General features: G+C 36.0%; 2 protein-coding genes across 3 annotated transcripts; one reads left to right on the plus strand and one right to left on the minus strand.

Moving 5' to 3' along the window:
* The first annotated feature begins 15,878 nt into the window (after positions 1 to 15,878).
* LOC114353539 (proton-coupled amino acid transporter-like protein pathetic) lies at positions 15,879 to 56,384 on the plus strand. Of its 2 annotated transcripts, XM_028305580.1 has the most exons (10): positions 15,879 to 15,984; positions 27,555 to 27,617; positions 39,029 to 39,145; positions 42,538 to 42,688; positions 46,422 to 46,543; positions 46,732 to 46,816; positions 47,147 to 47,391; positions 49,455 to 49,667; positions 53,220 to 53,386; positions 55,789 to 56,384. In XM_028305580.1, the coding sequence occupies exons 2-10, from the start codon at positions 27,568 to 27,570 to the stop codon at positions 56,067 to 56,069; spliced, it is 1,431 nt and encodes a 476-aa protein (XP_028161381.1). In that variant the 5' UTR covers positions 15,879 to 15,984; positions 27,555 to 27,567; the 3' UTR covers positions 56,070 to 56,384. The 2 variants fall into 2 exon arrangements, with proteins under 2 accessions (XP_028161381.1, XP_028161382.1); XM_028305581.1 differs by lacking the exon at positions 27,555 to 27,617 and having other exon boundaries at positions 15,885 to 15,984; positions 55,789 to 56,382.
* Positions 56,385 to 64,082: 7,698 nt separating this feature from the next.
* On the minus strand, positions 64,083 to 65,607 carry LOC114353541 (sucrose-6-phosphate hydrolase-like). Its single transcript, XM_028305583.1, has one exon. The coding sequence runs from the start codon at positions 65,538 to 65,540 to the stop codon at positions 64,089 to 64,091; it is 1,452 nt and encodes a 483-aa protein (XP_028161384.1). The 5' UTR covers positions 65,541 to 65,607; the 3' UTR covers positions 64,083 to 64,088.
* Positions 65,608 to 72,089: the final 6,482 nt, after the last annotated feature.

The raw sequence follows: 72,089 nt of genomic DNA on the forward strand, positions 1-72,089 counted from the left end.
GAAGGCAAATTTTGGGAACCTTTTTGATCTAAGAATAGTGAATGTGAGTAATAAAAATATAGTAAATATAGGAAAGAACCTTTAGAACGTTAGGGACATAGCTCAGAGATAAATTTCAGATAGTTTGGTAGAAACGAAAATGTGTATTTTATTTGACGTAACCGGCCAACTGACACACTTTTTATGAGCAATTAAAATGTTGTTCCGCTTCATGTTTTATTAATAAGTATTCATTACGACGAACGTCAATGCCTATTTAGAGATAACCGACTAAAGAAAATCGGTAATCCAGATATATGTGTTATTTTCTGTTTCTTAGTATTAATTCAGGCCACACTCGGAAAGTACATCATCACTTCACTACATAGTATAAAACAAAGTCGCTTTCCGCTGTCTGTCCCTATGTATGCTTAGATCTTTTAAACTACTCAACGGATTTTGATACGATTTTTTAATAGATAGAGTGATTCAAAAGAAAGGTTTATATGTCGTCCATTTGCGACGACACTGTGATATATCAAAAACAGTGGTTTTACAGAAATCGACTTTTAAACTTTTGAATGACCATAACTCTTAAAATAAGGTTAGGATTACCTAATTGTGTATGAAACGTTTAAAGATTAACTATTAATGAATTTAAATATTTATAGTAAGACATAACTTTGCGTCTAAATTGATGAAATTATAGCGATTGAAAAAAAAAGAGACAACTTATCACGTTATTCTAGTAAAAAATAATATTTTGAAGATGGCAAGTTCAGTTGTCACGTTGTAGATGATATAAAAAAATATATTTATATAAGTCATTATTTAGATAAAACGTTGATCTTGAAAATTTTTTTTTTATTTTACTAACATTACAATCAGTAAAAATGAGGTAATTATTGGAACAGGCNCGTGACATATAAATAATTTATCTTTTACTTTGCTTTTTGTTTTAGAAGAACACTGTGATAAGTATGACGTGCCACATTGTCGAATAAAATAATTTTATTTTAAAAACTTACCTTTATCATCAATACCGCGGTATCCTCGAGATGTCACGTTTTTCTTAAAAACGAAGAGCACCTCACATCTCAAAGCGCAGGTGGCAACTGAACTGTCACAGTGTCGAAGCCAACTAGATCGCTGAACGAGCCAGCGCTATAACGTAATATTTTGTCTCTTTCTCTCATAGTATTGTTGTTTTTGGAGTAACAAATACCCTGTTTTTGGAGATAAAAGAACGCAAGATCGCGGTTCAGAATTTCGGTAAAACAAAAAATCGTATATGTCGAGATGTCACAGTGTCGTCGCAAATGGGCGATGTATACTTAGCACCCGTACGAAGCCGGGTCGGGCTGCTAGTCTATGATAAAATAACCAAACAAATATCCTTCCAAATTCAACAGATTAGGATAATACCACTGCCACTCTTCCCGTGGGTGAAAAAAGTGACTAAGGGACAAATAGCTAGCTCGTGTCAGCGCTTACAGCTTGAGGAGTATACGAGTACATATACGTAGCCCATATTATAAACTAGCTTTCGCCCGCGTGTGGAATTTTGTCTGTCACAGAAAAACTTCATCGTGCGTGTCCCTGTTTCAAAAACCGGTATAAAAACTATCCTATGTCCTTTCCCGGGACTCAAACTATCTTCATGCCAAATTTAATCAAAATCGGTTCAGTGGTTTAGGCGTGAAAGAGAGACAGACAGATAAACAGACAGAGTTACTTTCGCATTTATAATATTAATATTAGAATAGTTTATCTTCCGGCAAAGAGAGGTTCAAGCTCCTGGAATGGAGACCGAATAAGGCTTGATAATGATACATCAAACAAAAATGGCCGATGGAAATTGGACACGGCTTTACATGGATCCAGAATATGTAAAACATAGATTGATGGCTTGAATTAATAATGGTTAAAATCCCTGTATTAGAGTTTATCTTGTCATTATGAAATAATTCGAACTCTACCATAATTCAGGGCTATGATATTTTAAATCTTAATATTTAAACATGAATCAGGTTTGTTGAATGTGAATGCATTCGTCTTGGGTATTGTTTGAAGAACGAGCCATAGTCAAGCTTTAAATATTCAGCAAAATTGCTATTCGCAAACATCAAGTCAAATATTTATGCTTCAACTTTATAGGTATCCAACTTTAATCTATCGATCCATTGTCATGCATTTTGTACTTTCACAAATAGTCGAATGTTTGTTTTATATGTTACACGATTTATTGTCTTGTGAAGATTAGCAAATCAGTGTCGAGAATTTATAAGTTACCTATGTATGTGTGAAAAACTTTCTAGTGTGCCTAATAGTTGAAATTATGTATGATTGAAAAATATTGGCTTTGAAGAAATGACATTAACAACATAAAATTGAACCTTAAAAGGTACTTACTTCTGCTATCTGTCCAGAAAATGATAATCATGATTTTTTGTGGACTTGGATAATTTATGACGCAATTCACATATGTACCTACGTCATTAATTACAGATTATAATGAAAAATGTAGGAAAATAATCTACTGGCATTAAGTCCAAGAGTAGGAGAGTAGGAATAGGAGTTTCGCATACTTTAGCATGATAAATACAATCGAAGTAAAAAGAGCACAGATTTTTGAAATTAATGACTAATTTCCTTTCCCGACTACTTACTCTCCAGAAATAAATTCTAGATAATTTGAACGGAATTAATCTAGGCTTAGTTTCAATACCTTGTTAGAGACCTCAGACTAAATAAATACTTTGTTGTTGTTACAGATACCTAATCGAGCCCATCAGTGACTGGAAATTTATACATTTTGATTAAATTGAGCTCACTTAGGCTTCGGGAAATTGTCTATAACAACAGTAGTCTAGAAATTCTAACTTTACATAGATTCTGGGAGTTAGTACTTCTAAACTTTTCTGATATTCAGACCATAGAGATATAGAGAGTTGCCAACTAATACGCTGAGTTCGAAACTCGGTGTCGCGTTAGAAATTGACACACACAAAGTAATCAAAATATGTATTTAATAATTATTATTGTACCTTGTGTGTTCCTTTTCTTCTGTTATGTTATTTGTTTGGTGTGCAATAAAGTGTATTTATTATTATTATTCCTTTATTCATTTTTCTTTCTTATTTTTATTTTTTTTCTTTTTACAATGTAATTATCAAAAAATAAAAATACATTATAAAAACAAAAATCTTAAAAATAGTTAACCCGCTGGCAGCGGAGCAGGGCCCAAGCTACCGGTGGTCAGGGTCACAGGCTGAGGAACCTCCGGACAATGCGTGCCGTGCTGAGGATCACCGTCTTTTGAATCTGACCCTTGAGCCAACCATCTAGCGAGAGCTTCTTTAGATGTTGGTCGAAGCTCTTCGCTATTAGCCCGTTTGCCGAGACAACTATCGGGACAATGATCGTCAAGTCAACATCCCACATGGCGGTCACCTCGTGGGCCAAGTCAATTTGCTTTGTTTTTCCTTCTCGGCCTTCACGAGGTTTTCGTCATGCGGGATGGTGATGTCAACGAGCATTGCCCGACGTTGGGATCGGTCAACCACCACAATATCAGGTTTATTACAGACAATAGTCCTGTCTGTAATGATAGTGCAAATACTCACCGTTAGCAAGATGCAAACAACCAGAAATTATATGCCTGAGTGACTCTCCGGGACGGTGGCATGCTCGACAAATTATTATTATTATTATGTACTCACTAGCTTAAGCCCGCGGCTTCACCCGCGTGAAATTTAATTTGTCACAGATCGTCATAAATTATAGCCTATATGTTATTCTAGCTAGACTATAAATAATAATGCTGTAAAGTTTCGTCAAAATCCGTTCAGTAGTTTTTGCGTGAAAGATTTTAACAAACATTCAGACATCCAAACTTTCGCATTTATAATATTAGTAGGATTATCCACTGCGATATCAGTAGGTACTCAACTTTCGAATAATATTTAGTACTACGCAAGCAATGTAAACTGTTTGCATTATGACGCTCTTTTTACGTCGGCTGTTTTTGGGCATATTGCTGCTCCACCGGCCCCGCCTCCTTGTCACACTCCCTTTAGTTTCTGTGATTTGTGATTCAGACTATTTCAGACATAACATAGAAATGCACAATTTTAAAAAATGTTGCTGAAATTCAGACACTTTTAAAGCCAGTATGTACTATTTAGTAAATAGGAAAAATGCTAGGTTTTTCATTACCATTTCAGCCACAGGAATTCTATATTTGTGATGAACTGTCCTCCCCCAATGATTTCTACTTTGTCCGGTTCGGACAACTTACAAGCCTCACAACCTAGCAATTCAGTGTGAATGATGTTTTTTTTTAAAGACTCCTCGCAAATGATTTCATACGATTACTTTCCGCGTGGACTTAGGGCTCAATTTTCTTCAGGCGCTTTCTACTTGCCGAACAAAGTCCTATTGTATTTGAATGTTTACGTGATCTTGCTTTCTTTTCTATTTAATGTTTATGACATCAAAAATCACTCTTCAGATATTTGTGTCACAAAATGTTCACTTTTGTGTAGGTAGGTATATTGTATTTCGATGCCTCCTAAGTAAATAATCGTAAGCCACAAAATATCAATTTTGACTTTATAAGCATNTGACAAAGTAAATAATTGTATAGTTATGTTACGATTTCTATGACTAATTTTATCCGCCGTAAAACACCGTAACAACAATATCTCCAAAACTACAATATTTTTACAAATAAATGTTATTGTATGAGAATACACCTTAAATTGATTATAAGTTTTGAAAAAATCGTATCCCTAGCTCAAAAGATGGGAAAACTGCACACATAAATATCTTTAAATGGCTCTACTGTAAAGTTTGGTTTTAAGACATACGATAGTTTACTTAGGAGGCATCGATTTATTAGTAAATAGGTAGGTAGGTAGATACTATGTATAAGGTGCTTACATTAAATATAATGTATTTACAAAATAATTGTTTATTGACTGACTAACTTATCACAGCCAAAAATACTGAGTCAAAGCTGAAATGTAATATTTACTAAAGGTTAATTTAAGAACATTATAAAAGAATTTTGAGGAAAATTTCGTGTTAAATATAGAAATTCAAGACAATTGATTCTGTATTACTGGAAATCCAGGAAGAACACGACGTCTGAAGTTTGTTTAAGAATTTGTTATTTAACCTGCCTGAAGGCACAGAGAATATTGGTGATTCGACTTATAAATAGACATTCTAGGACATCTTTACTTTTAGAATTGAGATTTAAAGGGACAAAACCATCAGAAATATTATGCTACGCGTATCAATTGGTTTCAATTACGTATAAAGAAATAAAAATAATACTCAACTATTTAATACTGACCCATTTTACTAAACTAGATCACTTGAGAAAAACCACGAGGTAACCACTTGTCTCTAATAAGATCGCCTCTTGAATGTTGTTCATTTTACAGAAGCTGTTAAGTCGGCAGTATCTAAACAGCCTCAAAGTAATGAAGGAAATAAGTGCTCTCATATCCAGCCTATTTAATAGACTACTTCAGATCCTCAACTTTCGCGCGTTAGAGTAGGCGCACACCGTTGATTTTTCGTCGGCCGATAGTTTAGTCGGGCAGTTGATCAGTATGAGCATGTATGGGAGTGCGCACACTACGCCGATTCGATTTGGCCGATTCTTCATACAAATTAAAATCGGGCACAACTATCGGCCAACTAAAAATCAACGGTGTGCGCCTACTCTTACCATAGAAATTTTCTCAGCTGTATTCTCGTAAAGGTACGATAAAGGCTGGAAAAATTGGCACTTGTCTGCGATAACGAGAAACGACACCAACAACACCGACGTAACACCTTTTTTATATTTATAACCTCGGAGCGAGTATTTACCTGAAATTGCGTCGGCGTCAAACAATAAGGACCACATAATTCACACCTGAGAGAAGCAAATAAACCCAAGTCTACGAAAATTTTCGATCGTGTCTCATTCTCTAAAAATATGGATTATTGCATTTTCAGTACAGCTGACAGCATTATTATGTATGAGTGTTTAACGCCCGTTTTCACAAACATTACTCTCTCACAGTGCACGTGGACGCACAGGGTGACACATGAACCAATCACCGAGCTTTATTCAACGCTGTGTAAGCAAGCATCGTTTGTGAATATGGGCGTAAATTATTTTTATTACAATCAAACAATGCGAGAATTAAGTTCTTTTGTTTAGATATTACAAAAACTTCCTAGGTCGTTTAGCTGGTCAATAATAATAAATAAATATCCTTGGACATTTAACACTACGCTTCTAATCCCAAACTAAGCAAAGCTTGTACTATGGGCAATAAACAACGTAAATTTATATAGATCCTACTTAGAGCTTCCTCCTTTACGAGTGAAGAGATTTAGTTGAAGTTTTTCTTAAAAATATCCCCACAATGATACTACTCGTAGATGATTGATTTGATTATACAGCATTAACATTATTATTATTTGATTTTATCATCCTTCTGCTTGGCATAGACCTCCCATTACACCTACTCGCCATTTACCCTGTCAAAGCTTTTATTCAATACTAAAGCCCTTTCCAGTAGCCTTATTCACGTAAGAAAAATTCAACGACAACAAAATCCTGAGTTGCGATCCTATCGAGTAATCGTTCTATCAAAATGAGAACCCTTGTGAGTACGGACTTAGAACTGTTTTTCAATGGGACAACTTCTGAACGTCAACGAGATCTTGACTGTCAAAATACGCGAATTAGGCCACAGAGCGCTAATACCACTGTCTTAGTTCTATCCAGCTTCTTCTAACGACCTTTCTCCAGTAAAAGTGACTACTTGGCTAGAGGGCGTCCTACACTTCGTTTGAACGTCACAACGTCACACATCTAAATGAAAACAAACGCTCGCAGTACCTAAATACCTAATTAATTACACGCAGACAATACCGAAAATGCTAACTATCTATCTTATATTATAGTATTTACACAATGGTACTGAACTGCCGCCTGAAACAAAACACATTCTAAGGCTCAGTTTCCACCAATGCGGAGCGAAGAAGAGAAATGTGTCGAGCGGGCGAATTTTTCTATAGAATTTGACAGCAGTGGCGACGCGGCGCAGAGCGGAGCTGTGCAGAGCGGAGAGACAATAATAATATTAGAACACTTTATTGTTCACCACACACAGAGCAAGAACATAAAAAACAACTATGTGGCGGAGCGGAGTGGAGACGAAAGGAGATGTGTGGCGAAGCTGGCAGGTTATTTCCACCAAAGCAGAGCGGGGCAAGAGAAGTTGTGTGAGCTGTGCATAGCTGACAGCTGTCAGTCTATAAAGGACAACATACTCAAGTACTCAATTATTTATTGCATTACAGAGGTAGTATGGTTTAATTTTTTTAAGATCAAGCCTATTATGTAGTTTTTTTTATATCGTGTTGTTTGTTATAATATGAAGTAACGCGAAGTCCTAATATGGTTAAATTACCCTCTTTAATATAACAATAAGTGTCACGATACACCTATTGTTATTCTTTAAAAATATCCACCACATTTCTATCTGTGGGGACCTATATAAGTGTCTCAAGTGTATCAAGCGCTATTAATTGTGAAATAATTAATTATGTAAACTCTGGTCTTCCTAATATAAATAAATAAATAAAGATACAATAAAATTATGGACCCTGTCGGGCACAGCATTTTAGGAGAGGGGAAGAATATGAAAGAAAAATTACTCCACACAGCTCCGCTCCCCCTTGGTGGAAACAAGCCTAACACCAAGTAAGATTACTCATTACTCAGATTGTTCTTGACATACCTACTACAACTGAAACAATTTGAGCACTACAAGTAGAAACTTGGGTAATTACTGTCGAGACATTGTATACGGCTAGGGTTGATAAATTAATAAATACTTAATAAATTTTTATTTTGATAATACTTACTTTATTTTTCTTATCTAACATTATTTAACTTCTCAAATAAAATAAATTCCTTTTAATTACTGATTTGGTGCATGGTCGTTATTAACTAGCCGGCGGCCATTAAAGTATTTCGAAAAATATTTTTGTTCAGGGTTTTCTGATGCCGTATGTTTGTTTTTGAGTTCTTGTTAGTTATTGTTTAAAAAGTGAGAGACGATTTTGAATTTAACCAGAAACTAATAGATACCTATTGAGATGTAAGAGCAAGACTGAATTACGGTTTCAAATTCAAGCGACAGCTTCAGCCACTCTAGACAATGTAACATTTGCGATAAATTTGACTTTGTGATAGTTTTGCGACGATCTTTCAAGAAGATGTATTTTAAATTCAATTTTGATTCGATAGAGACATATCGACTGTTTTATATCGTGCTTGGGGATGCGCTGAAGCGATTAGATATCAAATAGAAATGAATCTCTTGCAGCTACAGAAAGGTATTTCTCTTCAAACTCTACAAATTAACAGTAGCTTAAACTTTTGACGTTTGTCGAAACTTTGTCAAAAAGCTGTCAAACTCCATACAAAAAACACCGGTTAACGTTAAAGTTACGGTCGAAGCCAGGTGGTGCAACTCAGCCTAAATATTATTAACTCAGGTGTGTACTGTAAAAACAGCGCCATGTTTTTCGTTGAAAAATCGCGAGTTCGTGATTTTCTCTAGATCCTGCACATTCTAATACATTTTTGTTAAATGAGCTAATTACAATTGTAAAATTAGTAAAGCAGACTAGGGCTTCCAACTAATTTTGAAATAAGCGGTTAATGAAACAACACGCCACAAAATGTAATCTAGTCTTATCTCAAATCTGGTTCAGATCAATTGTCCTTGACAGGAAAAGATGTGGAATCCAAATCAAAGCACTTGACTGGCATAGATAGCCGGCGAGTATTCTTTAAACTCGAGGATTCGTGTCAAATAGTTTTTTGTAACGAACTAAATCAATTAATAATATTTTTCAAAACATTATTATAGCTATGTATGTATTAAAACGTATATCTACCGTTTTTAACCGACTGCGCCAGAAGGAGGGTAATGTTTTTTTTTGGTAAACAATAATATAAGTACCTACTGGAAAACTATTAAACTAAAACTATGGATACCTATTTTATTTGGCTTGAATATGAAAGCCTATGTCACTCTCATTTACTCTGCCATAGGCTTTGAAATATTAACCATTAGGTACCTATTCGTAAGGTAGTCTGTTGTGTGTCAATGAGGGTTTTCGCGAATGAATGATCCGCTAGATGGCGGGACGTGGATGTGGTGTCTGACTGCTGCGTGATTGGTGGATTTTGACATATCTGTCAATGTCATGTCAAAAATAACCAATCATGCAGCATTTGGACCTCGCGTCTACGTATTGCCATGTAGCGGATTTTACATTCGCGAAAACCATCATTGTGTCAAAAGTATCTTAAAAACCAGAATAATTTAATATTCCAACTGAGTTTGAGTTGATATTATTTTAATCAAAATATTCTTTTGATGCACAAAAAAGATTTTTTAAATTGTTTGTTCCGGCGCTGAAGCTGAATATTTAAAATATTTATCTTGTCAAGTTATCTAGACACGCGGTAGCGTGTCAAGCCAAGTTCAAGTAACATAACTAGCGAGTAGCACCGTGCGTAATATTGCACGAAACATTTGACCCCCTCATAACTCAAAAACTATTTCACATAAACTTTCATTTGTCTCATATATTGAGACTTTTACGTAATGTGCTCCAAATTTAATAAACACATCTCAAACGGTTATAACTTAGGATAATATATTGTAGCTGGGCTGACTTGGCATAATAATTCGTATATGAGAGCTAGCCAAGTCAGACCTTAGGTTACAATATTATTATTATCGTAAGTTATAAGAAGAAATGATATTTTATGTTGTTATAAATAATTTTCAGGAGTGGCCATTGAACTTGGCAGCCATTATGATCTCATTTCTATTGTCGTTGAAGTCAACAACCAAGGCATATATCATAATATTGAACTTGGCTCTCTTTCCACATTTATGTTTTGATGGGATTTCAGTTTACACGAGGCAAGGAAACATTTTAACATGAAAGGACTCGGCTAAAAATAAAATTATTTCAAAGTTGATTGATAGAACCATCATGTTTTTCTTTTTTTAATGTATGACTTAAGGTAAATGTAAACGGAAATTTGAATTTGAATTTTACCTTTTCATCGAAAATGATAAAATTTCCAATGGAGGGGTGATTTTCCTGAAATTATTGAGAATAAGAATTTTCCTGCTATCTCTCATGGACTTAGGTAGTTTGTGGAAATTAATTTCTCTTCTCATAATATGGTGTTATAAGTTTATATCACATTTTGAGACTCCATTTCGAACATGTCCCTACGACATCATAATATTATGGCAACATTACTCCGGCCTTTATGAGTCAACCACAAAATTTAAATTACCCTTAAGTAAATGGCCGATTAGATATAAGCCAAAAACCTTATTCATTGACAGATATACTTCAAATGATAAGGTTATTGCATCATTGATTGACAACGATTTATTAGGGGGGAATTCCAAGAATATTTTTTTGACTCGTAACTTGAATCTCACTTGGGATTTGAACCCACGCCCCTTGGGTTTCTGTGCGAAAAATAATTGTAAATTGATTCTACATGCAGTACTCCTCATGTTCTCATGCCCAACGCCATCTATGACCATTAAACGGCTACCAGTTAAGGTTAATTTAAGAACTCCTGAAAATATAGTCTTAAAAGAGCGTTAAATATCTCAAAATCACATAAAACTTATCTTAACCTGAAGTGAGAGATCCTTACCTACATCACGTCAGCACCACTCGAGCTGGTAGCAACAGTAAATATCAATGATCAATGATAGCGTAAGATGATTTCATCATCATGTCATCTGCACGATCGATAAATTGATAAAGTTAAGATTGTTGTTTCACAAACACTTACAAAACAAAACGTTTCTTGAGATAACGATTTACAATATTCTTGCATTTCACTAAGTGAGTTTTTGGCTTGAATGTTGCTTGATAAATGACGATGAAGTCTAGGATTCATTATATTGACTACCAATATTGTGCCATAAGACAAAAATCAGGTCTTTTCTTGTGAAGTCTTTGTAATTTAAAGGAACATTCAAATATTTGAGTCATAGTCTGAATCAGTGAAGGACATCCACCCATAAGGTGGACCGAAGACCTCATAAAGTAGCAGAAATGCTCTGGATGCAGGCTGTTATTAACTGGTCATTATAGAAATCATTGGGGAGGCCTATGTTCAGCAGTGGACGTCCTATGGCTGAAATGATGACGATGATGATGAGTTTGTCAACCGAACTCCTCCCCATTGTCAACGAAAATTTACCGGGGTTTAAAACATTTAGTTATAATGTACTACGTACTAGAGAAGACATGTCAACTAGACTGTTTCTGGCACGCAAATAGGTCCGTGGACCGAATTTCAATTAGTATGNAATAAAGCTCCTATTACTATTACACATTATGTCAATTTCCAAGCAAACCCGGGAGTTTTTGGTAGTTATTTATATGAAAATATATTTCTCATATTAAGTCCTAACAAATAATAGTAGTTACATTTCTGTTGGTTTTACGCCCAGATTCCATAGAAAAGTGCCCATCATCCTTTAACACAATTTAGCCGATTTGTTTATTTTCACAATCGATTCACAATGTCTATGATGAGGCGACCGCAGGAACGTCACTATTCGTGCAATCCTATCAATGAAGTACGACATTTTCTGGTGCCGATTTTATAGCCATAAATTATGAAACTTGATAGTCATGGATTTGACTGACAGCTGTCCGTCAAATTCCCGCCCCGCACCCCGCTCTGTACATATTTTGTTCGTGATGTCTGTTCTATACGTAGTAAATATTACTTCAATGGTTTAAAAATAGTAACAAATTGATTTAATCCTGAACTAAGTTTAGTTTTCTCTCTTACCACGATGATAAAGAATTAAATACGAGATATCTAAGAAAATATCATCATTAACTCTTTTATTGTCTCCACGAGTCGAAGAATATTAATTAACAATACAATCAATACTATCACGGAACTGTCGTAAAAGCATGATAAATCTATGTCGTAAACACTATAAAATGTATAAACATACTTCATAGTAAGCGTCATAGTTCTAAGAAAAGAGGCGGCGATAAGTTACTTATAATATCTTTCTTTCACCTATCTACGAGTACTTAACTAAGAAGAGATGAATAAAAAGGTTTATAAGGTAAATAAGTAAAAAAAATACTTTTCACCATTCAAAGTAATAACCCTTACACTATATTTCAGAAGTTAAATAATTACTACGACTACCTATTGAAGAGAACAAAAACACTACAAGCATTACGATTTACGAGTGTAAATTCGTTACATTAAGGCTGGGTTGCACCATCTTACTTTGACAAACGTCAAAAATCTGTCAAACTCTATACAAAAAACACCGGTTATCGTTATAGTAACGGTCAAAGTTAGGTGGTGCAACTCAGCCTTAGTTGGGCAGATGTTGCTCAGTTAACCCGTTAACAATTTACGCATCAATAAACTACTTAATTAGTAATCCTAATAAATAGTTGACTAGAGTAGTTTATTAGGATAATATTAATTAATAATGTAGTACCTAATTGTGGAAAACCTTGGGGGAGGCCTTTGTCCAGCAGTGGACGTCATTTGGCTGAAACGAACGAACCTAATTACAATTTCAAACAAACCAAAAGCTCTCTTGTAAACAGGAGTGACTTGCTGTTCTACTTCCAGTTACGTTTCCATACAATTTGACTTGAGTCACTGCAGATCGCGCTTACTAGGTACAAATCCTAATTATTTATTAGTATGTCATTTCTTAGACACATAATTATCATTAGTTCATTTAGTGTAAAGTCAAGTGCAGGAGCAGGACCGTCTGATTTGTTAGAGGTAAATGCAGGATTTGCTGTAAGTATTTGTTGTATACAGGGTGGAATTTCGTAATGCCACCTGAAGAGAAAGTACCTACCCATAATACTGTAAATAGAAAATTTTACTCAAAGAAAACATTATTTCATTTTTGAAAAGAAAAAGAACTGCATTCAAAGATTTGCGAAAATTCACCACCATCATAACATTTTCTGTTAATAATTAACATAATTTAAGATTTCCTTTACTTTAATTTATTAACCTTATACTTAACCCTAACGGTCGATGCAATAAAAATACAGGATGTAATTTTTAACAGATTTTAGTTGGTTCGATTCCCGAGTGTGGCAAGCAAATTTTTGGAAATCTTTGAATGCAGTAATGTTTTCTTTGAGTAAATTTTTCTATCTACAATATTATGAGTACTTTCCCTCCAAGTGGCATTTTACAATTCCACCCTGTATACGCTCACCTGGCCGTCTCCTAACGCCAGCTGTGTGCCAATGGCTTTAGTTTTGTTCTGGACAAGTACAACAATTGACAGCCGTTCATGACAAAGATAAATCACGTACATGAAAATGTGATAGTGACGAGTTATTTCGAAAATTGTTGCTATCTCCAAGAAAAAGGTCAGTGTATCAATAAGATAAGACCTACAAGGACTAAGTAGTTCTTACAATACAAGATAGAAAAATAGGTGCCAAGGAATTTCCCATTTCATTTATTGAATGGAAGAAAGAAAGGAAATGAGAAAAATGTTTTATTCAGTGATAGCAAGACAGGAGTCGTATTGAACACCACTTCAGTAGACACCTCTAAGTTTATGAGGTAAAAAATACTCGTATTTATTAGGAACTCCAATATTCCTGTGATATTTGAAATAGATGTTGTTATTATGTGACAAAAAAACCGATAGTCGACTCTGAATAATATTATGGAAAAATTCCAAATTATCGATACCGAATAACGCTATGGAAAATTTCCAAATTGTCCTATTTTTAGCTTAGGATGTGATACGGTGAGAATAGAAAGGTTGTTTGTAGTATACAAATTAAAGTTTCCACTTATCTCTAGAATGGACTGATCTATTTTGATAGGATTTTCTGGAAAAGTTTTTAAGTAATTTTAGATAATATTTCGGCATTTTCGGGGTTATTCTACTGTTTAATGGCTAATGATTCGCCGTAAACCATCAATATGAAAATGTTTAAAATACCTGCCCAAGACATCCATTGCTGATTCAGCAGCCTATGTTCAGCAGTGCTGAACATAGGCCTCCTCCAATGATTTCCTACTTACATAATGACTTCCTATTTTAGTACGGAAAACTAAAATCATGTTTTTATTATAAGTGGTACAGTTATTGACCCAAAAAAGGAATTTCCTATTGAAATAGAACCTTATTTGACCAATACGAATAATTTAAGTCCCTTATCTGAAAACCTATCTGCTTGATAGTCGTACTGAAGTTTACTTATAGGTAGATTTGTGACGCTTTGATAAAATGTAAAAAGAAAAATGTTATCCGTCTTTTCACAGGTTTTTGTTCAAAACTTTCCTTTCATAATAAACACGAGTTTTCCTTAATGTCGTATTCACAGGCAATGGTCTCATTCTTCTATTATACGAAGTTTATTCAATTTAACGAAAACATAAATAAAATTAGACAGTTTCATCTTTGGAAAAAGTACGATGTGTCCTAATTTTGCTCTGATATGTACAGACGACGGCACACCAAGTCTAACATTGTAGGATATTATGTAGTTGTAAATAAATAATGTAGTTTGATGTATTGTCTTCTTTACCTAATAAAATAAGGTGAAACATCAACAATAACTTTTAGTTAGTTTTTTATGCTGTACTTAACTAACTTATTAGCCTACTCTTTGTCATGATTTGAGGAAATATTCATTCCTTTCACTTATTTGCAGATGCTGACATAATTATTCTAGATCTAGAGACAGATACCAATAGTTTCATAGACAATATTTCTATGATATTATTATCATCTAAATATATAAAAGGAGAAACTGACTGACTGACATATCAACGCACAGCCTAAACGGCTAAGCGTAGGCACTTGAAATTTGGAAGGGACGTAGCTTAGGTACTTACCGTAGAGCACTAAGAAAGGAATTTCCGAAATTTCCACGGGAAAGGGAGTTAGCGGGAAAAAACATTTGTATGAAAAAATCTAAAAAGCGTAAGATAGATGAAGGGGGTAAAACGGGATCCACGCGTACGAAGTCGCGGGCGGCCGCTAGTAGAATATAAAATCCATAGATTACATTTGCACCACCTTGCAAATTGTTATTACGAACAACCACACATATTACATAGTAAATGAAGAATAAGATATGCGAGAGATGAAATAAAATATTTATTTATGAAAAACCCCCATCTTTATCTTTAAAGTTGAGGAGATTATTTCGTAAGCTTTATAGACGTAGCCAATAAATTTAAGCCCTTTTCACCATTCATTTTAAATTTAATCCGCCCTATAATCCGTCTAGGTGCAGGGCGTAGTTAGGTCTCCTTGACATTTTGCATCAGGTTTGCCTGCCCTGAATCAACTCCATAAAGGTTAGTAAAGGTACAACATAAACGGGTAAGTCTAGTCATTAACTTGAATTTGCACACACGTACCTATTTGTATACTTTTTCTTGACTTTTTTTAACCAAAAACCGATTGCCAAAGATATTTTTTTAACATTTTAAAATTAAAAAACAAATCGTTAGAACTACAAAAATGTTTTTTATGCAGATATTTTTAATTATTTATCTTTACTAAAACAGCGTACGCTGTCAATCTTTCATCACTGATTAAAAACCATTGATCAATTAAGTACTTTGTAAAGTTTTAATCAGATACATGGCTTTACCTACAGCGCGACCTTCACAAAACCTGACGTGGACACACAACAACGAATCTTACTCACCTAAAAATTAGGTTGAATTTGTGAATGGGCTATCTCATTGGATATCACAAACTGTGCCCAGACGCAGGCCGTTCAGTCCGTTTTCAATTGTCTTGCAATATGCACTGATCACTCGTTTTTTTTAAGTCGATTGTTGACAATGTCAGTGAGTGCTTGATTCTAAAACAGAGCAAGGTTTGTTGCGAACTTTTTTAAATATTACTAAAAAAACTTTCAAATTTTTTACTAAAATGTTTTAATTTAACGTTTTATAATTAATGCGAAAAAATATTTTGACGTCCTTATCAATTAAAATTTTAATGTTAGATAAAAAAGACAATTTGTTCTGTAAACCAATACCAATTACGTATCTAAGTAGCTAGCACAAATTAAAAGCTACCTACCAGAATTATGTTTCAATCACCTGTGACATACCTACTTATATTCCAAATAAAACATTAAAAGGAGCAATGTACCAATATACGCGTCTCTACAACTCAAGCGTAATCCACCTGTGTCTAAAATAAAGAACTAAATAAATATTTTATGTCACGATGTTGTTGCTTAGAAACAATCAGATAAATTTAACTCGTATTGATCCTTTACTAAGCCATGAAATTATCATAAAAATAACTGCCCGTCATGACATTTTAACAAAATACTGATTTATTTTGTAAAATTAAAACAACTCACGATGCACTTCCCAAGAATATGAGGGTAATGTAGGGCGTTTGTTAATTACAATAAACATTAATAAAGAATTTATTGTACCTTTATTATGTTAATTAAAAATAACAATACATATTTTATTTTTTGAAATCACACTATTTAAGGTTTTTAAAGGATTATACTACTGCCATAATATTTTGTAATAAATTGAGTGTGTAACAGAATACTAACGTCCATATACACAAATATTACTATGATGACACATGAACCAATCACAGAGCTCTATTCAACGCTGTGCGTTCGATTTGCTACTTCACTTAAGCAAGCATCGTTTGTGAATACAGGCGGAATATTGTTACAATAGAATAAACTCAAAGATTTTCGCCTGTGATTTAATGTTTCATTATCTTTGTATTCGTAAATAATCTCGTAGAAGATTTACGAAGCACCATTAATATAACTTTCATAACATGTAAGATTCGTTTATTTTTCTTTAGAAAATAAGGCTTTCTTCATAATGTATCAGATCGAAACTTTTTATCTTTTTATTTTCTTCGTTCATACGTTTAACTTGAATGAAAAGCACAACTCTTCTGAACGTGTGCCATGGAGTTTATCTTACTATCAAGTGACGTAGGGTTTCTTATGGTCCCCTCTCGTACTAATAAAATTCTACTTTAGAATTTGCTCTTGATTTGCCGTTTCATAATAAAAGCCTACATCCAAAGATTACTAAATACAAATATGTTTTTAAACAAGCAAATATTGTCTATTTATAGTAATAATGTACCTATACTGTAGCTCAATGTTGTTGTTTCAAATTAAGTAAATGCTTTTAGTTCCAATATGCCGGTTGTTTGGTTTACTAAAGTTATCAAATCACACAGGCCTTGCAAATATTGTAGAGTTTCTAAATCTATTGTTTGCAATATCTAAAATATTCGAATTTTGGATGCAAATACCGAATCACATATTTGCAATTCATAATACATACCTAAAATTGGATAAATCTATATTTAGTTTTAGAGAGCATTAGAAGGAGTTATTAATACATTCGAAAATGTGGTCAAATCCTTAGTTTACGTTTAGTTTATTGGTTCAACGAACGTTAAATTACTAAGGGCTGATTTTTCAACCGTCAGATATCTTTTAACTGAAGAATATAAACATGTTGATATATTTCCCATACTGAAACTGTCTATGTGCCAAACTTATTCTTCAGTTAAAAGTTATCCGACGATTCATAAATTAGCTCTAAATTGTTTAACTATTTAAGTATAATTTTTAAAATCGTCGTCCTACTGATAGGATAGTGGAGAAGGCCCTAGTCAACACTATGTTAACTTGGCATAATACTTTTGAGTTTGATAAAAAAACATTGGATCAAGGACAGAAAGTCCTAAATAATTTAACTCAAGTACTTAGGTACCTATATCTGTTGTGTGATAATGAAATTCCAAGAAAAATCGTGAGCTAGTAAAAATATCTATCTTTACCAATTTTGTAACGGTAAGTCACTCTGTCAGTTATTTGTTGATATGGGTTTTGATATAAAATTATATTGAGTTTTGGAGCAAAAATGCGCCACTTTTTTTCGCGATTGAAGGTTATTGGTCCAATCATCTGTCAGGATAAGGGATATAAATCATATTTATTTTCTACAAAAATAAAGAGAGCTTTACGATAATTTACACTTTGGAACCGTTTTTTTATTATTTAGTCTAAAATAATCTACTTTAACACTACGACATGCGGGAGATACCATGAGTTGAAGCTAGTCTTCAAAACAACCGACATTGTTAACTGGAACTCGTTACTTTTTACACAAAACGTTTATTTACTACTTGCTTATATGATTAACACCAATCTTAACATTCCAAGGTTTCATTGGTTTCTATAAACGGCTACTCTCAAATGGATTGATGGCGGACTTTTCCATAAATGCACGCAAATCATATATCGTTCCTTATGAGGAACATTATTTTATGCTTTTGTCTTTTTTCGTCATAGGACAAGGTCGGGATGTCGTAACAGTGCAACAGTGGCCGTGACAGTTGAATTTTGTTTTGTTTCGGAAATTCTCCATTGTTTTTTTGGTGTGTTCATTTTGGCTGGCGGAAAATTAGGTTCGAATTCGTACTTCAGTGGTTTAATTATGAAATCGAACTCTTTCACCAAGAGAAAGAGATTAAATTTCACTGCTATATTATTTCCCAAATCCAAACCGTAAAAGGCATGTGTACCACCCACACTTTTAATGTTAAAAAGCCTTATTTCTGAAGGATAGCTAATTTTACCTTTCAAACTTTCTTTTATTACGGAAAAGCTTTATACAGGGTGGAATTTTGTAATGCCACCTGGAAGGAAAGTACTGAAAATACTGTAGATAGAAAATTTTACTCAAAGGAAACATTCCTTTATTTTTGAAAAAAAAGAGAACTGCATTCAAAGACTTCTCGAAATTTTTTGAAAATTCACCACCATACCATACAATTTTCTGTAAATAATTAAAATAATTTAAGATTTTATGGTTTTCCTTTCATTTGATTTATCAAGTTTGTTAGAGAGAATTCATCCTTATACTTAACCCTAACGATCTATGCAATAAAAATACAGGGTGTAATTTTTAACAGATTTTAGTTGGTTCGATTCCCGGGCGTACCAAGCAATTTATTAGAAATCTTTGAATGCAGTTTTATTTCTTTTTAAAAATAAAGTAATGTTTTCTTTGAGTAAAATGTTCTATCTACAGTATTAAGAGTACTTTCCCTCCAGGTGGCATTACAAAATTCCACCCTGTATAAATGGCGCTATACACCCTGCGGTAATGTATGTCCCTCTCTTATTACAAGAATGAGAATGAGAGACATATCTGCTTGTTTAGCTATCAAAGCAGAGAATCCAAAGCCATTTCATAAAATCTTAGCGAAGTATATAGCTGCTGAGTACCTACCCTCATTGTAGAATCAGAAGGCTTACACAACGAGTGCGTGTTTGATGGAAGTCTTTTCCTTCAGCAAAGTCAAGGTTAAATTCTAATCAAATAAGGATAATCATAAAATCTTGCTTCTGAGCGGCGAAGAAATGTAAATAGGGTTCCTATTGCTCTACTTCTGAGTAACTTGATAATAGGAATGGGTTATAAAGCAAGTGTTTGAATTAATCCGTCAGTTAACTTATCAAAAAGTACTAAACACGTATTTTTCACTTTTCTAAACTAATGAAAAATTAAAGAGAAAGCGTGCCAAAGTTCAAAAGAAGAGGCCTGTGACGTCAAAGTGTGATTAAAAGTGTAGCACTTTGTGACGTCACGCGGAACTTCATCGCACCATAACTTCGTTATTACTTGTTTGATAGACAAATAAAAATATACGTGTCCAATACTCGTATTTTTTGATATACATATAATTGACGGATTAAGTTTTCTTTTAGGATACTAGCCTATTGTTATTTTTGATTCTCTTGCCCCAATAACAGTTTAACTTTACATCGTGACTTAGTCTGAAATCGGACTCACACGGTCAGTTGAACAGATGATTTGAACTGTCGTACATCCGTGACCGTGAATCTCGATGTCTAATTCTTACTTACATTACATTGTTAATAGATACTTAACATAGAAGTTTTAAATGGAAAATACAATAAAATTGGTTGTTTATTTACTTAAACGTGTAAGCGAGCATTTAACCCATTATAGACTGAGTTTTCTTAAAGTGTCAGATTTTCGTTTTTTTGAAATATGTTCATAATTATGGTCTACATAATGCTATACAAGCATTAAAAAAATGATCCGACCTGTAATCTAGAAAAAAAATGCTGGTACCATATGGTACCGCTAGCCTCTTACCGTGTCAGTCGGTTAAAACATAACTTTATCATGGACTTTATAAAAATAGGGTAAATTATATATTTTATTATTATTATTATATGTATTAATATACAAGCAAATAACAGAAGTGATATTAAATGTAAAAAAAACTATATATTGGGTAAGGAATATTAATTTTTATCTTTGAATATTCAAAAATTTGGAATGGAGCTTGGCATTGCACGCTGCACTTAGCCCCACGTAACATTTCCTATAACTCTAATATTGTTCGAGAGTTGCAATTATCTCGAGTTCGTTCTATAAATATCTGCTTCGTCTTGGGACCTTCATCGTCCTCCAAAACTGCCAATGTTTCGTGTAAGTTACATCTAAAATAAACAAAAACCCATGGTTTTGTAAAGTATAGGAAACTATTTTACTTTATCTTCCTGTATACCTTATATACCATTGAATATATCACATACTTCCCAATAAATACAGTAAAAACTAAAAATCATAAAATAATTAAAAAGACACGGTAAGCGGCTAGCGGTACCGTACGGTACCAGTAATTTTGACATACAATATTTCCAATTATTATTACCGATCGACGTAATTTTACACCATTTTACAATAAGAGCACTTATGGAGAATACAAGATTGTAACAAAATCAGTATTTCACTATCACAAAAAAAAAATATGATCACTTACTTGAATGGCGCGTCAATTTTTAAGAGAAAATTTTGATGCGCTCACTTCAATCATTTATTACACACAACTGAAAAGAATAACTGTCAATTTTTATTCCTAGAAGCATAGACCATATCTATTGGCTACGACTTGCATCAATCAGAGCACTGCATCTTTTCACGTGTTAATTTATAGAGCCAAATTAAAACACACAAAAAAGTGGTACCATATGGGACCGCTAGTCTATAATGGGTTAAGTATAGTTTGTAACATTTCTAGTATTTTTTTATAACTTACACGAGACACTACGTAATTAAAATACCACACAATATTGCAATTACGCAAGCATGTATATTACAGGTATAATAATATGCTCATATTTGTCATGGTGCCATATGGTGTTACGTGATAGTGTTTTATTAGTTCAACAACCTGCGTATGATGTATGGTTAATTACCATTGTTAATTAGATACCGTTTCTTCTGCAGACATTGTGACTAAGTTTGTTTTTTCTCAGTATGTGCTGTGCAAATTGTGCCAATTGGAGGTCAAAATATAGTGAGAATGTTATACAGGGTGTCCCAAAAAGTGGTGTCAAGCTGAAGCCTAGAGGTAGCCCTAGTGATGCTCTATCCCTGTATAACATGTAGACCAGGCCTGGCTCACTCCGCGCGGTACATCCGATAATTACCTACAGCGAAACGCCCCGCCGGCGGGTATTATATCAGTCGAGTGTCACGCGCGCGCCCGTCAGGACGCTGGCGTGCATTGTAGTATGATTATAATTCTATGATCGAAGTATTATTTAAAAATGGACATAAAGAGAAAGAAATATTGTGCGGCGTTCGGGTGTTTAAATTCGAAAATAAATTTACCGGATTTATCTTTTTTTCGCTTCCCAAAGATGCTGAAAGGTATGTTGACCATGTAGGTAATCAATAATTCTTAGGATAGTATAGGAACCTAACCTTCTATGACTACTGCTTAGAATGCGTTCGTTCGTTTCAGCCAAATGACGTCCACTGCTGGACAAAGGCCTCTCCCAAGGTTTTCCATAATGAATGCGTACTTACCTACATACGTACCTCATTACAAATAAGTAGATTAATTATTTTTTCACTAGACAGCAACCCTAACAGCGTAAGAAGAGTTCAGATGCACGCGATAGAAAGAGACAAAACTTGTAGGTGAATAAAATTGTAGGTACGTAGTGCTGTGCGAGCTGAATTCCACTGTATCGCGTCGTAGCAAGACTCGCATTTATTTAAATCGTCTTGCGGAGTAATCCTTCTGTACCTGTACTATTGCTTATTCTGTGTGTAGACATCATTTTACATTAAATTATAGAGATGCCAATTCTGTGAGCAAAATTGTAATTATGTTTTTCAAGTTAAACTTTGTTTATTAAAACAATAACAGTGAAACACGTGGAGTATTATCACAATATGATTACGAAAGAAAATTAATAATTTGTAGAAACTTTGTTATTGTAATTATTTTCATTTCAAGCTGATAAATTCTTAGAACCCTGTCTACTTCAACGTACACTCCCTCTTGACAGCTCTTTAGACGTCGTTTAAGAGGAAACTTAAGGTTTTATACCTTATTACATTTTATCGCTTGTTTTTAGGCCTTGGTTAAACTTCCTCCCAGGCAAACTACATAAATTTTGCAACTATGTCAGTTCCTTGTTGGTAACGTAGAAATGTAATAAACTGTTAAAAAGGCTTCGTATCATGTAACTTATAATTTTTAGATATGAATCATGTTAAAAAAGTGAGACAAATTTATTGTAATTTATATAGCCTGAAGGCATGGACGTGTTGTGATTATATTCATACTAGCTGTGCCCGCGTGAAAACCTGTTTTCGCAACATTTTTCATTATTACTCTGCACCTATTACTCGTAGCGTGATGGTATATAGCCTATAGCCTTCCTCAATAAATAGGCTATCTAACACTGAAATAATTTTTCAAATCGGACCGGTAGTTCCGCATGGGCATGGGCAGGGCACATAGTACGCAGAACTGACGGCCGATGGGGCAGAAAGGTTCTGGAATGGAGGCCGCGTACCGGAAAACGCAGCGTGGGACGTCCACCTACAAGGTGGACCGACGACATCGTAAAGGTAGCAGGGAAGCGCTGGACGCAGGCCGCTACCAATCGATCAACATGGAAAGCATTGGGGGAGGCCTATGTTCGTGGCAGTGGACGTCCTGTGGCTGAAATGATGATGATGATGATGATGACCGGTAGTTCCTGAGATTAGCGCGTTCGAGTAAACAAACAAACAAACTCTTAAAATATGATTAAAATACAGATCGGTAACGAAAACGTTAATAAGTGCGTTGAAGTGACGGTGGACAGTCGCAACTATCAAAAAACTGATGGAAAGATAAGCGGTATTGATTGATTTATAAAAACGGATACGTCACGCGAGATGAGATAAGAAGTTGTATCTGATACACCTGACTGAAGTATGTAAGTACTTGAGCGTAAATTAATAGTATTTTAGTTCTTCGTGAGTCCGTTATTTAGGTTTCAGTGTGACCCTTTCTACCCAAAGATTATTGGATTGAATTCCCACGTAGGACACACAAACATTTTATAATTGTACTTTTTTGACATTACAGGCTTTCAAAGACACGGGTCTTACTATTTTAATTGAAATGTAACGCGAAAGTTTAAAATCTTATATTACAGGCTGATAACTTATGGCTCGGAAACGTGGCCTCTCACTATAGGCCTTATACAGAAGCTCAAAGTTGCACAGCGTGCTATGGAGAGGGCTATGCTTGGTGTTTCTTTGCGAAGTCGAATCAGAAATGAGGAGATCCGTAAACGAACCAAAGTCGCTAACATAGCCCGACGGATTAGCAAGCTGAAGTGGCAATGGGCAGGGCACATAGTACGCAGAACTGACGGCCGATGGGGCAGAAAGGTTCTGGAATGGCGGCCGCGTACCGGAAAACGCAGCGTAGGACGTCCACCTACAAGGTGGACCGACGACATCGTAAAGGCAGCAGGGAAGCGCTGGACGCAGGCCGCTACCAATCGATCAACATGGAAAGCATTGGGGGAGGCCTATGTTCAGCAGTGGACGTCCTATGGCTGAAATGATGATGATGATGATGATTACAGGCCAGGCTTTATCCATAAAAAGAACTTAATCCCGTACGATGGAACGTAGAGCCGCTCCAATTCAGCCATGTTAATGAAGTTTGACACTACTAGGATTGTGATGGCACGTTACGAACCAAACATATTCTTGCTAGTACAAAATTTAATCAATGAACAAGCTTGCAAGAGATTTCGTGTAAACACGAGTTTGAGCCGATTTATGGCTTCCAATTTCGTTGTGATAAATCCGATTTTGTGACGTGGATTTACTGAAAGATAGGGTTGAGTTTGTCAGTGAATTATCTCCTATTTAATTAAAATCAAAAGACTTTAAAAGTTAACTATTAGAAATTATTGAAACTCTCGAACTGTTAATTTATTTTTGAAATAGGCCAACGTCTATAATACTGCCTGAAGATAACAATGAAAGCTTTAAAAATTAGAAAATACCTACTTTACGGTTCCCTCTAAAAAGGATGCATCAGCAATTCTTCCTATGTTGTATGTCAACAGGAGAAGAATTTGCTGATTTTTATTTATATGCCTGGAAATAAGATCGCATACCAACAGGTATATAAGCCACCGGCGTCACAAAACACCGTCATACGAAAATATGTATGTAAAAATATGCCGGTAGCAGCGTTTTGTGGCTGTGGCGTGAGGTCCGTGTGCGGCGACCCTAAGGTAACAAGCTTATTTGCTGGTTTTTTAAATAAAAAATAATGCAAATGTAGTGAATTTTGCTAAAACAACTAACGTAGGTAGGTAGGTAGGTAACTTTTAATGTAACTGACAGGTCCGTAAAAACTTCTTAATTTGAAATTATAATCTGGATTCACTGTAATAGGCATTTGCTTATGTGCTCCTAATGTCTTATTATTTTGTGTAGACAATTTTAGTAAATAATAGTTATTTATGTTATGACCAGATGTAGATGAGAGTAAATTCTACAACTTTAAGGCTCAGTTGCACCACCTAACTTTAACGGTAACTATGACGATAACCGGTGCTTTTTGTATGGAGTTTGACAGATTTTTGACGTTTGTCAAAGTTAAAGTAAGATGGTGCAACCCACCCTAACGGTTTCCGGTGTGTGTATGTGGTACCCGGAGGAAGTTAACTGTCACATTTTAAATTGACCGAGTCTGCGTTTGACAAAAATTCAACCTGATTTTAAATTTACATTTACGTAAACGTAAAATGTGGTTTGCTCTCATTTTCTGCCACAATTACCTATAGTTGACCATTGTCGTTAATATCTGTGACAATTTAATTTAATTGGTGTAAAAGCAGTTGTCAAGGTGGTCGTCTCGGGTGAACGAACCAGCTGATAGCTAGTAAATAAGCGACGATTAAAGGCAGTTGGCGAGAGCGTGGCTCTAGGTTTTAGCTAAGCTCGCCTTGATCTACTTCAATTCTATTACGTTGGACTAGTGATTTTCTTTTTTATTTGGCTCAACTTTGGTGAATACTCGTATAATTGGCTGGTTTTTGTAGGCTGTAGAAAGACAGAAATACTTATTTGCATATTAAAGAACAATGGGACATGTTGTATGAACTCCGTCCCCAGAACTAAGAATAGCACTTTAATACCTACCTTATATTATGATAGCACATGCTAATACTATAATTTTATTATATGACAGCTCAAGTCTGATATGTCTCGGAAAAAAGATATCGATTATAGACCGGGACGAATCGACTATAGACTTTAGTGACATGGTGCATTCTATGATCTCCGGCTTTATAACAAACGGCGGCAAATTAAACGAAGCCACTTGAACTTAAAATAGTTGCTCTTTTAGAACAAAACATTATTATAAATGCTACATATTTTCCAGTAAATAAAGAGCTGGTGCCTTTACAAACAGTTGTCTAGGTTAATTATATTGACGGGATTGCTACCATGAACCTTAATTTCGAGTTTCCGATATTTTGGCACTATTACAAGCGCCATGATCACGGAGTAACTGAGGAAACTGGCGGGTGAGATAATAATTATTCTGTTAGTAACTATGAAAGTTTAAAACAATATGTTATCTAGGTTATTTCCTGACCTAAAATTATTCTCTTTAGGTGAAATGAAGTGCGAAAATCCTCGTGTACACAAAATGTCCATTGTCCAGACTTCTGCTGGGCTCAGGTGGTTGTAAAAATATTCTTGGCACTAAAAACCTTCGCCCTTCCATTAGCCTTTGTGAAATTGTTTGCGAGGAAGGGTAAGAGAAACATAAAATATTTTATGCAAAAAGATATACATTAAAAATTATAATTTTGCTTCGTAATAAAGCGTTCACTTACGAAATAAAGACAAAGCAATTTTCAAGAAATTGGGTAAAGAAATATATTTGACCTCCAAATGCTTTTCGTCAGAAAAAGGAATTACAGAGATTGAGAATATCTCCATATTTAGGCTAAATTAATTTGGAGAGAAAATTGGTAGATACAATATTTAGTTTAATTATAGAGTATAACGTATTACTGTATTTTAATTCCACACAAGAATCAAAAGATCTTAACCATCAAATCTTACGCGAGAAAAGTCACGGAAAGAGCTTGTATAGTTAATTAATACTAAACTACACGTAACATATACCGCCATACTTCTTAGTTCCGGCCCTTCTCTCTTCCCATTTACAATGAAAACTCCTTGATTTGACTGACTGAAAGTTTTCGAACTTTAATTCATTCAGTGTGCCTATCATGAGTTTACGTTAGGAGAGCTCGCTAGCGAATACGTCAAAAAATTCTATGAAGATTTTATTTCTTGAAAGTAGCCGCTAGGGGTGCTGCACAATATGTCATACATTTAAATGTCATTTTTTACGCAGTCGCTAGCGAGCACACCTAACGTAAACTCATGGTAGGCACACAGTATTGTTGGTGACAAGACACAATAGAGTTTCCACCAAACAGTCCTCGGCAAGCTTCGGAAAGTATAAACTACAACAATAACTCAATCTAGACCGCAAAGTAGTAGTTTTCATACAAATAAACTCGCGCCTTGATACAAATTGTTAAATTTTTGTTGCAAAATCAACCCTCTCACAATTCACTTAAGATACAGTTTTCAGCTTGAGTGCCGTCCACACAGATCTAAAGAACGTGTTGGTCTTAAGTTTTAAATTAGTTCCATAACTAAGATTAAAGTTGAAACTTGGATTATAATTTGAACTTTTTGAATAAGAAGCATCCTTTATTTTTCTGGAAGAAACAGAAAGTCTAATACGTCACGTATATGACTTGTAGCCTCTTTTAATTTTATCTGCGACTTGGGTCTCTAACGCTATTTTTTTCTTTTTGTATCCATCTAGCTCTTTCTCACAAAGCGAGATGCTGGCACGAGTGACAGAGATAAACAATCTCATAAATACAGAAATGATTTGGGTTGCCCCACTGGACTTAAAGCCTCGTTAGTCACTTCGAAAATCAATTTAACTTGTTACCAACTAATTGCCAAAACATTCACGTTTCAGGTACTTGGACAAGATGGAGGCAGAAAAAAAACAGAACCTGCCGATGGAGAACTTCAGCTCTACGTAAGTTTCATACATTCTTATAAATAAATGTAGTAAAGTAGTCAAGCATGTCAAATGTCATGTTGCCAAAAGGTAGGTACTCATTGGCACTTCACCACGACCTGGTGAAGGCAACGGGAAGCACCTGGATGCGGGATTTTTTGAAATTTTGCCTGTCTCTAGCAGTAAACGCTTTTGTAAGATAGGATTCTTCTTTAACAAAAAAAAAATCATGTAAAGCAATGCCAAGACAAGTGTAATACACATGCATACAAGTGCTTTCACTGTAAACGTTTTCAGATCTTATGGAGAACTCTCATCATCGCGTATAGAGTTCTGCTTGAATCCCAGTCTAACGCCCGTATTCGCAAACATTACTATAAGGTCTCACAGTGGTAGCACAGGGTGACACACGAACCAATAACAGAGCTCTATTCAACGCTGTGCGTTCGATTTGCTGCTTCACTTAAGCAAGCATCGTTTGTGAATAACTTAATACGGGCGTTAAGTTCTTTTTAAACCCTAAACTTTAGTTAAAATGGCCGTTTCGTGAGAGTGATGTTGACACTTCTAATAGGCTTATCAACAGAAAGTAATTCACTAACTAGGCTTTAAATTTTGTGCTTAAGTTGGGAAATTCCTTGAATAACGAAGGCTTCACTTACCAGATCCAAACCTCAACAATATTTTATATCGGAAATATTATTATAAGTTACTCGTGTAGACCATAAATAGAATACTTTGACATTGCCTGTTGTTTTAAGATAAAAATAACATTAAAAAGGCTACAAAACATTTAGAGGGCCTAAGCCCAATCTAAATTGGCTTCGTCCTTCTTATTTCTCCCACGTTTTGAAAGACATACCTTAAGTGATTTATTTTCAATAGAAAAGGAATACCCTTACGTACAAGAAACACCGACTAAGTAGTCCAGTCAATAAAGCATTATAGATGGAAAACTGTAGAACACAATTTCTGACTTCAGGACTTTATTTAGACTAGTTAGGAGGTGAACATAGCAAAAGTCCCCGCCCTTAGCCCTTGAGCCGGCGGGGAGAGGGGGGTTTAAAGGTGCCACTTTTCGGTTTTTCGCTTAATCCTCGGAAACTATGCGTCCTAGTGACATGACTACTTTGAACCAAAAAAAGCATATTCAATTTGCTACAGGTGAGATCGACAAGTTTTTCTATAAATTGTTTAGTTTTCGCGGCATCTGCTCTAGAAGGTCTGTAATATTGGAAATTTTATTTATAGTGTTTGCTCAATGTTGATTTAGTCGATTTTCTCCTGAAAGGAACATGTAAGACAACAATAAAATTTCCAATTTTACAGACCTTCTAGAGCAGATGCCGCAAAAACTATACAAGATATAGAAAAACTTGACGGTCTCACCTGTAGCAAATTGAATAATCTTTTTTTGGTTCATAGTAGTCATGTCACTAGGACGCATAGTTTCCGAGGATTAAGCTTAAAACCGAAAAGTGGTACCTTTAAACCCCCCTCTCCCCGCCGGCTCAAGGGCTAAGGGCGGGGACTTTTGCTATGTTCACCTCCTAACTAGGCTAAATAAAGTCCCGAGGTCAGAAATTGTGTTCCACGGATTTCTCTCTACACCGTCGTTAAGGCATTCATTGACTGGACTAAAGATGTAATTTCCTACGTTTGTTAGCTTTTTAGTTGCAATGAGTCTATTTTATGTTAAGGTAAAGATAAAGGAGTTAGCCAAAAAAAATCCAGAATCGCCAGAAACTTCATATTTTATGTGCCGCTTTAATAAACAACTTCAAAAACAATTTGTCTAAATATTTCAGTATTGTGTTACGAATTCAAAAAGTATTTTTGTGATAGATAGCTTAGATTTATCGAGGAAGGCTATGGCTGAAAATCATCACGCCATGCTAGCATGCTAGCAGCATAGGAGCGGAACATTAATCAAAAATGTTGCAAAAACAGGAAAAAAAAATTTCGGCGCGAGCGTAGTCGCAGGCACAGACATAGCTTAATTACTTTTCCAAATAACCCATAGTGCGGACTATAATAAGTTTCTCTGTGATGTAAGTAAAGCTCAAAGCTTTAACACTTGCTCTTTCAACTATAATTTTCTTAGTTCCTTAACCCTCGCTGTACGAGGTGGGGTGTGACACACCCCAGGCCTTTAAAAATCGTCATAATTTTAAAAATTTGTAAGTGCTAAATTTGAAATTCTCAGTAGCTGGAATTATGGCGCTGCTTCTTCAAACAGCGTTGCAAAATCAGTCCAGCGGTGACTACCAACTTAGTTACATGCCTTTGAAGTGTGTGTGGGTGTCACACACCCCACCTGGTACGGGACGTTGTTAAAAAGTTTAAAAAAATATCTAACAGTTTTGGTTTATTTTATATATTTTTAGCTTTGTTAATTGAATAAAAATCAATACAAATAATATTTTTCGTGATTTTCACGGAATCTGAAATTTTCAAGCACTTTTAATCAAATGAGATGACTTTTAGTGCGAATCTGGAAGTTTAGTACTGAGATCCGAAGATGTATGTGAACATACACTTATGGGCTACAATTTATACTTGGTGATACAATTTATGGGCTACTGAAATGGAATAACATATTTTATAAATAAATAAAATTGTTTCGCTCCCATTTTATGCATTGAGCATACTCATTTCCTTTCATCAGAATTGGGGTAAATTAAAATACGATGATCAAAATAAATTTATACCCTTTCAGTTTTTAATTTACTTTTAAATTATAAGTAATTATCTTGTACTTTGTTAAATAAAAACGGTTGTCATAATTAAAGGCACTAATTAAAAATTATACATAAGAATCTGATTCCTAAATTACAAGAACAACGGAAATTGTGTCTTTTTGTTTTTTTATGACAAAAATGTTATAATACATATTTTTAGCTCAGAGCTTTTCTTGCACCTAATAGTATACGTAAATAATCAATATTAAATATTTAATAACACCCAAAAAAATTTTAAATGAAAGTTTTATCACTTTGTATATTGGGGTATGTCATACCCCACCTGGTACGGGACGTAACTTTTAGTCACCTCGTACACGGAGGGTTAAAGTTTTTGAAGTGTAATCAGGCCTGTTCATCTCCGCGAGTTTACATCGAAAACAAAACACGCACGATGGCCCACCTACAGGATACTATTCGTTAAGGTCTCACATACGAGCGAACATTGACTCACGCACGCGTATTCTAGTGTATGATGGAAAACAATAAAGAAAATGGTGTACTAAACTATGCAGTATTTAACTGCCTAAATGATAATAAAAATACAGAATTTGTACTTTTTAAAGTTGCCTGAAGACACTGAGAGGTAAATAAGTAGTTAATATTATTCATGATAATTCATGCTAAATCATGTATTTCCTCCGCCATTGTCTGCAATTTGGCACCTCACGTCACATCATTTTACCGAAGTCAGCCCTATAGCTTCGGCGCAGTGCCGATCACTGACGTTTGTCAACAAAATGGTGCTTGACTCTTGAGACATGCTAAATTACACCATATTGTTAATGACATTGAGCATACATGTTTTTAAATACCTTCGCGAAGTAAAACTTCTGTACGTAGTACTTATTATTATTCTGTGGTGTAATCCAAATATCCAACAAATTAAATCACCCAGATTGTTGCCAAAGACGAGATTGTAAGCCAACGGAATTTATAAATACTTGGGTTGAGTTAAGCTGGATATTGTTTGTAGCATTGTGTATTGAATTATTCATTAGACTTGTAAAAATGACTTCACGGGTTTAAAAACTGGATCACTAACTTTCATCCAATCGTCCCTCCAATCAATTTTACTTTTGGGGCCCAAAATATGGTGTATGACGTATGTTATAGGTATGCATGAGTGTTCATTTTGAAAGTAACCAAGTGGATTTTTACAAAGTAAGTAGGTATGTGTTTTATAAAACTTGTATTGAACTTTTCTTTTCTCCAAAACTTTACGTTTCCCAAATGACACGGGAGAAAAGATATTCCCAAGATGAAGAAAACACTTGACATGGCTTCGTTGTTCGTTAGATCTATTTTAAAAAGGCTGGCACGATATCGAATACTCTTTTGGCTGTAGACCTACCTACTCGTACTAGGCCGTGATTCTTTCTGATGGTGCCTACCAGTATCACGGTCACTATCAAGGTGATGGTCGCCTAACATCAGGTGACCCACACGCCCTTTAGTAAGAACATCAGGAACCGATGATAGATAAAGTTGAAGTGTGAGAAAACGTATCAAATGGGCACATAATTAGGTAGAGTCTACAGCGAATCAGACTACATTTTTGTAGCAAAATAGTACCTGTCGATTCAATTAGCATACTTTATAATTAGTATTGAACGTATTACGTAGATTGATGAGTCAATTTAAGTGCAGCTGTAATAGCCCTATTGTTTAACAATTTTTTCCAAGTTAACAACGCTAAGATAATAATTTGTGAATTAACAAATTTTCCTAAAACTTAACTAGGCAGACCCTAAAAACTTTAATATTTTTGACCTAAAATCGAGGCATTAAGGTACAAGATAATGTGGCTATTACTATATTACTGGGAGTACCCATTAGTGCCTACTTAGGGATGAATTTATCTTTCTTTTGAGAGCACATTCTAGCAATAAAACCACCTGTACTGTGCTATCATTACAATTTAGTATACCTACAATAAAGTATTTAAATTGCTAATGAAATGTTGTAACTTAGTATTTTAATAAAATTTGTATCTCAGAATACCTTTCGTTATGAAACTTCATAAATTGACATTACTGTTTAATACGAGTTTGTTAATTAATTATTGTATTTCTGACAGGTTAGTATTCCTTTGGGCCTTATTGGAAAACTCTTCATAAAATGTATTTATTTCTGCAAAACATTACAATTGTAACTATTTTGCCATAAGCAGATTGCCAACGCTGTCCCTACGACCTTGCAATACCATGAAGTGATTGTGTTCAATGGGTCGTGTCGCCATATTGTGTAAAGTTGTCAATGCACCACAATGGGGGTAGGTAGAGTAAGGTCTCTATCTGTAGTGAGTTAAAATTGGCCAAGTACCCACAAGTGTAACTAAACGAAGAGTTCCGTACAATCGTAGAACATTGAACAGCCTGTATGTCTACATGTATTCTATTGATACTTTCGTGAATAGTACAATAATATAAACCCAAAAAAAACTATTTCGCTTAGTAATATTTCGCATAGGCCTACGAAAATGTAGGTTCATTGTCAATTAGTATTGCCCTCATTCCACTTTTAAACATACCTAAAAACTCTCCCTAATAATTACTATTTAACCTTGCCTTCGCTAATCCAGCTCTTATCATCATTATTTTAAGTAGTCAACGTTTCTTTGAGCTATATTACACACCCTGTATGACTTCTTAGAGCTATATTACACACCCTCTATGACTTTACGTGTCTTATTTTTTTCAATTTTTTCAAGCCCATTAAAATGTTAAGCCTACCGTTTTCTTCATGAACATTTTGTGCGTGGTCACCGGTCCTTATCTTGAGTAAACTACGCATCCTTAGACGCTCGGGCCCCTTAAAAATAATTGAAAGGCACCTACAATTCTTCCTTTGTTATATCCATTGTGCAATCTGGGACTGACCATCCATCGCTGTTCTTTTTGTCAAACTATAAATGCCTTTCTATGGCATTCTATGGCAATTCTTTCTATATTGCATTCTATACTATGGGCCTCATAAGAAGGCTCAAGGTCACCCAAAGAGCGATGGAGCGTGCTATGCTCGGAGTTTCCCTGCGTGATCGAATCAGAAATGAGGAGATCCGTAGGAGAACCCGAGTGACTGACATAGCCCGCAGAATCGCTAAAATCAAGTGGCAGTGGGCGGGGCACATAGCTCGAAGAGATGATGGCCGCTGGGGCAGAAAAGTTCTTGAGTGGCGACCACGAGCTGGAAGACGTAGCGTGGGCAGGCCTCCCACTAGGTGGACCGACGATCTGGTGAAGGTCGCGGGAAGTACCTGGATGCAAGCGGCGCAGGACCGGTCTTTGTGGAAATCCTTGGGGGAGGCCTTTGTCCAGCAGTGGACGTCTTTCGGCTGAAACGAACGAACGAACGAAATGCCTTTCATTCAAAAACTTTTCTACCCTGGTGATGTGCGTGTGACGTGTGATTTTTCAGCCTGTGTATTTAGTGAAATGGAAAATTTTGTTCAGAGCGCTATCGGGATACCAAATAATTTTTCCCGGAGCTTTCAAGTACAAATGTGTTAAAAATTGTATTAAAACAAGACGTTTATGGATGGATAAGATAAGCACTTTTTTTGAGATTCTGAAAGGTAAATAAATCTGTAACAAAATATTCATATTTTGTCACTACTAGTTACTTTTAACATCCCAAGGCATGGTTTTTTCTCAGTAATAATGTAGAGCATTTGAGTATTGACGTCGGCGATTGCGGGGAATATAAGCACATCAAAGCCCCGGAAGTGACCCTTTTCTAGCTCTCCCAAATGAAGGCTAATATATAAACAGTGAGCTTGGCACTTGAAAAATTTATTGAAAAGGACTTTTTTTCCAGTAAAAGAGTAATTACTTTAGACCCCTTTGACTGTAATAAATCGTTAATTGTAATGTAGGCTTCAATTAAATCAAAAGATTCCTACATCGGCCTTCTAAATATCGATCATTTTATTACGACGGCCATGACATTGATATTTTGAAGAATACTAAAGGAAGAAACTTTTTGTTAGACTAACACAATATGATACCCTGTACCCTGCGTGGATGAGATTAAATTTTTTGAAACGTTTTGGTTCCAAATTCAGTTCCTTGTTGAGTAAAATTCAGTCAGTTTTAATAATAATAATAATAATATTGTATTGTGTGTATGAGATATAGAGTATTTACAAACTTTACGTCTTCTTGTGGAAAACCTTGGGGGAGGCCTTTGTCCAGCAGTGGACGTCATTTGGCTGAAACGAACGAACGAACGTCTTCTTGTATGTTGTGTTTAAGTAAATTTCTCATTAATATTACCAATCGTGTTGTGAACGGAATGTGGACTGTGTTAATTGTGCGTTTTAAAAAGTAGAGAGATGCGAGTTCGAACAGAAATATATTCACGAGCTTAAGTTTTCTAAAACAAGTCAAAACGTACAAAAATGACAATGACACAGAGAATTTGGTTTTAACAAATCTATGTTCCGAAAGAGTAGGTATAATAAAGGAAGGAGGATCGTTTGCAACAAACCGGTAAGCCTGCTGCACATAAAACTATTATGAGCCTACCTTGACAATCGCCGCAGGCGCATCCATTAGTCATTGCTACAACCAACGACTAAATTAATTACGATTATAATACCGTTTTTCATGGAATCAACCTTACAGGATGCTAATTTTAACTTATTTTAACGGGGACTCTCATAAAAGTTATTTCGGGTTTCGTGCAAGCTTCATAAGTTATTTGTTTTTTCGTCTGGGTAGACTTTTTACTGTCACACAAAGCAATTTACCGCAAAAAAAAAAATCAGGAAAATCATTTTTCACATTCGGTTTTTATGTCAAAAGATCTAAGAAAAAATCTTCTTATTTAACTACTGCGCTAAAGAGATTGGTTCATCATCATCTTCGTCTTTTCAGGATGCAATACGTCTACTGTTGAACAAAAGCCTCCCCCAATAATTTCCTATATTTGGTCAAAATAACTTGACAAAAGTAAGGCTGGGTTGCGCCATCTTACTTTGACTTAAACAAACGTCAAAAGTCTGTAAAACTCCATACAAAAAACACAAGTTATCGTTATAGTTACGGTCTTTAGGTGGTGCAACTCAACCTTAGTATAACTGTTGTCAAGTTATTTTTACTATGTGATCTAGCGTTGCGTCACCAATCTAACGTAGATTTATCCTCCATTATTACATCCTAAGCCTTTGATCTTGCGAAACGAGCGTACTTTTATTGTCGTCCCAGAAAATATCAAAATATAATATTTATGATGGATTTCTGATGACATTTTTTGTGATATGAGTAACATACCCACGAAACGGATGGAAATATTGTTTTGTTTATTTATTTATTTATTTATTTATTTATTTATTTATTTTTGGGAAACATACAGTTACAATATAATTTAACTTAGGTGCAGTGAGAAAACACATAAACCAATTAAGTTTCCACAGTTAAATATACACATAAAGTTGGGCAAACCATTAAGACTAAATTTTTGTTGTGAAAAATATAAACTTATATAAAAAAAAGTAAACAAAGTGACAAAAGAAAAATTATCAACTACCTAATTAATAAAGGAGCGAACTGCAAACATCACCCGACGCTCGCAATTTAGTTGCCACAAGATAAAGATATTGTTGTTTATTATTTATTAGGTAGGTGTTTATTGCCTACTAATGAACGGTACTATTGTACCAGTTAGTTACAAATACATTGAACAGTTCTTAGGATAGGTATTGTATTAATTTATTAAGACTACTACTTACTGACTGTTAATTGTTACGAATAATCTATTGTTCTGAATAACGACTGGTAGCTTGTGATCATCAAATATTTCATATTTATCGTGAACTGAGTGCTTGTGTTAATCGTTTAACTATGCAGACAATTATACAATGCACATTGCGTAAATGTCACGCTTAGATAGGCCCATATTATGAATGTATATTTTATGAATAAATGATAAAATAGCCAAAGTTATGGCCAAAATTTTTGAAGTCAATTAATCACACGTTTGATTTTATGCTTGAGTTTCAAGCAGACCAGATACTACACAGAGGGTTGGAATGAAAGAATGGCTGTTATAGTTCTTTTATTTCAACCAAATGACGTCAACTGCCTCCGGCCATCTTCAGGCGTAGTACATTTTGGTAGTACACTTCCTTCACCTGAAGTTTAGAACTGTATAAAATCCACTCCTATGTACCTTTAAAGTGATTTTATTTTAATAATTTTCGCGTACAAAAGTGTCTCTTTAGTCCACTATCTCTTGACTTGAAAAAAACAACTTAAAGTAAGTAGGCCTTATTTTTCCGCCCACAATTTGATCGATCGTTATTATTACCTTTTCGGGGCTCTTAAAAAGGTTATTTTACTTCACTAACCTAAAAGAAACCTGTTATGTTTAACCAAAAATAGCCCAGTGAAATTAATCGGTAGATATTATTGGAGTTTTCCAATTATAGCGATGCAAAGAAACCTATTTTTGGCTACACAAAATAATAATGAAATCTTTGAGACAGTCTATTTTCTGTTTTAATAGATTTTATCTCATCTCTTTCACAATCGTTCCAGATTCTATTAGCACGGACAATAGAACCCTTACCTATAGCTAATAGGGATATATCCCATAATCATATTATCAGAAACTGCTCTTTAGCAATGATCTCGAATATTTTCCGGAGTGTTTCTGTCAACGTGAAATTGTGAACTCTGTCAGTTTATAATATAACGCGTTAGATTGTAAACTAACAGTGGGTTAGGTTAGGTTAGATTGTAATTTAACTACGTCAGATTATAATCTGATGGAATTCACAATTTTACGGTGACATTTCCTTGTTTAGGATTTTCCTATGTTAGGCTCCGGAATCTCTTTTAATACCGTATAATACCTATTCTTTGTTGTTTTTTTTCGGAATTTAGATAATATTTTTTCCTAAAATTTTATTCATAGATATAGGGTGGAATTTTAATGTAATGAAGGAATAGGTATCTACCCTTAATACTCTTGATAGAAAATTGTACTCAAAGGAAAAATCCCTTTATTTTTTAAAAGGAAGAGAATTGCTTAAAGACTTTTCCTTCAGATGGCTTTACAAAATTTCACCCTGTATGTGAAAGATTGAACTACATGTTTCAGTCAATACCGTTACATAGGGTAATTCCAGGATACATGCCCCACTGGGATAGGTGCCGCGATTTTAAGTACACTATGTTACAAGCAACTTAGCCTAAAGTTATAGTACGTATAATAGAAAGGGACCTCCCCGTACCACTTTTCGCCTCGCAAACCATCAAATAGTGCATTCGTTTAGCCAGTGAGAGCAAAAATCTTCCGCGGCCAGACCTTAGCGAGCGTCGAAATAATATTGGTAAGTATTTTTTAATGGATAATTTTTTTGTCAGCTGTAAAATGAAGCAGATTTTTATATAATTTGATAGACTATCTTATAAATTATACGGGATAGATATGTTGAATTCGATTTTTAGTGTTATTATATTTTTTATTAATAACGGCACCTATCCTATGCTAAAAGGATAGTTGCCTAATTTTTTTTTGGTATAGATGCCCTTAGGGCCATGTCTCATGCACCTAGGGGCATCTATCCTAACCTGCTCTTTTTGTCACAGGTAGCAAGTAAGAAGAAAAAAAGAATGTAGTACGGCTAACCTTAGGAAAGTAATAAATAGGGTGCCCTTCTGATCGAATTACCTTTTTACCCGACTGCGCTAGAAGGAGTAGTAGTATTATTTTTAATAAAAAATATTAAATTTCATTTTTAGTTCATTTAATAACAAACAATCTTAAATAATAATATTTGGCTTGTTTGATTTCAAAATGCATTTGATTCTTAGAATTCAAAAACTGTATTAACGAGTCATCTATCCCTGCATCAGGCATCTATCCTTTGAAGCAATCATACAGTGAGTCTTCTATCCCCCACATTAGGCGTCTATCCCACTTTTTAGAGGTCAATTAAAATGGTATTTACTCAGAATCGGTATAACTTAAACTAAAATAATTATAGTAATATCATAGACGAAAGACCAAAGTTTACAGATACTAAGGTCAAATTGTTGATAAAAACTTACTGACTGAGTTACAGAGCTGTTTCAAAAAGTGGGGCATCTATCCTGGACTTACCCTAAATCCCAACAAAAAATATCGAAACAGCAGAAAAATATTTGCTTTTCCAAATTGAATTCAAATTGCTGTGGATAAATAGAACAAAAAACATGTTTTATTTATTTATTTTATTTATTTATTAGGTATATACTACAGTTGACAATCGAGTTTTGTTAGTAGATACTTAAGTACACATGGTTAGTAGTTAAGAGCTAGATTGACAACCTAATTGTATACACACAGCATGATGAATAGCGACACAGAGTATAACAATATTATAATTATAAAACAATAAAGTAATTTAATTTTAATGTTACGTACCTACTTAGTTTACATTTATGAATTTAAATACATATTTGGCAACTTTAAGAGTAGGCGCACACCGTTGATTTTTAGTTGGCCGACAGTTGTGCCCGATTAAATTGTATGAAGAATCAGCCAAATCGAATCGGCATAGTGTGCGCACTCCCATACATGCCCATACTGATCAACTGCCCGACTAAACTATCGGCCGACGAAAAATCAACTGTGTGCGCCTACTCTTACTCACTAACTCCTGAAACGGATGTTTGCAATGTGTGTTTTTATTTACAGGGCAGAGCTTACGAGCAATTTGGGCTTCCAGTCGTCATTAAGCTTAGCACCAAAAGCTACCAGCGATGAAAAAGCTTACAATCCATTTGAACACAGGAACCTGGCGCATCCAAATTCGTGAGTTAAAGCTTTACCTTCAAAATTATGATAGGAATTTGTAATATTGTTTTACGCAAAATTTTCCAAGACTTTTTTGGCGTCATTAAAAAATTTTGACTGAAAAACTTTCGTTATTATCTTCGAGCTAAACTGCTTTTTCGTAAAAAAAAGGCTCATTATTTAACTTTGGTAAATTTAGCTGCAGATACAATAATAGTTTATTGATAACGTGAAAAATATTGATAAATAATAGCAATTAATAATGAACGCTATCCTGAACGCAGGAAGATTAAATAAATGCTACTGATAACACCACTCTTGTAGCGGAGTTTTGGGCTGACACTGTAGTGTAGAAGAATATCAATAACAAATACTTAGGCTTTAATTTTAGGGTACTATATCAATTATTTTCTTTCCCTTGTAACTCCCGATAAGATCTAGATAATAAATCTCCTCGTTTAAGTCTAAGTTAGTCCCGGGGAAAGTTCAATAGTCTTTGGCCCCTCGGAGGAGTTCGAGGCTAAATATCGAGTTCCCTCCAAAGCAAAGCGGATGACAAAGGTACAAATAAACTTTCAAGATAACGATGTGCACAAAATGGTGAAGGTTTGAACAAAGCTTTGAAAATGATATACAAAATATATCACGTGAAATAGAATCGAATCGAATCTAATAGAATCTGGCGCAGTCGGATAAATCAACATGTTGAGACATAGAATCCATGATTTCAATAAAATTAAAATTAATTAATGACTTTCATTTATTTTTATATAAGTTTTGCAAAATGCATTAGAAAAAATCTGTCTACTGAAAATCGCACCATTAGTTTCGATATCCTCTGTAGTAATAATAGGAATAGGTATTCATAGGAATTGGTTTCCACATCGCCCGGTTGTAGCGGCCTCCATCCAGCGCCTTCCTCCTACTTTTATGAGGTCGTCGATTCACCTTGTGGGTGGACGTCCCATAGCCATTCAAGTCATACTTACCATTTATTAAATAAATATAAAAATAAAGTACAGAATCAAGCTCTACATAAGACACAGACACAATGGTTAGTTTGATAAATGCTGATGTCTGTGTAATGAGCATCCACAATCACACATACTGTAACAAAAGAGATACGTCTTAACACTTAGGTATTTGTCTCAAAACACGTTTCAATGTAACTGCAAGCACGTTTAGCGATTAGTGTTATCAGTATCAATGTTCTTGTGCACTTAAAACAATTGCAATGAAAACAATTTAGTTTTTCTAAGCATGCACATGAATATACAGGTTTAATCTTTATTTACAGAAAGAGATATTTTTTTTAAACTAACGCAAACTTGGCTGAATTAGCCAAACGGCGCAAATATGAGTACCTTTCTAATGATTACATATTTGCGCCTTTTGGTGTCGAGACCTTCGGGCCCTGGGCACCGAATGCCAAATTACTGTTTCGGACCATTTCCCCTAAATTAATTAAAAATTCGGAAAATTTAAATGCTGGCTCTCCAGCGAGAAAATGCAGCCAGCATCCTTGCCTCTTTGCCTCGCGGACACACTTTTATTTTTGAGTAATAATTTAGTTTTTAAAAAGGTTGAAATTTTTACTCAAAGAAAAGATTTCTTTATTTTTGAAAATGAAATGAAAATGAAAATATTTATTGCCAGAATGAAACAATACAATAACTAAAAGACAGACCTCCACACTAGGCATTGCCTGTCCTGTGGAGGAAAGAATAACGATCAACATTCTACCTGTTGATTAGTACGGCTAAGCTGCAGCGTTATTTAAGGAACCAATAAATCGAAATATGAAAAGTACACAGAAGACGAAAAGGCATCAGGGATGGATGTAGGGTGTGTGCTGTTGTGTGTAAAAAAGAAAGAAAGAGAACTTTTCAAAATTCCACCCTGTATACTCACTACCTATTACCGCGGTTTCGCTCGTGTGAAAAGTTTAAAGAAGAATGTTAGATAGACTTTTTAGAGTACGTCACCCTTAATAATACGCCCGGGACAAAAACTATTTTATGTTTTTCCCTGGGTCCATGGATCCATTCTCACAAACTTTCATATTAACAAAAATAAAAAAGATGAGAATATTTAAGACTAATTTTAAAATAAAGACAAAAACTATGTTTTTCCCTGCGTCCATGAATCCATTCTCACAAACTGATCTCACAAAAACTTTCATATTAATAAACATAAAAAAAAGATAATATTTGAGTCTTATTTTAAATTAAATATAATTTTACTTACATACGTTATAATAATTAAGCGTCATATTCTACGCAGACGTTATTACGCTTGCAAAAATAATTTTACTCGTACCTAAATGTTGTAATATAATGAGGTTGTAATATTTAATTTTAACGTATGTAATTATTTGACATTTTCACAATTAGCACAATGTTGAATGTAATAAATTTAATGTTTAATTTTCATAGCAAGAACCACGAACAAACGAGAATACCACAATGTAACTTATTATAGGACACAAAATGAAAACTAATTTGTATTTTAGACATTTGAAGTATGTATAATAAGAGATTAAACAATAGTATTATTACAGTTCTATATGAAGCGCTTAGTTCAATTATATTAAAAGAACCAAACAATTTTGGTCACGAATGACCGCTTACGAAGCGAACTAATCGTTCGTTCACAACTGTTCGACATTTGTTTCGGAACCTACAAAATTAAATAGTCAATATAAAATAATAAAAATAAGAAATAAAATAAAAACTCAAAGCAAGAAAACATTTTAGTACAAAAATGGCTGACATTACAAATACAAATAAAAGCTACAACACACTGAAACAAATTGCTTCAATCCTTGATTTCGTACTGAATATTACGAAAACGAGAATTTTATTGCTCTACTAAGTTAAATTGCTCCAAATAATATTTATCGACATACCTACTGATTTTTGTCTCAACAATACATATTAATTGTTGAACGTAAAATTTTGTAAGAGCCTTAACTTTTTTGGTCAGCAAAATCTTCCCAATGTGAATTGTAACTCGAGATGTTTCTATACAACTCTGACAACAGTGAAGTTGTATTTCTACTGGCATAAATAAATCAATCAACGTTTAAAGATTTACCCGATTCAAGATAATAATAAAAGTCGCCTTTATTTTTTATTTTACAACTAAGTACCACCGTGGGGAGTGTAGGCCAATTAAAAAAAAACTTGTTAATTAGAAAGGAAAATAGGCGATTTATTCCCTAGCGAAAAATTATGTAAAAAAACTTTCTAAAATTCTAAACTAAAAAAAGTGCAGACCTAGAGTCTTCAGATTATAGTTCATTAATTAAAAATAAAAATAGAAAGGGTCGTGCTCCTCCAAGGAGAGCAAATGACCTGGCGATGATGATGATAATGAAAATGAAAATGAAACTTTCTCATTTTTCACAGGACCATTGGCTCGATCCTGCATCTCCTGAAAGCATGTCTTGGCTCAGGGATCCTGGCCATGCCGGCGGCGTTCAAGAATGCCGGTCTCATCGCGGGAACCATTGGCACCCTCCTCGCTGGTGTTATATGCACACACACTGTCCATATTCTGGTAAGAGATTAAAAAGTTTGTATAGTTAACGTAACACTAACTAAAATACAACGTCTGGTGAAATGTGAGACACATTCAAGTCTTTTCTTATGGGATCAATCTAAATCTAAATCTATATATATAAAAGAAAGTCGTGTTAGTTACTCCACTTATAACTCAAGAACGGCTGAACCGATTTAGCTGAAAATTGTCAGGGAGGTAGTTTAGAGCCAGGAGAAGGACATAGGATACTTTTTATCCCGTTCGAAATTAAAAAAAAGTCTGCTTATTTATTGCCATTAAGGCGGAACAAAGTTCGCCGGGTCAGCTAGTCTAAATTATATAAAAGGAGAAACTGACTGACTGACTGACAGATCAACGCACAGCCTAAACGGCTAAACGTAGGCACTTGAAATTTGGAAGGGACGTAGCTTAGGTACCGTAGAGGTGCACTAAGAAAGGAATTTCCGAAATTCCCACGGGAACGGGAATTAGCGGGAAAAACGGTATTCACGCGTACGAAGTCGCGGGCGGCCGCTAGTATTATATATAACTCAAAGGTGACTGACTGACATAGTGATCTATCAACGCACAGCCCAAACCACTGAACGGATCAGGCTGAAATTTTTGGCATGCAGGTTGATGTTATGACGTAGGCATCCACCAAGAAAGGAATTTTATGAAACTCCACCCCTAAGGGGGTAAAACGGGATCCACGCGTACGAAGTCGAGAGCGGCCGCTAGTGATGGATAAACTGTTAGAGCCAAAGCACACGTACAAATATCCGTGGCAAAGTAGCGGTGCGGCACGCCGCAACGCATCGTGTGCTTTGGCTCTAAAGCTCTGAATGGGTGAGAGAGAAGTAACGACTCATTATTGTCTTTACACTTTACACCTTGGTAATTGGCCTTTGTGGAAATCCTTGGGGGAGGCCTTTGTCCAGCAGTGAACGTCTTTCGGCTGAAACGAACGAACGAATTGTGAAACAGTGTGCCTACCATGAGTTTACGTTATGTGTGCTCGCTAGCGACTGCGTAAAAAATGACATTTGAATGTATGACATATTGTGCAGCGCCTCTAGCGGCTACTTTCAAGAAATAAAATCTTCATAGAATTTTTTTACGTATTCGCTAGCGAGCTCACCTAACGTAAACTCATGGTAGGCACACTGTAAAACTGCGTAATGAAATCGTATATTGTGCTCATTAAAAAAGTAAACAGAACGTGTATGCTCATCAAAAAATATTGTGTTTATAAATATTGTCACGTGTAATAGTAAATATTTTTGTGTTTTTTCCTTCATTTGTAAACACTCGCGAATAACATTCCCATTTCCTTACAATTAAATAATAATATTTTAAGTATGTGACATAATAGCTTATTTTATATTGAATCTATCATTGCTGGAATCAATAGAAAATGTTGTTGATCGCGAAAACCATACAGTTACAAAACGCAAAAGACCTTACAATTATCAATTTCCTATTTAATATAATGCCACCATTGTGTTTGTAATCTCAGCAACTTAGTTAATGTTCTTACTTAACACGCTTATAAAACTTCGTATTTTGTTATTAAGTAGAATTTTACGTCGCAGAAAATCTAATATTACTCGTAAGTAATTGAATTTTCACTAATCTGTGAATAATTTACTTATCTCATAGCAAACCTTAAAAATTAAGTTAAACTTTCAAGTGCAAATTTTCGTAAGATTCAAGTAAAATACATTTCTAAATCAGTTGAACATTTCTAAAACGTAACAAATAACACAAAGACGGAATGAATTAGGGATTGAGTAGCTATTTTGTAGAATTTTTTAAGGAAATTAACATACTGACAGTAGCTTCACAGTTCATTTATGAAAACCTTTTATATGTTCGCAAAAATATAGAGCAATTCACGAAAAAGAGCGATTTGCATAACTTTAATACAAGAAACAAAAATAAACTTGCCGTTCCAAATTTCAGACTGCATAAGATTGGGAATTCATTTATGGGGAAATGTATTACATTATTTAATAAATTACCACAAACTGTTGTAGAACTACCCATTCATAAATTCATAGCACATATTAAAAGTACCTTAATGAAAAAGGGCTACTATAAAGTCGATGATTATTTAAAAAATAAAAATGTTTGGGATGCGTAACTGCCTAGCTCGCATAAATATTTATAACTATGTATTTTGAAAACCTGTAAACCTTTGAAAAAGAGGCTGACAATAGTTTCTGAGTTTCTTGCGCTGCTTCTTCTCAGCACTGGCCCATTTATTGTCCTGAAGCAGTGGTAGGGTTAATACTGGGACGTGTAAAAGTGCTTTTTAAAGCCTACTTACAGAAATAAATAAGTTTTACTGAGTTTTTACTATAATAGTAATATATAAAGTATTTATACATAGTTAAGGGGAAGTACTAAATGTACCTACCTACCTAGTTCGTCACCGCAAGCACTTTAAGTGCAAATTAGTTCATATCTTAAGTACTGCTTAATTAAGAACTAATTTAAATGAGGGTGTTGCACTTAGTTGAAACTAAGCCAAATAGGTTAAAAATAGACAACTAAGACTAGGCGCCGACCACTCATTTTTAGTTGGCCGATAGTTGGGCCCGATTTTAATCTGTATGAAGAATCGGCCAAATCAAATCGGTGTAGCGCACTTCCATACATGCCCATACTGATCAACTGCCCGATTAAACTATCGGCCGACGAAAAATCGATGGTCTGCTCTTAGGCTTAGGCCCTTTTAACATGTCCCGGTTGCCGGCTAACCGGCGCCGGGTACCCGGTGGTGAAGTGTATGGGCATGCCGGATTAATTACGCCGGTACATGTGAAAGCTACGTACCATGCCCATACACTTCACCACCGGGTAACCGGTGCCGGTTAGCCGGAAACCGGGACATGTGAAAAGGGTCTAAGGTTGCACGAGACGGATATCAAATCAAATCAAATAAATTTATTTGCTTATCATTGACAATTAATTTTATGACGTGACAGAGCATACAAATCTGATGCACATTTGAAGTCTATGACGTTTGATATCACAAAAACACTCCCCCCGTGCCGCTCCCATACCTCAGGTTCTGGCTCAGTTAAACGCTAAACTCACACTTATAGGGCCTCATTTATAAAATTTACAGCCATAATCTCCACGCTTGGCAGGCGGGTTGGAGATCGCAGTTTAAAAGATTGATGTTTTTCAGAGAGCACTGCTCCCTATCCGTCCCCCGGACACGGCCTGAGCCGAGGTCCGAGCCTACCGTGGCGCCCTCAGGCCGCGTCCGTAGTCCCCTCGATCGGGCCCACTAGAGTGAGCCCGCCGTAGGCTGGACTTTGGTCCAACACCGCGGTGGGCAACCCTCTAGTTGGGTTCGCCACTGATCGGGCGCCTTATGCGCTCGATACGGCCCGATCGCGAACGTCGGTCTGCGACCGAAGCCCACACTCGGCCTCGTCGGCACGCGCACCGACGATCGCCAAACGGCTAGAGTACCTTCTGTACACGCCACTCTGCCCGGTGAAGCTGGAAAAGCTCCTCAAGCTACCAGCGCGCGTCCCTTAAAAAAATAAAAAATAAAGAGAGCACTGCTGCCCGTTCTCTGTTTGATGTGTAGTCCCTAAGTCGCCTCTTACGACACCCGTAGGACGAGTAGGGGTTGGTGACAAATGTATTCTACTCTGCCGTCACCACACGTCTTCATTAATAAGGGAGATAATTATTGACTGTTTAAAGAGACTTAGATTTTTTCCCTCAGGTTAAAACCTCGCAACAAGTATGCGTGGATGCCAAGAAGCCGTCAATGAGTTTCGCAGACACTTGCGGGGCAGCCTTCACTTATGGGCCCAAACGGGTCCAAGGATGGGGAAATGCTGTCAAGTGAGTTTTAACTCTCAATTCGTGAGGTAGAGTCCAAAATTGTATCAACAGATGCATTATGGATAGGGTACAGTCACGAGCAATGAATTGGGATGTGGCACAAACCCTAATGACTTGACTTGAATAATTTTTTTGTAATACCTTGTGCTTGACCGTTGAGTGACAAGAATATTGATTTTTTTTTTCAGAAATATAGTCGATTGTTCAATGACACTGGCATACGTCGGGGTACTGTGTGTCTACGTCGTATTCATCGGATCTTCTTTCAAGGAGGTAATTTAATTTTATACTAATGTAAAAAAGTTTTTCTTCGCAAAAGAGAACATTGACCTGGGTAAAGATTCCAACCAGAAATTATTTTCCTTTAATATCGTTTGTTAGTTCGTTCGTTTCAGCCGAAACACATCCTCTGCAGGACAAATGCCTCCCCCAAGGATTTCCACAAAGACCGGTCCTGCGTCACCCGCATCCAGGCACCTCCCGCGACCTTCACCAGATCGTCGGTTCACCTAGTGGGAGGCCTGCCCACACTGCGTCTTCCGGCTTGTGGTCGCCACTCGAGAACTTTTCTGCTTTTAGTATACCAGTTTTATATTGTTTCAGGTCCTAGACGTATTCTACCCAGAACTCGGCCTGTCCATCCAAGTGTACTGTGCTCTGACCCTCATCCCACTAGTCCTGATCTGCCAGATTCGGAACCTCAAGCATCTGGTGCCGTTCTCGGCTCTAGCCAACTTCTTGATCCTGGTGGTCTTCACGATCACATTGTACTATGTGTTTACTGATCTACCACCGGTCACGGATAGAGAAATGGTGGCCAGCATTACACAGTGGCCTTTGTTCTTGAGGTGAGTTCATAAGTTATTAGATTTTGGTGCTCAAATACAATATGCAAAATATAGAGTTGGTATTAATCTAAATCGCTAAAAAAATTAAATAAACAACTTGAAAAAATCGAACTGCCTAAGGTGGGACTCGAACCCACGACCTTCCGCTTGCCGGGCGACTGCTCTTCCTTTTGTTTAATTATTATTTTGAGCTGTTTATTTAAAATTTAGTTTGAGAAGCGACTCCTTCGTGATCCTTTTGTTTATTTATTTATTTGAGTTGTTTATTTAAAATTTAGTTTGAGAAGCGACTCTATTCACTAAGAAATTTTAACCTCTAAAAAGTCTCCATTTGCACTGTTTTATATTTTTTAATGTAAAAGCTAATTGGCCAGGCCAATTTGTTGAACTCATTTAAAAAGTTTTGCATTTGAACACTTTAATCATCATATTTCCATTATATTCCTCAAATACACAATTTCAACAATATTAAATGGTCGTGTAGTAAGAGTATGGTAAGCACAAGGATGTTACATGTAAAATGAAACATATTGTCACGATCAATACTTTTCATCATCATCATCATGTCAGCCATAGGATGTCCACTGCTGAACATAGGCCTCCCCTAATGCTTTCCACATTGATCGATTGGTAGCGGCCTGCATCCAGCGCTTCCCTGCTACCTTCACGATGTCGTCGGTCCACCTTGTAGGTGGACGTCCCACGCTGCGCCTTCCGGTACGCGGCCTCCATTCCAGAACCTTGCTGCCCCATCGGCCGTCAGTTCTGCGCACTATGTGCCCTGCCCATTGCCACTTCAGCTTGCTAATCCGTCGGGCTATGTCAGCGACTTTAGTTCGTTTACGGATTTCCTCATTTCTGATTCGATCTCGCAAAGAAACACCAAGCATACTTTTAGATCAGCATTATGCTTCAACCATACCAATGCGTGCAGATCGCCATGCGCGATCACGGCACATAGGTAAATGACAGGTCGCGTGAACTGTCAAGGGTGTCTCGACCTGTCATTGGCCTTTGATCGCGCCGGTGATTGCGATGCGCACGCGTTTGTGTGGTTGAAGCTTTAGTAAGTAAGTGTATCTATAATAATATTTGAAAATCAAATATAAAGCTAGCAATAAAAGCGTGTTAAAGCACTAAAACTAACTTAAAAGCTAGATACGGTAGCTGCTTGCATCGTAAAGTTTTTATGCGTTTATAATACATGGCTCTCCACGTTTTACGAGAGGAAAAGCAACAAAAAGCTTTTAAACGAAAGTGTCCGGCGTTTAGTGGACTTGAACATGAAAATATTTTATCACTTGTAATTAATTTGTGAGCTTAATAATAACTTGAGAACGTATAAGTTAGGGTAAGATGTGAATACTATTTATTTTGATGTACTATCAAGTATAAGGATGACTGATAGTATTTTTACGAGTATGTGAAATAACAGCAAGACAAGGAAATGTTAACCTAGAATAATGTTAATGCATGGAATACATTTCGCGAATATAACACACTTACTGTGTGGCTTACGAAATTGAAATAAAATAATTCAGCGTTTTTGTATACTTCGTGTCCTAGAGAGCATGATGAGTTGAGATGAGAAAACAAAAAACAAAGTGCATGTTAGAAGCTCCTGGTATAATAAACTGTTACAGATTTTTGCGACTAAGGGTGGATTCGACCAAACAAGAGTAATCTTCAGTTTTGACATATTTCCCATACTTAAACAGTCACATACTGAACAGCCAGTTATACCAGGAGTTATTCTTGGATAAAAGTTTGGTCGAATCGGGCCAAAGGAATAAATATCAAACAACTTCAATTACGATCAGAGAGGGTGCTTTTGCAGTGAAAACTAATAAATTAATGACCAGTTCTTTTATGGAAAATAACATGTGACAATTTTGATTCCGAAGTCATTTCACTCTAGCGTTTTTTACTCGTAGATACTTTATCCTTCTTTATTGTAAAATGGAATCTGTCACGAGACTCACGAGTTTTAGCTAACATTTCCATTTCGAAACTAAGTACTTTGTCTACCTTTCTTAACTCTTCATATTTTATTTCTCATCCAGCACCGTGGTCTTCGCGATGGAAGGCATCGGCGTGGTCATGCCAGTTGAGAACGAGATGGCTAACCCTCGCCGGTTCCTAGGCTGTCCTGGAGTACTCAACGTGGCCATGGTCATCGTCATCGTGCTCTATGGAGTAGTCGGCTTCTTTGGCTATGTCCAGTACGGAGACGCGGTTAAAGGCAGCATCACTTTGAACCTGCCGGAGGATGCTATGTAAGTATTTAGACAATTTGGTTGTTGTTTCTGGTCGCTGATTTATCATCGTGAGTCCAATGACATACCAAAAAAGTTAAATGCGGTTGGTACCTAAAATAATTTCTAGAACGCTCGCATCCTGACCGAATATCATAACCAAAAAAGTTTTTCGGTTGTTTGTTTTTTAATCAAAATGATACATGTATTTTTAGTTATGCGTGGGCATTACGCAGAGGAACTGAGGAACCTATTTTAGGAAAATACAATATTTTAACATTTCTATCTACTTCAGCACTAAATAGAATCGTTTTTCATTATCTTCTTAGAATTGTCTTCTCAAAACCAATTTCACAGAAAACTCTTTCGTTTCTTTTTTCACTTTTACCTACCTAGATGCAATGCTCTTGTTTTCCTCCTTTTTAAATAGTAATATTTTGTGCTATAGCCCGACCAGCCCCCCTAGACAAAACGCACTTTTTGATCGAATCGAATATCGAATCCGTCAAAACTCCATACAAAAAAGGGGCTTTTCGACCACTTTTCGACTGGTTTGCGATTATAATTTACACTTTGTCTAGACCCACTGCCCCCCTAGACAAAACGCACTTTTTGATCGAATCGAATATCGAATCCGTCAAAACTCCATACAAAAAAGGGGCTTTTCGACCACTTTTCGACTGGTTTGCGATTATAATTTACACTTTGTCTAGACCCACAGGAACACAAAAACCCTCGCCATGTTGCGGAAAACTAATGGTACTAATTTCTTTTAATGGCAACAGTAACTGAAAACTTCATTGACATGTCACCTTGCATGTCAGTCTATTGCTGTCAAAGTGTAAACAAACTTTATTTTAAATGTGCGCAATTGATTTTGTGAATTAAATTGCTAAAATCTTTTTTTAGTCGTGAAAGAAAAGTGGTTCACAATGTGTTAAAATATTTGTCGAAGAGAAATGCTAAGGGTTCGGACAATATTTTCATTGAATAATGTTTCCGACAAAGGTTGTCAAATTGACTGACATCTTTATCATATAGTACAGTCCACTATGAAAATTAGCTGTAGTTTGTTTCAACTACCTATTTTAAAATTTTTTGTCACTTACTAAGTGTTGAATTTTATGGAAATGGGAAAGAAGTATCGAGTTTGAAGCGTTCATGAGCAGACATTGCAGTTGAATATTCAAGTTCTTAATTTGATTATTGATGAATAATAAAATAAATCCTACTAGCTCGATTGATGGTTTCATTTAATTTATTTAAACCAGGTTACCTATAATAATATTTTTTTGATAATTTATGAAAATATCTTATTAGCCCGTAATCCTGAATCCTGATACATAAAGTTAGCCTATTAATTTAACACAGGTACGACTGTACTCAGTGTTGCACTATCAAATGCAATTGACGCGCCTCCATGCCAAGGTTTTTATGTTCCTGGTCAGGTTATACCCATGTTTTTGTACAGATAGGTCAAAAGGTTATTATGGTCATGACAGAAATGTTTCGCAATAATGGAGAAAAATTAAAAATAATCAAAAACTAAGCATTTTTACCTGCATCTAAAATTATTCCAATACGCAGTTGACGTGGTTTTATTGAAACAATTAATAAGGCAACAAATGACATTGAAAATATTGGACTGATCTTGAATTTATTTCGCAAAATGAATGCTTTTGATTAAAGTGAAATACCATGTTTTGTATATCAAACGACGCACGCCGATTTTATATTAATCGAAAGGGAATGACACAAATACACGCCTGTTATGGTTCGGCCAAACCAACACGATCGCGATGCGTGATGGCGCGGCGATGGGGATCAATGTGTTTAAGTCTGATCGCCATCGCCATCGTGCACGCCGGCTGTACGCGTTGATTTGGCCGAACCTTTACACTTTTACGCGCCAAGCGTGAAAAATATATGATTTGAAAATACTTAGAACCGACATGAAGAAAAATGGGACAAGCCTTACAAGTAATAAAACAGGTTTTACATGAACAGAGATGAAAAACATCGCTTTTGTGAAAAAAGATTTTTTCTAAGGAACTTCGATAAGTACTTAATGAAGCCAGTTTGAAATAATAGGTTGTGTCTTTTGGCAAATGAAGCTAGTCAAAAATAAACGGTTATTGAACCTGAGATGATTCCATTGAACCTTTATGTTATTGTTTGAGTACATCATAGGTACTCAAACATCGTTCCTTGATTTATAATTTCTGCTTGAAAGTCAAAATGTTAATGTGCGTGCTCTGGATCAATCTGTAAGCTCACTTGCAAAAGTAATTAAATAAATTCCAATGACCAATCAAGATTAGTATTCAGTGTTCCAGAGGCATTAGTGTCGTATTAATTTGAATAGGTAATTGGTTCAAAAATGTTTAATTATTATACCAACGTCGGGAAATCGGGATTTCGAAATATGGATCAATCTATTTGATTAAACTTGAAATATTCGTTGATTTCAGTACGGATCACAAGTATTCAGACAGACGAATACAGATTCCGTTTCAATGCCCTGCTAATGGACCTTCAGCAAATATTTTACTGTCTACATATTTCACAGAGGTTCTGTAACTTATGATACTTTCCTGGAAAGCTATTGTAGAAATGTTTTTGTTCATTTGCTTTTCTATATTGGAAAATTCCTTATAAGGCCGAAATCGGAATAAGTTACGCAACTACCTTTTGAAAATCCTAATATGGGACAACCTAGCTAGACAGATGCGACATCAAAATAGGTATTTATGTAGAAGGCGCTGGACGAAGGCCGCTACCAACCGGGTAACATGGAAAGCATTGGAGGAGGCCTATGTTCAGCAGTGGACGTCCTGTAGCTTAGATGATGATGATGATGATTTATGTAGAAGGCCTTAGATAAAAAGTTAGTTCAAGCGTTTAACTTAGTCAGTGCCTGAGGTATACGAGCGGTACGGGAAGGGTGACTATGACGTGACAGAGCAATTCAGAACATACAAATATGACGCATAATTTGAAGTATCACTGACGTTTCATCATCATCATCTCAGCCATAGGACGTCCACTGCTGAACATAGGCCTCCCCCAATGATTTCCATGTTACCCGGTTGGTAGCGGCCTCGGGACTATTCCCACCTCTCGTTCCCACCACTGCAACTCCTGTGTAACCAGGATCTACAGCTTGACTGCCACAAAAACCCAACCAATGAAGGTCAAGTTTGTCCCGGGGGAAAGTTAAACTGTCATTGGACCCGCAACGAAATTAATCAGAAGAACATAGGAGGAGTTCGAAGTTGTTGGTAGCGGCCTGTGTCCAGCGCTTTCCTGCTACCTTTATGATGTCGTCGGTCCACCTTTTGGGTGGAGGTCCCACGCTGCGTTTTCCGGTACGCGGCCTCCATTCCAGAACCTTGCTGCCCCATAGGCCGTCAGTTCTGCGTTCTATGTGCCCTGCCTATGCCACTTCAGCTTGCTAATCCGTCGGGCTGACGTTTGATGTCTCAAAAACATCCTCCCGTGCCGCTCCCACTGCTCGCACTGACTGAATTAATTAAGCACCACACCTAAAACATTTTTTTAACTTTGTTTTAGCGTCGCTCAAAGTGCGAAGCTTCTGATGGGTATCGTGATATACCTGTCATACGCTCTACAGTTCTACGTACCCATGGAAATGGTTACCAGGCTGCTGGGAACCAGAGGGGAGAACTACCAGAATGTCATCCAGATTAGCATCAGGACTGGGATGGTCGCTTTTTCTGGTAAGTTTTATATGTGCACTGGCGGCCGCCCGCGACTTCGTACGCGCGGATCCCGTTTTACCCCCTTCATCTATTTTACGCGGTTTAGATTTTTTCATACAAATTCCCGCTAACTCCCTTTCCCGTGGGAATTTTGCAATATCATGTTATAACTAAGCTTTAAGTTTACTAAGGTACCTGTATGCCAAATTTCAAGCGTCTAACTTAAGCGGTTTAGATTTTTCATACAAAAGGATTTTCCCGCTATTTCCCGTTCCCGTGGGAATTTCGGGAATTCCTTTCTTAGTGCACCTCTACGGTACCTAGTACCCCTTCCAAATTTCAAGTGCCTACGTTTAGCCGTTTAGGCTGTGCGTTGGTATGTCAGTCAGTTTCTCCTTTTATATATTTAGATTTGACACTAAACTGGCGTATCTATTATAAGTGAAGCGAGTAAACGATTGAGATTTTTTACAATAAAAATATCACGGCACACTCTTGTCGCAAAAATTGTCTTTAAATTAGCTGTATTGGACTAAAGGCTGATTTACATGCGATATAGGTACGATGCAATTTAATCACTTAAAATATTAATTTAAAATTCAGTAACCTACTTAATAACTTAACACGTGTAAATCAGCCTTAACAGCCAGTGAACGCTAGATCTTAAACTGTCAAAATCATAGAAACCTCTTGCCAGACAAGCATTTTAGGGTACCTGCCAAAGCCACGATGACCCAAACTTCCTGATGTCCAACGTTCTTACCTATGTTGGGAACATGTGCTGACAAACTTTCAGCTTTTATAAATTAACGAAGGTCTGGTTACTGGGAGTAAACTCTTGCTCTACATATATGTTAAAGTATTTCTGAAGTTTATATTAGTGACGATGTTGGTAAATACACAGTGGAATTAAGCAAATAGCCCAAAGCCGCTTGCTGTGTCTGAGCTAGTTAATTTTGTTTTGTTCATTTGTACCGTTTTCGTTGTACATGTTATGTCAGAAAGCTTGAGCAAATTTGAATGTAGCTGAGGCACTTTACATCGTTTACTTTCAAACATCTTTTGTGTGGCATACTTTTTAGGGCAAAAAACGTAATAAATGATACGTCGCTAAAGGATTTTTATTTCTATAATCTTCAAAGGAACTACGAAAAATGTGATTATAATTTGCTCTTATATTGTGTAGATAGGCTATATCAGTGAAATTAAGTATTTGAGCCTCTTTGTTTGTGAAATATCTCATCTTTTTAGGTACATAGCAGCTGATCAGTGCCTCTAGAATGGCAATGTACTATAATATTATTATCTCGTAGATTTCGATATAATGAACTACCCACTCCTTTACATATTGAAGCAATCAGGATATTATATCGATACAGTTCAACGACACTGTGTAGTGAACTTCAATATTAAATCACTGTTCTTGGAGAACTCAAAATATGAAATCTCTCATCTAAATGTAGGTAGAGCGGGCTGAAATATTTTTAAACTAATTGGTTTTAAATTCTTATCTAAAGATACATATAAAACCGTAATGTATCCCTCAGATAGTAGAATAGTTAAACTTATGCAAGTATGTTAGTTTATACGGGCCTAGGGTAACTTTAAACATTAGTGAAAGTTATACACTTTAACGCGTGATGTGTGAGGGATAAAGTGAGATCCATCCGAAGGCGAGCTTTGTTCTGGAAAGTTAAACATTAAAATGTTGAGCAAAACCTCAAGCAATGGAGTTGGAGAGTACGGTGTGACGTTTGCTGTCAAACTGACAGCTGTAAGCATGTGTGACGTTTAATAATAGTATTGTACCTAAGTAGCCCACCTACGCAGTGTAGCTGTCAATAATAACTACAATGGGGGCGTTTCACCGAAACAGGAATTGTTAGAAATTGTAGGCGATCGCTATGGCACCCGGCGAAAACTTTAGCATGTTTCGGCGAAGACACGTTTACTTACTTCAATATTGACGTTTTCCCAAATTTTTTTTTAGCATTTTAGCAGCACTGACAGCTAAACGAACGCCAATTTTCTTATTAGCGCTAACAATTCTATTTTCGGCCATTATTCACGTCGTCTATAAGTCACGCTGGCTGTCTTTAGATGAAAATTTTAATCAAGATTAAAGATTTTAATTAAAATTTTGAAGCGTGCAGATCATCGAAAGTACAGTTCGTCTCCAACAATACACAGCCGTTCTGTGTAGGAGAGACATTGTTTTAAGATAATTTTCAGGGTTTTTTATGACTCTCCATGGTAATGAACATGATAGATGTCGTTATTATGTAATGTGATGTAGAAGTAGTTTAAGATCAGTAGTTTTATAAATGTAGAGTTAAGTAAATTAGCATTAGTAGTTATTAGTATTGTAGTTTTCGAATGCATGTTTATCAGATCTTAAACTATTACATTTTTGTCCTTAGTTGCCATAGGAGCTGCATTCCCGAGCTTAGAGCTGGTCATCAGCTTCGTTGGAGCGGTGTTCTTCTCGACACTCGGTCTTCTAATACCAGCGGTCGTGGACACGGTCTACAACTGGGACAGGGATCTGGGCTTCATGAAGTACGTTCTCTGGAAGAACATCCTCATCAGCATCATCTCCCTTGTATGTTTAGTCTCCGGGGCTTATACCTCCATCCAGGGAATGTTCGAGGAGTTCGGTGGCGGCCATCATGAGACCTTCGATAATGCTACTCTGACATGATGTTCCTAGTCCAACAATTTGAGAGTTGTTCCATTTGGATCCCTACTGATTTCCTGAGGGATTAGTTGTATTTTTATATTTACTATTCCCGTAGATCAGAAGTAGAGTAGATTAAGTAGTTATGTGTAAAATGTTAAAATGAATATTGTTCTCTAGCTAGGCTGTACTTGCCATTAAAAAAAGCGATCAAACTGTAGTAGTAAAGTATTAAGTGGATCATATTATTATAGGTGTACTAGCTTTTCGCCCGCGTGGAATTTTTCGGTTTTTTATATAACCTGTGACACTCAGCAATAATGTGGCCTTCTATTGGTGAAAGAATTTTTAAAATCGGTTCAGTAGATCCCGAGATTATCCCTTACAATTTAACAAATATACAAACACACAAACTTTACCTCTTTATAATATTAGTATAGATTAAAAAATTATAATAATTCGCGGAATCGATTTGGGGGTCAGACCGAAACAACTAATTTGAGGTTTGCGAGTTTTAATTAATGTACAGTTGTTAGTCTAACGGCCGAATACTGAAACACTACTCAAATCTGTCACTCAGCTGACGGGCTCCTAAAAGACAATGCCGGAAATTGGCGTCTTTTTTTCTTCGCGCGGCCATCGACCAAACCTTGTTTTTTGATTACAAAATAGTGTAATAAACCAAACTTAGTATGACATGTATACCTCTAAACTCAGTCTGAACTGAGTTACGAGCATCAGAAGTTTGATGATTTTCATACTAGATTTGCTGTTTGGGCGCAAGTTTTGTAAGAAATTGCAACAAAATAATGACATTGTATGTGTAAACAAACAATACCATCCATTAAAGGCTCCAGACATCAGTATGCAGCAGAATCAGCGCAATAAAAAAATAGCGCAATATTTTGTTGCAATTTCTTACAAAACTTGCGCGCAAAAAGCAAATCTAGTATGAAAATGTGGGAATTTTGCAATATCCTCTTGTAACTAAGCTTTAAGTTTACTAAGGTACCTGCATGCCAAATTTCAAGCGTCTAACTTAAGCGGTTTAGATTTTTCATACAAAAGGATTTTCCCGCTAATTCCCGTGCCCGTTGGAATTTCGGGTATTCCTTTCTTAATGCACCTCTACGGTACCTAAGCTACGTCCCTTCCAAACTTCAAGTGCTAAATTTGTAAACTATGAAGGGATATGTTTAATCATTAGTATAACATTAATAGCAGGGTTACCATCTGAAATCGGCTATTATTGGCTATTTATGGCTAATAACTGCTTTTAATCCGTTACTAGCCAATTGCTATTAATCGGATTATTAGCACTTACCCATCTCTACCTGTGGCTTATTTATTTCCTGTCCCCCATTATATTTCCGGATCCGGTCGTATAATCTCGAAGGTTGCGATAACAGAATAATAGTGTTATAATAATATCATAATTATATATTTTCTTTTAATTAGCCTCTCAAATGGAAGTTGTCAATAATAAATCAGCGTAAGTTACTTGTTAACTTTTATCGTAAATTGATTTATTAGTTTGACATTTAAAAAATTAACTTGTTTCATGCAGTAACTAGTACGATATAATCAAAACATGTAATTGTGGTAAAGGTCAATGGTAAAGTTAATTTATAATTAATTATTAAGAAATTAACATGGTACACGTTGTTCTAGGACAACGGCGGACAATTATTTTCTACTTTGAGTACACAACAGATTTACTCATTAAAGAAGATAAGATTACTTACTTTAACAATATTCTTAAATAAATAATCCTAATATTACATCATCTTATTTTCCAAATACTAGTGTAATTAAAAAAAATTGTTTGTAATCTCTGATAAAAAAAAACCGACACCACATCCTCCCTATCGCTAATAAAAATGACGTAAATTTTTCCTAATGTTTACATAAGAATTATCAGAAACTATCTTGTCTTATTCTCTAACAAAACTAATGTAAATTAAAACAGTTTTAATTTTTTTAAGTCTCCAGACATTTTTTAAGACAGCATATTGTTTTCAATTTATCGATAAAATCATCGACACCGCCCCCTCCCTAGCGCTAATAAAAGCGACGTTAATGAACTTGTAGTTTGTAAATAGAAGATGCGCCCGCGCCGCCCCTCCCCTCCCCTGTGCATTACCTCACCCCTCGCAGCTGTGCGGTAACTTAATCACTTCAATTAGGATATTTTAGTGGATAAGGATCTTTGAAAATGCATTAACTTTTTAACGATAAATATTATCGGTCGTGACGTTTGTCGGTCTAGCTATGTAGATGTGATAACTCGTAATATGCAAACAATATTTTGCGGGTAAAACAAAATATGTGAGTAAGAGGTATTTTATGTACTTGTTGTAGTTAAAATTTAGGAGAAGTAACAAGTTAACACCGGATTTAACTAAGTATTTGAAAGTTTTTGCATCAAAATCTCATTTTACCAAAAATAATTAAAATACCAAGTGAATCAAGTCACATAATATCTACAAGACCGCTATGTTGTCTTGGTGTGGTTTTTAACATTATTTTGCAAAAATAAAACGAGACAGAGGGGTGACGACGCATACGCAGCGTGGGGTGCTCTCCTGCAAGGGAGCGACAATATGCACAAGATACGAGGTAAAAAGATCCCGATGGGTCATACAAAACTAGGCGATTTACATGGCGATACAAATACTAGGAAAAACTACGAGAAAATTATAGCAAGTTTCGGATTTTGTTTTAATATAGTTAACCTAATCTAAGTTTAGTTGGGGTCTTTTAAGCACATTTCAGCTCTTTCAAGGTTTCTTTCTAGATAACAGAGTAGTATCTGCTAGAGTTCGTTCCAGTCAAATGACGTCCACTACTGGACAAAGACCTCCACAACGACCGGTCCTATGATTCTGCTAGAGTGGGTAAGGTCAATCTCGTCTAGGTGGTTAGATATTGTAAATTTTCTCGTACATTGTCTACAAACAGAATGTGTGTCCAATAAAGCCAATAGCAAATGCTAGATGCCACCGTTCATTCATAACCAACCTCGACCAAGCTTACTATGTGACACTCCGCACGTAGTCCAGTCCCAAACAACGATAAGAGCGAATAATTTCTTTTATTGCCTTATTGTTTGACTATCAGTTGATAACATATTGGCTGATAAGCTTGAATTAATTAGCGATGACACTACGAGTACAATGAGCAGCTAGCTCTAGCTAGACTTCTGTTTTTGTAGCTAAATCGGACTCATAGTACGAGAGGGGACCGTTAGATTCCCTACCCTACGTCACTTGATACTAAGATTAGCTCCATGGCACACGTTCAGAAAAGTGGATTCTGTGGGTATGGTAAACAATCAGTGCATTTCTATAGTAAAGCATTGTGACGGCGTTTATAGGAGACCACAGCCTTAAATACAGTGGTAATAATCTTAATAATGGTAATATTTAGCTTGATATGCATCCCTCAGTTAAATTAACAGTTATTTGGGCTTAATAAGCATTCTGTATTAACGTGATGCTGACCTAAGATCAGTCTCAGCACCAGAGTTGTCCCGAAGTAGTGATACTAGGGCAAGCTATTTGGGACGTGTTATAAGTGCCCGGGAAAGGGCCTAAGTAGGTACTAAATAAAAGATTTGTATTTGTAGAAGAAAGATAAACTACTAACCAGAATTACTGTCTCAAATATTTAGTGTTCGTGAAAGTTAAGAATTTAATCTTAATCTTAGCAGGGTTTTACCTACACCAGCTCGAAAATAATCATCAGAGATAAGAAACACGCCGATAAATAGATTTAATATGCATATAAACACCCATGTGTTTTCAGTAGAGTTTAGTATAATATAGGCAGGCCCAGCGGCCCACCAAATTACTGTGGACATCGTAATAGATAAATATTCAGACATCAGACTTTTCCAACCCCTCTGACCAGTGTAAGAAGTGTTGGCCAAATCTTCTCTTATCCTCTAATAAATTAATGACTTGATGATGAATACTTGTTTCAGGCGCATATACGTCTAAAGAGTATAGATAGATAGGTAAACGTTTGTGCTCATCACACTAATATTTGCCTCTAGCAATACCCAAACCCGTTAACATATTTAGCGTGATAGTCCAACAAAAGATCCACCATTGCACCACTCCAAGTACTTAGTAAAAGGTTCCTTTGAAACTTTCAATGATATTATGTTACTTATACTCATAATGCAATATATTCAAGAGCCTCTGTTTAAACAAGCAAACAGTCATACCATTCATTTCTAAGACCAATAAAAGTTAAGCACCAAACAATAACATTAACAACTTGAAACAATGGGCATTAACCATCCTAAATTAACCCTTCATTCGACGGAATTTTTTTTTAGTTAAATTTATAAAACAGTTACTGATTTCGTTTCTTAGCTTGTCTAGGACCCTAGAAAAAATACCCAAAAAAATCTAACTATTTCAGTTTCCTGAAAAACCTATGTCCAGTATACTGGACGTTGCCAAGTTCATAAGAAAGTGACGCTCTCCAACCATGTCCAGTATACTTCCCGTTGTCGAAGAGACAGAAAAAAGAAACAAGTGGTTCCGTAATAAAATATTAATTATTATCATCATAATTTCAGCTTTATGACGTCCACTAATGAACATTGTCCTCCCTCAATGATTATCAGGTTGGCAAGTGGGCTAACAACCGGCCAATCTGATAGTCACTCTGTATTCTGCGCCTTCCTGCTACCTTTATGGGTTCATCTGTCCACCTTGTGAGTGGACCTCCCACGCAGCGGTTGTCGGCACGTTGCCTCCATACTAGAACCTTGCTGTAGCCATCAGTCATCAGTTCTGCGTGATGTGCGCCCTGCCCATTGCCACTTCAGCATGCTAATCCATAAGGCTATATCAATGATTTTAGTTCTTTTACGGATCTTCTCATTAGATGTCGCACAGAAACACCAAGCACAGCCCTCTCCATGTCATGCTGTGATATAGGGAGGGCTTATTGTGAGAAGTAACCTTTCAGTAGGTACCATTATGTGATTACTGGGAACACACTTGGACCTGTTGCTGATTTCTTCTCCTGCACTTGGACCGCCATCAAGGTGGCATTTTGTGCAAGCACTTCAGCACCAAGGGTCAATACGGAAGCTCTCTGGAAAGACTACAGCACTGCTCAAGCTTCAATCAAATCGAAAGCCTCCTCATAGTCCACGTACGCCAAGCGTTATGGCAAGTAATACTCTTTGGTCTTCTGTATAACCNATATTTAAATGGCGTTTCAGTATTCGGCCGTAAGCTACACAAATGTATTTATTTTTAGATTTTTAATAATACTATTATTATTTAAGTTTGTTACCAGTTATTGACTAAGCTAGGTACTAATTTTAATTGACAATTAATTTGAGGTTACTAACTTTAAATCAGTGATAACTAATACTTAGTTAATAGTATTATAAGGATTTGTACAAAATAGAGGCTGTGATTCCATTTCTAAGTACAAAAATAAAAATAAATCAATCATATTTTTATCACTTGTACAGTTTCATAAAGACATTTACAGTAAAAACAGAAATACTTATTTTCAGACCTTATTATTTGTTTATCAAAATAATATAAATGTATCTCTTTATTTTCTATTAAAAAAAGGTTTAAGAGAAAACTGTGTAAATTGGTTTAACCACCTTATTAAGGTCTTATATTTTTAAACCTTATCAATATATTTTTGGGTTTTGTAAAAAAGTAGATTAATAAAACTTATGTTTCATAACTGTAGTTTATCTTTATTTCCATCTCTATTAAATTACATCCCTTCCAGTATGTTTGCAAGAAAAGTTAGTCTATTTTCTAGATCAAATATTATTCCTATACCTAAATTCACAAAAACCCAGGGTAACCAGTTTTCGGGTAAAATCATAGTAAAGTTGTCTTTACGAATTTAACACCCTGACTGAAATTTCAGGCAAGTACATAACTTAGTTCTTTCAAAAGGTAGCTACCTATATCTAGATAATACGTGTAGTAGTATTATGATGCATGCAGAAAATTAGATGCCTATGTAGAAAAGTTGAATGTGGATGACAATTTAATTTTGTTTAATTTCCTGTCCACCTTCACATGAAACTGATAACCACTCCTTTCAATCAATCCTCATTCCTCAGCTCATTTCCTGGCTATAATATCTCAGGAAGATGCTAGGACCAATCCGCGTCAACATTGTGGGATCCCGCTTCACAAAAGGATGTTGTGAATGGTGTCATTTGTAAAGACAATGGCTTGACAGCTTGCGGAAGGAGCCCTTTATAGCCCCATGTCATGGAGTTAATGGAGTTTATTGTCCATTTGTGTTCGTGACCATTATTTAGGGCTTTTCAAGACAAGAGTGAAAGGCACTTAGAACACAGAAATGCACATCCGACTGTAAACTTTTGGTGCAAAATCACACCTATTGAAGCCACCTACATAATCGCCACGATCAAGTTATTTAAGGTCGTCGTACATTTCGACCCGACAATGTCGACCCGGAAAGGTATCGTAACCGTATCAACTCGAGGCGGTCTGTATCCTTTGTATGAAACTCCATATTGCAACGCATACTTATCCTCACCGTAACGTAAACGCCTCGCCTCGCGTTTGACAGCGCGCGAAAGGCGATCCCTTTCCGAGTTGATAAGTCTGCTATGAGCTTTAGCCTATGCGCAAACCTGTGATGTTTTTAGTCGGCCGATAGTTGGTCCCGATTATAATTTGTATGAAGAATCAATCGGTGTAATGTGCGCACTTCCATACATGCCCATACCTATTGATCAACTGCCCGACTACACTATCGGCCGATTAAAAGTCGATGGTCTGCGCATAGGCTAAGTCTTCATGGCCATAAGCAAAGAAAGGATTTGGCTTACACTACATTACCCTCCCTATGCTGGCTAGACAAGTCGAGCAGGAAGATGCCACACAAAATATCACAATGTTAAATTCAATGCCATCGTCTGATTTGTATGAATCTAGTAAATTCATATTCACTCAACGTACTTATCCTAGACAAAACCTACGCTGAACATCAGGTAACACATTTCCCTATAGATTAGCACGAAGTGTTCTATGTCTAGCATACGACGATAATTCGAGTCATCAACAAATTGCAATTTAACACTCATTGCATCCTTGCGTAAAAACCAATTAATTGAATGGACCGTATTAATTCCAAAGCCAAACAAACCGATATTCGCAGTGTTTGCTGAAGAATTTTAATGGAAAGTTTGAAATTTTTTCGGTATTAGATTTCGGATTACGAGTGAACCCCGCAACAAAGATTTGCGTTAAGCTTTTGTTAAGCTTCTGTGGTTCTGGAAATGGATTTCGGAGTATTCAAATCGAATCTTGAGTTCGGAAACAATTATGAACTGTGCTCGTGTAACTGTTCAATCAAATCTTGAAACTGTTTTCGTTATAATAGAAAAAAATAATAGTTTTTTTTGGTACATTTTGACCAACCTAAATTTTTAGGGAAATATTTCGTAGAGAGATTTTCTTAACTCTAACTTTATGCTCTTCTATTTTAATTTTTAAGTTTTTTTTTTGCATTAATGACAATATTCTATTAAATGTGTGCTTTGAAATCGATGAATAGTCAATTTAGTTGATTTTCGATTGACGTAATTACCTTAAATTATAGGTAATTCTATAGGGGAATGGACTGACAGCTCACACAATAGAAATTACCTACTCTTTTATTTGATGAATACCTCGTTATATGCCTATAATCACATTTTCCTGTTAGATTATATCTAAAATTTTGCAAGAGTAGACACAAGTAAACAACGTCATTACGGCATTATCTACTTCATAACAACATAATGTTGAACATAATGTCAACAGGAAATGTAAATGAAAGACAAACATAGTTAAAATGAATTTCATATTTCTTTGAAATTTCTAAACGTTTCAGAAGCTATTTTGCTTATATTTTATTACAATGTTTTCATATTAATAACCATAATAGGAACTTTTGCCTAATCAGCGAACTGAAACAAATAATATTTCAACGAACATAATTTTGAAATTCAGTTTGAGTCAAAACATTTTACCGTTCAGTTTCATCTTCAGGTGATTGCACGGTGCGTTTTAAATTATATACAGCAAACTTGTCGGGGCAGCCCGAAGAAATACGTGCCGACACTTCACCATCAGGGAAAAACCTGCTAGAGAACGTCACCTCTCCCTTGCCGCAGAACAATTCGATAGAACTGGCATCAACGTAGATCGTCCACTTCAATATACTTCCGCTAGGCTTCCACTCGGTGCGGCGGACTCCATCATCACCACCACGGTCCAATGTAACTGTGCCATTACTAGCATCATAAGAAATCGTGACAGTAGACCCTTCGCCTTCAATGACCACTTCTAAATCCTCTGAACTATCCCCCAAAATGTCTATCTCGCCAGCTTTATCTTCAAATGTGACTACATCACCAACACGTCCTTTACCGCGGCGTACACGATTCGCTCTCACCGCTTTAACCTCCGAAACCGGCTCCTGAATAAGCTTATTATCTCTTGTCAAATGCAATTCACGTACGATCGTCATTTGACCGGTAAATCCATCTTGTGCCTGTGGGTAATCTCGCTCCCACATGTCAAACCAAGCCACGAGTAACCGACGGCCCCTGTTATCTTTGATAGTTTGGGTAGCATAAAAGTCATGGCCATGATCAAGTTCTTGGAATGAGGTTATAGGATGGAATTCATTTGTCTCATAATTGAAATTACCGACAATATAGCCCGTCTGATAAAGATTTCTGTACTTGTCGCCTTGCGGCTCGATACCTTGAGGAGAAAACAGCAAAACATATTTACCATTCAATTTAAAGAAATCGGGACACTCATACATAAATCCAAGTGAACCGTCTGATTCATGAAGGACAGAAATTTCTTCCCAATTTATTTTGTCATCTGAGGAGTACAGAAGGGCACGACCAAGAGTATCATTTTCAAAAGAATTTCCCAAAACCATGTAGTATTTAGAGCCATGCTTCCATACTTTGGGATCACGGATGTTTGGCTGGCGATCATCTGCCATAATTATTGGGTTATTTTCATACTTGGTAACGTGGATACCATCGGTGCTTTCAGCTAGGGCTTGTCGCTGCTCGTGATTTGGTTGCTCGTTGGGATGATTCACGTTTCCAGTGTAGAAGAGGTACATTATATCGTCTTCGATAAGTGCGCTGCCGGAGAAAACGCCAGAGCTGTCATATGTGTTGTTTGGATACATTGCTATTGGCAAATGTTCCCAGTGGAATAGATCTTCGCTGACTGCGTGACCCCAGTGGGCAATGCCGGGTTCAAGGCTTGACAATGGGTTGTATTGGTAGAACAAATGGTATTCGCCATTGAAGACGCTGAATCCATTGGGATCGTTCATCCACCCTTGAGGTGGGGCGAGATGGTATCGCGGGTAGTATCGGTCGTTCACGGCTGCTTTGATGCCGATCAAAAGGCAGCATATAATAGAAAACTGCGGCAAATACCCCATTGTACTTGGATTCAGAGTTCAGACGTCGCGGTTGATGCACAATCGCTTCGAGATTGACGGCTTCCGCAGGCGTTGTCTATTTAAATAGTTGAGGCGTCGTGTCGCGCTAACCGACTTATAATAGTACTATTGAACGTAGTGTTTCCTTCAAGTCTTAAAGGTCTTTTGAGGGTCAAACATTATCTCAAGCTGCGTGGAATTAATTATTTGGTTTGCCTGTTGTTACAGATACGTGAACAATGTGTTGCAAATAAATCAATAATGTAATAAGTAGGTACTGCTTATAGCCATTGTTAATCATACGAATTGAAAATTGCATGCATACAAGAACTCTAAGGCTGGGTTGTACCATCTTACTTTAACTTTAACAAACATCAAAAATATGTCAAACTCCATACAAAAAACACCGGCTATCGTTATAGTTACGGTCAAAGTTAGGTGGTGCAACTCAGCCTAACAATGTAATTATATTGTTATAAAGTTCTTGTTATTGTTCCTGAAATTCGACATACTCATAAATCAAAAATCTTAAATAGGTATCACTTAAGATTCGGCCAAACCAGCCCGCAAAATTTGGGCCAGGAAACGATGACGTAGAAATGTATTAATTATTCTAATCTTGCATTAACAACTAATTTACTGTTAAAATGGAAATGATCTTAGTTGTCAATTTAAATGATTGCAATTCTATTAAGGTGTTTTTAAGCTTTAGGAGACAATGATGCACGTCTCTAATTTTAATTAACATGCATGCATTACTCTGAAATTTAAATGCAATTAGATGTTACTGATAATTTTCTTCTTTAATTCTAGTTCTATTTTTATACGAATTCTAGTTCTAATTATAATTTTTAACAATTTTTAATAAAATCCTGCTAGATTTTAAGTATTATTTACTAGACTGGATATACCCAAAAAAAAATATTACCCTCTTTAATAATGACAGTTCCGGTAATTTGCAACGTTTAGGTCTGTGACTGATTCAGGCACAAGCGATAGCACAGCAAGGCAAAGTTTAAGCACAATTTAATATTAGTAGTACCAGTTATACATCTTGTCATCCTATATTATCTACTAGCGGCCGCCCGCGACTTCGTACGCGTGGATCCCGTTTTACCCCCTTCATCTATCTTACGCGGTTTAGATTTTTTCATACAAATGTTTTTTCCTGCTAACTCCCGTTCCCGTGGGAATTTTGCATATCCTGTTGTAACTAAGCTTTAAGTTTAGTAAGATACCTGCATGCCAAATTTCAAGCGTCTAACTTAAGCGGTTTCAATTTTTTCATACAAATGTTTTTTCCCGCTAACTCCCGTTCCCGTGGGAATTTTGCAATCTCCGGTTGTAACTAAGCTTTAAGTTTACTAAGATACCTGCATGCCAAATTTCAAGCGTCTAACTTAAGCGGTTTAGATTTTTTCATACAAACGTTATTTCCCACTTACTCCCGTTCCCGTGGGAATTTTCCAATATCCTGTTGTAACTAAGCTTTAAGTTTACTAAGATACCTGCATGCCAAATTTCAAGTGTCTAACTTAAGCGGTTTAGATTTTTTCATACAAATATTTTTTCCCGCTTACTCCCGTTCCTGTGGGAATTTTACAATATCCTGCTGTAACTAAGCTTTAAGTTCACTAAGATACCTGCATGTCAAATTTCAAGCGTCTAACATAAGCGGTTTAGATTTTTCACATAAAAGGATTTTCCCGCTAATTCCCGTTCCCGTGGGAATTCCTAAGTATACTATAACCTTCCCAGGAGTATGAAGAATAATTTTACCAAGTTTCGTTAAAATCCGTCGAGTAGTTTTTGTTTCTATAAGGAACATACAGACAGACAGACAGACAAAAAATTTACTGATTGCATTTTTGGCATCAGTATCGACACAAAATATAACAGAAGGTAAACTCATGGATGTACCTCGCTTTGCATACCTCTCTCGCTCGCACGCTCGGCCGTCGCGCTAGGGTTGTCTTGTCATGTGTTGCGTTTAATTCGTTATGATAGAAAAATGTTACTCTTAATACTATGCAAGAAAGACAATAACAGATATCCACGTATACTTATTTATATTTAGTACGTTATTATAGTAATAGTTTGCAAACAAATACACGAGAAGGAAGTAGTATTTAGTTGAGTGGTTGACACTATTATCCAACTAAAGTTTGGATGTCTGGATGTTTGTTGCTCTTTCACGCAAAAACTACTGAATGGATTTTGATGTAACTTTACAGTATTATTGTTTATAACCCTGAATAACATATAGGCTATAATTTATGACGATCTGTGACAAACTAAATTTCACGCGGGTGAAGCCGCGGGCAAAAGCTAGTTATCCAATAATTCCTAAAACCTCTCTAAAACAATTCGATATTCCTAATAATTGAGTTGACTTTCAATTTCAATTGAAATTCAAATAAATAACTTACTTACCTCCCCGAATCAACTGGTAATTTAAAAAATTAAAATTCGGTATTTAATGATGAGTTTAAGCAACCAAAATTACGAACAATTATAATACGACTTTTTCTGTTCACTCATTTTCGTCAATTTCGCAAAACAAAATAATATCACAGGCGGTTGACCGGCGCGTGACTCAAGCGAACCACAGCGAACGTGTGGCGAACGTCTGTCGCGCCACGTCGCGCTCGCATTCGTCCAAGACAGTCTTGCTAGAGCGGTGTCTATGTGTGCGTGGCTCGAGCGCGTTTAGTATGGAGTTTGTCTTCTGTTATATTTTGTGGTATCGATCACTAATAACCCCCTGATAGTTATTTTGAAAATATATTTCATGTACAGAATTGACCTCTCTACAGATGTATTATAAGTAATAGATAATAGATTATGTATATTGTTTAGTACGCTGTCAGAAAGTGAATTTCCATGATGGAAAGCGGGCATTTGGAACATAAAGGGACTTGCTAATTGCCGTTGCGATCAATTTTCAACTTCCTGTCGCTAAACTAACGTGAGTAGGAGAGGATTTTACGAAGCTTTTTCACGCTATTAGAGCGCTTTCACAATAGGACGTTAGTAGCGCGGCAGCGGCGTTTTTTATAATGTAAAGGCAGGCATCCGCTGTCACATAGTATTAAATTATCGGCAGCGCGTCTGTCGCGCGTTTGTCGCGCTGCTAACTTGCCTAAAAAGCGCTCATAAGGAGCTTACACTTTGTGACTTTTTTTCAGCGATTCAAACACATACTTTACTGCTGCGCGACTGCATCGAGATTTTATCGCTGCTTTTAGCACGCGAGTATGTAAAGGCTAGATGTTTTGTGACTGTATCGATGTTGCATCGCGACTGTATTGCGTTTTTATCGCTGTAGAAAGGCGCGATGTGAAATATTTTTTTGCGGATTGTGAGCTTGACTTTCGGTCTACGTCCCTTAGTATTATTATATTTATTTCTTTATTTGATTACCAACAAGGTTAAATTGTAGCGTTCACAAGAATAACTTACAAAAACGACACTTGTTTAATGCGAGAGTGAATAGGCACTTACAGGGCAGATATGTACCATCCTAGACTGCATCCCACTTAACATCAGGTGCGATTGTGGTCAAATTGTTATGTTATGCATAAAAAAAACTAAAAAAAAACTTAATTAAATATGTCGCATCATTAATAGTTGCACAATATTTTAAAATCTACTTTCACTAATCAGTCTACCTACCTATCGACTGTAGGTACCGAATTTTATTTTCTTGACTGAAACAGCAAGTAATTTAGCTATGTAAATAAACTCTACATCATACCAGACATACCTAGTGTTTTACTGCTTGGTGTACCGTGAAATTATTCTGTTTGGTAAATACCCGAACGATAATGGGAGAGTCTTACCTATCCGCTAGTGTCTTCAAGACCATGCTTCTTCTACTTTGTCTGGCCCATTCCCATTTTATTATAGTCTCCTAATACAGGTTTTCTAAACTTAAAAGGAGACTCCCAATCCCTGTTCGTTCGTTCGTTTCAGCCACTGCTGGACAAAGGCCTCCCCCAAGGTTTTCCATAATGAACGGTCCTGCGCTGCCCGCATCCAGGCTCTTCCCGCAACCTTTACCAGATCGTCCATCGTCCCATCGTCGTCGTACCAATCCCTGTAAATGTGTCTTATAAGAGAATAAAGAAACTTTGTTTTTTTTTATTTGGGGTCGGCCCTCCGTGTCATCCGTCTCCAGCCGGCTTCATCCTGAGTCACCTCGCTGTATACTTGGGCCTCTTTAGAGTCCTAATTTACTGCGGACATCCAAGTGATTCGGGGTCTTCCTCGTTCGCGGGGCTTAGTTTGGATGTCTAGAATTTCAATTTTGAATTTTAATTTGAATTTTAAGAATTTTAGCACTTTTCTGGTCATAGGTATAGTCGGGTGGTCGCCTCATGACGTATCCGTACCACCGCAGACGGCTCTCCTCCAGTTTAGCTGGGATAGGTCTCACTTTGAAGGTGCCTCTTATGTGTTTCTTATATGGTCCAGCATAGTTACACCACCTGCCCATCTGAGCATCTTCGTCTCTGTGCAGTGTGATTGGTTTTCGTACTGCTACCGTACGTATCGTCTTTAAGGCCGTGCGTGCAAAATAATCATTGATCAATTTGTATCACGAATCGTATTTAGGTACTCTATCAATTGCAGCGATCAACTTAAAACTTCAGTATGTTTTATGTCAGTTGTAATAAGGGTAATTTTGCAACAAATACCTACATGGGCTCTTGACTGTAACTAATACTTACTTAATTTTAACTGCTAGCAGCTGCAGCGCGCTTGCGGAATGAATTCATGCGGAAAAATCGTTTTATCAGTATTACAAGGCAAATTTTTGCAAGGGCGCTGGAACGCATTACGAAAATCTATGCATAGAACCTAGAACCTTTTTATTTTATAGAATACACATATATGGGGTTGGCCGTTCCGCTACCGTCACTTGGACGTAAAATAAAAAATATATTTACCTACTGTTCATTGTCACATTCTGTGACACAATTACTTAGGCTGGGTTGCACCATCTTACTTTAACTTTGACACACGTCAAAAATCTGTCAAACTCCATACAAAAAACACCGGTTATTGTCATAGTTACGGTCAAAGTTAGGTGGTGCAACTCAGCCTTAGTTATATTGTATAGCCTTATTGTAAGGAAACACTTATTTGTATTTGACTAAGATGTAAGTTCGTGAAGTTAGTTAGTTAACTTGACTCTATATGAGATAAGATAATTTCAAAATATTTGTGAACGAAAATGTTTTGGTGGGTTGTTAATGTCCAGTAACATTGCCATAAGAAATTTATCAGGAATAATATGAGTACGATAAGTACATTAATACTAACATATGTCTTATTGCTAACCAGGCTTTACTTATATATTCAAATATAGCACCTTTTACAATTTACATAGTATCTTAATCATGAGTAAGTTAGAAAGATAAATTAGTTAGTCACCCTATTTCAATTGGACAATGTTTTGACAATGTTTTATTTAATTCAGAACTCTAATTAAAAATCTAGTGATCAGATTTCGTCTGGGATAAGTTAAGTACCAACTTAGTTTGCTAAGATGATACCTGAAAAGCTTTTAATAGTACCTACTTACCTATTAAGTGTCATTAGGTGGAGAAAATGGTCTGGCTCCACATTTTAGCTAAATTCGTTTCTTATTTTTGGTGTGTGACCTTCCTGAATATTTAAATCATTAAGTACTTCTCAAAGTTAAGCGTCCACTTACACCACTTAAAAACGAAGTTGAGCTTTCACTGTTTTCATCTAGACTAAAATATGATGTGAAATGACGTAGGCTGGGTTGCACCATCTTAATTTAACTTTGACAAATGTCAAAAATCTGTCCAACTTCATACAAAAAACACCGGTTTTCGTTAAAGTTACTGTTAAAGTTAGGTGGTGCAACTCGGCCTTAAACTGTTACTAAATAAATAAGTAAATGATCAAGTGGACTAATAACTCTCTCATTCTCTTTTGTGTATTTCTTTCTTTCTAGTTTGGTGTTCAATAAAGCGTTAAATATATACTTAGGTACGTAGAATTAGATAATAATACCTGATAGGATTTGTGATCGAATTACTAGTGGTAGGTACTACAACCTTTACATTAATCGCTATTGAAACCACCGAGAAATTGTACCTAACACACCGGTTAATTTAACTTTGACAAACGTAACTATATTAATTTAACTTTACTGTAACTTTAACAAACGTCAAAATTCTGTGAAACTCCATACAAAAAGCGCCGGTTATCGTTATAGTTACGGTTATAGATATGTGATGCAACTCAGCCTTATTGTAAAAGGTTCGCATGGTCTGGCAAAATCTCAATCTACCTATTTGCTATGATTCGTTTGTTCAGTCATCGTGGAGGTGATCAATACTCCGAATGTTCGTTTCACAATATCCTTCGAATGCAAAACACTAGAATTTAAATCAGGTCTAGACTAAAGCCTGTGTAGATGAATTTCAATATTTGAAATGTGAACTAAATACATAATAATATGAGAAATCCCTTTGACCGCTGATACGCGTATAAGCACTCTAAATACTC

The sequence above is a fragment of the Ostrinia furnacalis genome, unplaced genomic scaffold (assembly GCF_004193835.3).
Source record: "Ostrinia furnacalis isolate ACB-3 unplaced genomic scaffold, ASM419383v2 OfSCF1734, whole genome shotgun sequence".
In the NCBI taxonomy this organism is placed as follows: domain Eukaryota; kingdom Metazoa; phylum Arthropoda; class Insecta; order Lepidoptera; family Crambidae; genus Ostrinia; species Ostrinia furnacalis.

What these genes read in the sequence shown, in the direction of transcription:
- LOC114353541 (XM_028305583.1), bottom strand. Translation starts at nt 65,540, where the DNA reads ATGGGGTATTTGCCGCAGTTTTCTATTATATGCTGCCTTTTGATCGGC.
- LOC114353539 (XM_028305580.1), top strand. Translation starts at nt 27,568, where the DNA reads ATGGAGGCAGAAAAAAAACAGAACCTGCCGATGGAGAACTTCAGCTCT. An exon ending in TCGGATCTTCTTTCAAGGAG is followed by an intron (nt 46,817 to 47,146) that starts GTAATTTAATTT and finishes ATATTGTTTCAG; the next exon opens with GTCCTAGACGTATTCTACCC. An exon ending in AACCTGCCGGAGGATGCTAT is followed by an intron (nt 49,668 to 53,219) that starts GTAAGTATTTAG and finishes ACTTTGTTTTAG; the next exon opens with CGTCGCTCAAAGTGCGAAGC.